This window comes from Quercus robur, chromosome 5, assembly GCF_932294415.1.
Source record: "Quercus robur chromosome 5, dhQueRobu3.1, whole genome shotgun sequence".
Classification (NCBI taxonomy): Eukaryota; Viridiplantae; Streptophyta; class Magnoliopsida; order Fagales; family Fagaceae; genus Quercus; species Quercus robur.
Genome location: NC_065538.1, coordinates 50,023,682 through 50,094,130, shown reverse-complemented (window position 1 = coordinate 50,094,130; position 70,449 = coordinate 50,023,682). Strand labels below are relative to the sequence as shown.

The window sequence follows — 70,449 nt, the reverse complement described above, 5'->3', positions numbered from 1 at the left end:
AAAATGGGCCGCTCTAATTTCGGGTGCTGTGTGTCTTCTCCATTATACACTCTTCTGATAACCAAAAAGCGGGTTGATTGATTTAATATCCAAAGCTAATAGTGTGGCTATGAATTCCCTAGAGAACCCAGTGGATGATGCTGAACTGAAGGAATCAGGCAATCAATCCACAATGGCAGCTCACCCCAATAACTCTCAGGTAAATATAGTTGCGAGTTCTATGTTTTACATATGCATACATACATCATATATAAAAATTTACTAGGAAGGAAGGAGTATGACAGTCAATTTTTGAAGTGCAATGAAAACCCTTGTTATAGTGTTGTTGAGTAAACATTCAACCTTTAAATACGTTCCAAGAATATTTGGATGGCTTATAGTATATCATTCATGTTGGTTTGAACAGGATGTTGGACATCATTCTAGACGCATCAGTAACATGTCCTCTGTGGATATTGGTAAGAAATACTGATATCTTTTTGTCGTATTGATCCTTATGTTCAATTTCAATGGATTTGGAATTTATGTTAACTGGTGTTTTCTTGAAGAAACAAATGATGAATCCGGGCATCCTATCTGGAAGAACAGAGTGGAGAGTTGGAAGGATAAAAAGAACAAGAAGAAAAAGGCTGCAACTAAGGCTGAAATTGTGACTGAAAAGGATGATCAAGTTCCATCTGAGCAGCAGATGGAAGAGGAAGAGAAACAGTAAGTTAAAAAGAAACATAGACAGATTTCAATTATTGGATGATAAGAAATGTAGAAGATAACATGTTTTCAAAAATAAACAAAAAGACTTCCTCAATTTCTTAACATAGTTTTTTTTTTTAAAAACGGATTTATAATATAAACAGTGAGATGGCAAATTATTTGACCATTGTCCATTGATATATCAAATTCTTTGTGTTCTACAAGACTAGCATATTAATCAGATGTGGTGGTGCTTTTGCAGGTCCCCAGAGGCTCCAGAAACACTTTCAAGTGTTATTCCAATTCCACCCAACCAAATCAAACCATACAGAGTTGTTATAATCACTCGATTGATAATTTTGGCTCTCTTCTTCTATTACCGAATAACACATCCTGTTGATGGTGCTTATGGTCTGTGGCTCACTTCTATCATATGTGAGATCTGGTTTGCTCTTTCTTGGATATTGGATCAGTTCCCTAAATGGTCTCCAATCAATAGGGTGACATATATCGACAAGCTGTGTGCAAGGTATCCATACTTGTGGCTTTCGATGTCAAAGATGCAAGCTATAATTGTTTGGAAGTGTTTACTAGTGCAATAAGATTTTATGCATGTACCTAGCTGGTTCAACAGCATCCGATCCTCTGCAAAACTTCACCTTTCCTAATTAACTTGTCATTTTTTAATTAAACCTGGTTACAAACATTGTCAACTGATGTTTCTGAAATTGATCTCAACTCTGTGCTTATATCTTGGCCCCCAATCATGGGCGTCATTTATGTAGGCTTGGGCCGAATCTGCAGGTAATTTAACATGTAAGGTTGCATAAGAAGAGAATATGTATTGAATAAAACTTCGAACTAAAATATAAATGGACTTATTAATTGATGAACATTTTGAACAAAAATATGATAGCTAAATTTTGAACCAAAATACATACATGGGATGTTTAAACTCACTACCATATCAGGTTTGAAAAAGAGGGTGAACCCTCCCAGCTCGCTTCTGTGGATGTCTTTGTGAGCACGGTTGATCCAATGAAAGAACCACCATTGATCACTGCCAATACTATGCTTTCCATCCTTGCAATGGACTACCCCGTGGATAAAGTCTGCTGCTATTTGTCTGATGATGGAGCTTCCATGCTTTCATTTGAATCTCTTGTTGAAACGGCTGACTTTGCAAGAAAGTGGGTACCATTCTGCAAAAAATTTGCTATTGAACCACGTACACCTGAGTTCTACTTTGCACAGAAGTTTGACTATTTGAAGGATAAAGTGCAACCTTCTTTTGTGAAAGAACGTAGAGCAATAAAGGTAAGCAACTGAAATGCTGTCTAGCTACAACTTCTCGATTACTAATTCCACTTTGACATCTTAAGGATTTTGATTCAATCCACATTAAACTTATGGCCAGCAGATTCTGCTTCTCTTAAGTATTATTGTTGGTAAACTTATGTATTATTGTGTCTCTAAAACTAATCAGTCTCAATTGGTTCTATTTTGCTATAGAGAGATTATGAAGAGTTTAGAGTGCGCATTAATGCTTTAGTAGCGAAGGCTCAAAAAAAACCAGAAGAAGGTTGGACCATGCAAGATGGAAGACCTTGGCCAGGGAATGACAGTAATGACCACACAGGAATGATTCAGGTAAATGTAGCTTATAGCTGTATTTTTTGTATAAAATTTCAATTAACAGTGTAACATTTAGTTGGTTAATATCTTACATTTCAGGAAGCATTTAGTATATAGAATGAAACAAGGCTTTTTCTCAAACTAATTCTTGGGCTGTAAACTATGAAGCTTAAGGCCATTAATTGAAGATCTCGTCGGCATTTACTTGAAATTATGGAAACATTTCTGAATGGATAGAATTTCTTCTTTTCTTTCGCCAAATTACAAATTTTAGCAACTATTAGTCCATTAATGTTTTTACAGATCTTCAGAAAAATGCTTTTACATTGTGCATCCCTGTTTGTAAGATACGAGTTTTTAACTATGGTTTTTTTTTTTTTTTTTTTTTTTTCATCGATTCAGGTTTTCCTTGGACATAGTGGTGCCCATGATGTAGATGGAAATGAACTTCCTCGACTGGTCTATATATCCAGGGAGAAAAGACCAGTCTACCGACACCACAAGAAAGCTGGTGCTGAAAATGCTCTGGTATGTTAACATAGTTTCACAAAATTAATGATTGGCATTGGAACTCTAACATTACAATTACACTTTAATGGTTGGATTTACAGATTAGGGTGTCTGCAGTTCTTACAAATGCTCCCTACATCCTCAACCTTGATTGTGATCACTATGTTAACAATAGCAAGGCAGTTCGTGAGGCGATGTGTTTCTTGATGGACCCACAAGTTGGTCGAGATGTATGCTATGTGCAGTTCCCTAATAGGTTTGATGGAATTGATCGTAGTGATCGATATGCCAACCGCAACACAGTTTTCTTTGATGTAAGTTTAAAGATAGCACGTATGGATTTATCCATTGTTTTTGTTAGTTTCCTTATAAGCACTTACCTATATTATGAAAGTAAGAAATATAAATTTCAAACCTGTGTCAAACTATATCAGAAATTCATCCATCATAGACAGATCTTTATAAAAGTAAATTGATCAATCAAGTTGGGAGTTTTATTGTCAAATGATTAAAATAAAATAAAGGAAAATAAGTTTCTACATTAATATCTGGTGAGTATTTCAGGATTTGGAAACTGGTTTATAACTTCATATATGGTAAATATTAAGGATTCAGAAGCATTTCGATTCAAGCTGTGTTTTTTAGTTAAAGTCCAACTCAAATTTTACTCTCTTCAATTTATGAATAGAAGTAGATATATTATCCCATTTGCAAATTGACATATCACATTTTCATAATAAAATAGAAGAATGGGAGAAAAAAAAAAATTATGCTGTGATGGAGTCCCAGCATAATTACCAAAGTATTCAGCCTTCTGAGTTTTGAGAATCTCTTCATTCCAATTTCAGATTAATATGAAAGGACTAGATGGCATTCAAGGACCAGTTTATGTGGGAACAGGTTGTGTTTTCAATAGGCAAGCACTTTATGGCTATGGACCTCCTTCTTTGCCTGGCTTACCTACGGCTCCTCCCCCATCCCGCTCATGGTTTGGCAAGCGCTCCTCCAAGGAGCCCTCTAAAGATCCTTCAGAGGCTTACCGAGATGCAAAACAGGAAGAACTTGATGCTGGCATCTTTAACCTCAAGGAGATTGAAAGTAAGTCTAGTTGTGAAGAAAAATAGTTAAACAGACATTTCGTGCAGCAATTAAGATATGCTTGGATTTTTCGTTGCAGATTATGATCAGAACGAGAGGTCATTGCTGATCTCCCAGATGAGCCTTGAGAGAACTTTTGGCACTTCTTCAGTATTTATTGAGTCTACACTAATGGAAAACGGAGGAGTGCCTGAATCTGTTGACCCATCAACATTGATCAAGGAAGCAATTCATGTCATTAGCTGTGGTTATGAACAGAAGACTTCATGGGGAAGAGAGGTACATTCTTTTTATTCTTGCTCTCATGCGGCAATTTCATGCTTCCCTTCTTGGTTGCCAATATGTTAGGATCTTATTGTAAGAAGCTGTACTGCATATATTTACATCTAAACTTTCACTTGAGCATTAACCATTACTAAATTTGACCTTGAAACCCATATAAACCTCTCTTTTTTTGTAATAATTCAAATTTTGTATTCTGACCTCCCAGATTGGTTGGATATATGGTTCGGTCACTGAGGATATTTTGACGGGTTTCAAAATGCACTGTCGAGGATGGAGATCAATTTACTGCATGCCCTTAAGACCAGCATTCAAAGGTTCAGTCCCCCTCAACCTATCTGATCGACTACACCAAGTTCTCCGGTGGGCACTTGGATCTGTGGAGATTTTCCTTAGCAGACATTGTCCCTTATGGTACGGTTATGCAGCAGGCCGCCTCAAATGGCTTCAAAGACTAGCATATATAAACACAGTTGTTTATCCATTTACATCCTTCCCTCTCGTAGTTTACTGCACAATCCCTGCAATTTGCCTTCTCGCAGGAAAATTTATTGTAGCAACAGATACGGTAATTTCTTGTACTTTCCCTTAAAAATTAGAAATCTTGTGTTTTTGGGGTCTTGGGAGAGGTAGTTTAGACAAATTGATACATAATAACACTGTGCTACATACAATTATGTAAATGCATCAGATTAATTTTTAAGTAAGCCTGGTATGACTATATGGTGTTTTTCCAAATTTCATGAAGATGTTGGTCAATAGTCAAAATCAATGAGCACTGATGTATGTTTGATGAACTTAAACATATAGTAAAAAATCCAATCTTGCTACAATTTTTTTAATGTTTATGTTTTCAAACAATGTACTCAAAGAACTTACCTCATGTTATACCTTGTAATTTGTTTCAGATGACCAACCTCGGAAACCTCCTTTATCTTGGCCTTACCATCTCCATCATTCTTACTAATGTGATTGAGATGTGGTGGAGTGGTGTCAGCATTCAAGACTGGTGGAGAAATGAGCAGTTCTGGGTGATTGGAGGTGTTTCATCCCATCTCTTTGCCGTCTTCCAAGGATTCCTCAACCTGATGGGTGGAATTGATACCAACTTCACAGTCACTGCAAAGGCAGCTGATGACATAGAGTTTGGTGATCTCTACATTGTCAAGTGGACAACACTTCTCATCCCTCCAACAACACTAATCATAATCAACATTGTTGGCATTGTTGCTGGATTTTCTGATGCACTTAACAAGGGAATTGGAGCATGGGGGCCACTCTTTGGCAAGAATTTCTTTGCTTTCTGGGTTATTTCTCACCTCTTTCCATTCATGAAGGGTCTCATGGGTCGCCAGAACCGGACTCCAACCATTGTTGTTCTTTGGTCAGTGCTGTTGGCCTCAGTATTCTCTCTTATTTGGGTGAAGATAGATCCCTTTGTGAACAAAGTTGACAGCTCAACCATTGCCCCAACCTGCATTGCTATAGATTGTGATATCACCACATGAAGCTTCCCATAGTTTTTGATGATGGTTTTGATTGCCTCTTATTGAGGTGGGAGCCATGTTTAGTTGTTTCTTGACTGTTGTGGCATATTGAAGTAAGTTTTGAACAAATATGTAGTTATCTTTTCCTGAGTGTCGGTAAATCTCTGAGTGGAAAAGCATTGCCTTGATTGAACAATATCAAAGTGAGACGAGGATTGGTATTTCCTTCCATTACTTGAAATTCTATAGGGAATGAAATGACAGAAAAGAACTTTGCCTTTTAATTCCTGTCCCATCACTTGAACATTTGGTGCCAAATTCACTCATCATTTGTGTTTTAAAGAGAAAATCCCATCACTTTAGCATTCATCTCAGAAATTGTTAATTATCAAACATATCATTACATTGAAATTAAATGTAATTGAAAAAGATCATTTTATTTGTACCTTATTAGTCAATACAACCATGTGTTTGAATTTAATTGAGAAACCTAATGTATAATTCCCAATTTCTTGTACCTAAATTTTATCCATCTATTAATTAAGACCTTGTATCTACCAGAGAGAGAGAAAGAGAGATTCCAAAATTGAGATTGAAGTATTTGGGTTTGATTAGAAATCCATTAAATAAGGTTTTTTTTTTTTTTTTTTTTTTTTTAGGAATCCATTAAATAAGTTGAATGTGGGTTGCGAAAAATAGTATTTTCACTAACGCAAAATCATTTTTGCTCAAACAAAATTCATACAAAAAGTTTTTAAGACCCTCGTTAGACACACTTGAACAAAAACAAATAAATGATTTTTTCTAAATTTTGTGGCCTGGTAGACCAATCAATATGTTTTGTGGTTCTTGTTAATAAAAAGCTCGAACTATTCATTTTTTCTTTTTTTTCCTTTATTTAAAATATTGTAGAGAGGGGTGTAAATCAAAAGCTGTATGGATTCATAATGTATGTAGCAAGATTCATAAATAATAAAATATGTAGCAAGATATAAATGGGCCTTTCACATTCTCTTCTTCCCTTTTGGGTATTTGTTCTTGAAGATAAATATGAGCCAAGGCCTGGACTCCCATTTTCTTCTCGAAATTATTTTTACATATAACTTATTTAAATGAAACAAATATTAGTGTCAAATTTTAATTTCATATATATTTACAGACAAAAATTGGATGAAATTTTAAGAATGAAATTAAATACAACTTTTTTTTTTCGAGGTGTTTTATTTATTTATATTTAGATTTAGTTGGTCTGACATGGCAGTGCCAGGTTAGTCTTTCCTTAGGCTAGTCTGCAAGATTGGTTGGTTAAAGATGGACCCCTCTCAACCGAAACCATTCCTTACACTTCCCGCAATATTTCGAACTCGTTTCTCTTTGAACCAAACAGACTGACGTTGCCACACTCTCTGTCTCTCTGTCTGTATCTGCAGAGCTGAAAAAAGAATAGAAAAAAAAATGACACCAACACCCCAACCTCCATACCCTTTCAACCACCACCTTCAACCCCTTCTCACCATTACAAAAATGCATGTGCCATTGCTTCATACACACCACCATTCCCTACCTTTTGTTGGGGGTCAGTCATATAAAATCAAAAACAACCCATTGGGTCTCTTAGGAATAAGTACTGGAACTGAAGTGAAGTGATATATCAAAATGATGGAGTCTGGAGTTCCTGTTTGCAATTCTTGTGGTGAGCAAGTTGGAGTCAATGCCAATGGGGAATTGTTTGTGGCTTGCCATGAATGCAATTTCTCCATTTGTAAGGCCTGTGTTGACTTGGAGATTAAGGAGGGGCGCAAACTTTGCTTGCGTTGTGGTGCTCCATATGATGGTATTGTATCTCTAACTTCAAATTTCTTGATCAAGTTTATGTTTTTTGGTTAAATTTTTGCATATCATTATGTGGGTAATTGCTATTGAGGTCAGCCATGTGTAGGATAAATTTGACAACATTATCTGATGATCATTTGTACAAACTTAAAAAACTTTCTTAGACATTGATTGAGCCAATACAATTGGGGATATGATATTTTTGTTCAGCTGATTTCTCTTGCATTTGTAATGTTAATAATTGCTGAAAATCTCGTTAACTTTTCAATTCTAGGGGAAATGTAGGAGAAGAAAGAAAATTCATCCACATGGCTTTGTTTCTCTCCCTATTAAAGTTCTTATATTTTCTCTCTCTACTTCAGAAAAATTGAATTAAACAATTAGGGATGACTTCTAGAAAGAAAAATGGGTTGTTCTAGTTTTGTAGCTATGTGTCTTCTCCATTAAACGTGCATCGCTTTGTCTAGTATCCTAAGCTAATTGTGTCTTTGAATTCCCTAGAGAACTCACTGGATGATGCTGAAGTGAAGGTTTCAGGCAATCGATCCACTATGGCAGCTCACCTCAGTGATCCTCAGGTAATTGCTGTTGTAAATTCTGTTTCATACATATAAAATATAACTCTAGGTGGAAGTAGTAGTATGACACACAATTTTGAGGAAGTGCAATGAAAACCCTTTTCCTTGCTTTGTTGATTAAACATTCAACCTTTAAATACATTTCAAGAAAGTTGTGATGTTGAAAGCTTGGTATCATTCATCTTGGTTTGTACAGGAAGTTGGACTTCATGCTAGGCATATCAGTAGTGTATCCACAGTGGATAGTGGTAAGCAATATTAATTTCTTGTGTTGTGTTGATCTTTCTATTCAATTTTAATAGATTTGGTTTTTACATTACTTGGTGTTTTCTTGAAGAACTAAATGATGAATCTGGGAATCCAATCTGGAAGAATAGAGTGGAGAGTTGGAAGGATAAGAAGAACAAAAAGAAAAAGACTGCTAGTAAGGCTGAAATTAAGGCTGAAAAGGATGATCGAGTTCCATCTGAGCAGCAGATGGAAGAGAAACTGTAAGTGACAAGAAAGATGAATTTCCAAAGAGTCAATGGATAAGAAATGTAGAAGATAGGATGGTTTAAGACATAAATAAAAAAAGATAACTAGAGGGACAAGTTTTTTAAATTTGTTTATAAAATACTACTTAAATCATGCATGGCTTAAAGCTTTTTCCTATGGCTATGGTTTTTTCTTTGTGGTCATGCTATCAAATCCTTTGTACGTTAAGCCATGGATGAAAGGAACTATTTGTTTATTAAGCCCTTGATGAATTAATTTGTTTAGTTAAATTTTGTTCCTCATGTGGTTTCTATTTTGTTCTCACCAAATTGGCAATGTTTTTTCTCTGCTAGAAACCCTTAATTGCAATAAAATGGATCAGTACACAAAATATTTGCAATAAGATTCAACTTCCTATCTTTTTCTTAAGCATCATATAAATATATATATATATATATATATATATATATATATATTTTTTAATGAAGGTGTGAAAAAAAATCATAGCGGCGCTTTCTGCTGTATGATATTCTGAAGGGGAACAGAGCAAATTCATTGCATTTTTTAGTCTCTGTCTTTGACCATTCCCCATTGATATATCAATTTTTGCTTTGTTCTACAAAACTAAATATATTAATCAGATATTTCCATTGCTTTTTCAGGTCCGCAGATGCTGCACAACCACTTTCAGCTATTATTCCGATTCCATCCACCAAGCTCACACCATATAGAGCTGTTATAATCATGCGATTGATAATTTTGTCACTCTTCTTCCATTACCGAATAACACATCCTGTTGATAGTGCTTTTGGTCTGTGGCTCACTTCTGTCATATGTGAGATATGGTTTGCTTTTTCTTGGGTATTGGATCAGTTCCCTAAATGGTCTCCAATCAATAGGGAGACATTTATCGACAGGCTGTCTGCAAGGTACATACATCACTCTTATATGGATGACTGTAGATGTCAAAGATGATAGTTGTAATTGTTTGAAAGTTTTAGCAGTGCCACAAGGTTTTTTATTTGAAAGTGTTCAATAGTATCAGATCCTCTGTGAAACTCATACTTCTCTCATTTAACTTGACATTTTAGCATTAAACCTGGTCAAGCATTCATTCTCAACTAATATTCTTAATCTTGATCTCATGTCTCCTTTAACTATATTATTATATATTGGCCCTGAATCATGGTCTCATGTCACCTATGAATTACATGTCAAGCTTAGTAGGCTGAGGCTGAATCTGCAAGTAATTTAACGTAAGGTTACAAATGAAGAGAATTAGCATTCACTAAGTAGCATATAGTAATGGATCTACTTTATTGAAAAACTTAAAACATAATTATGAAAGCTATTTTTGAATGCATACATGGGATACTTAAACTCACTACTATGTCAGGTTTGAAAGAGAGGGTGAACCCTCCCAGCTTGCTGCTGTGGATTTCTTTGTGAGTACAGTTGACCCTTTGAAAGAACCACCGTTGATCACAGCCAATACCGTGCTTTCCATCCTTGCTGTGGACTACCCTGTGGATAAAGTCTCCTGCTATTTGTCAGATGATGGAGCTGCCATGCTTACATTTGAATCTCTTGTTGAAACATCTGAATTTGCAAGGAAGTGGGTACCGTTCTGCAAAAAATTTGCAATTGAACCACGTGCACCTGAGTTTTACTTTGCACAGAAGATTGACTATTTGAAGGATAAAGTGCAACCTTCTTTTGTCAAGGAACGTAGAGCAATGAAGGTAAGCAACTGAAAATCTATCTGGCTACAACTTGTCAATTGCTCATTCCACTTTGATATTTTAATGGATTCTTAAGTTGTAATAATGGTATCTAAAAGCAACCATCTCAAATTTTGGATTTTATCTTGTTACAGAGAGATTATGAAGAGTTTAAAGTGCGAATTAATGGTTTAGTAGCAAAGGCTCAGAAAACACCGGAAGAAGGCTGGACAATGCAAGATGGAACATCTTGGCCAGGGAATAACACCCGTGACCACCCGGGAATGATTCAGGTAAATCTATCTTATAGACAATTTTGTGGTTTATGATTTTAGTTAATTGTGCAATATCTAGCTTTTAAATATCTTACATTTCAGAATCATCTAGTATCTAGAAAGAAACTAGGACTTAACCAATCCTTAAGCTGTAGATTTTGAAACTTAAGGCGATTACTTAAAAGTTGTCTATGGATTTTTTTATTTAAAACTATTATTATTCAAAGGTAATTTCTGAGGGATATTTTTTCTTCTTTTCTGTTGTCAAAGTACCTCAAGTTTTATCAACTATCAATCCACATCAGTTCTTACATCTCTTATTAGAAAATGTTTTCAACTGCTGCCTCATAATTTGAAAATGTAATAATTTTCACATATGGCATTTTTCCACCCACTTCAGGTTTTCCTTGGACATACTGGTGCCCATGATATAGAGGGACTTGAACTTCCTCGACTGGTCTATGTATCCAGAGAAAAGAGACCAGGCTACCAGCACCACAAGAAAGCTGGTGCTGAAAATGCTCTGGTATGTTCACATCCTTTCTCAAAATTAATGATTTGCATAGGAACTCAAACATTACAATTTATTTGAATGGTTGGATTTGTACAGGTGAGAGTATCTGCAGTTCTTACAAATGCTCCCTACATCCTCAACCTTGACTGTGATCATTATGTTAATAATAGCAAGGCAGTTCGTGAGGCAATGTGTTTCTTGATGGATCCACAAGTTGGTCGAGATTTATGCTACGTGCAGTTCCCTCAGAGGTTTGATGGCATTGATCGCAGTGACAGATATGCCAACCGAAACACGGTTTTCTTTGATGTAAGTCTAAAGCTAGCATATCCACTCCATTTGTTTTAATATTTTCCTTATAATGACTTTTATTTTGAAGAAATAAAAATATTATTTCTTTTTCAAGTATATCAGAAATTCATCTGTCACAAAAGTTTTTATCAAATTTAGCTTATTATTATGCTTGGGAGTTTTGGTAATTAGGTCAAACTTTAAAAAGAAATAATTGAGTTGTGTTGAAGTCCAACTCACAATGTCTGTCTTCAGTTGATGTATAGAAATAGATGAAATGTACCAATTTCCTTTTAACATGTCATTTTTAAAAAATGAAATAGAATTATTTGAGGGAAACGAGCTAATGCCACAATGCTGATATTGGTCCCTGCATAATTATAAAAGTTGGAGCCCTCTGAGTTTTGAGAATCTCTTCATTTCAATTTCAGGTTAACATGAAAGGATTAGATGGCCTTCAAGGACCAGTTTATGTGGGAACAGGTTGTGTTTTCAATAGGCAAGCACTTTATGGCTATGGGCCGAGTTCTATGCCCAGCTTACCTAAGTCTTCCTCCTCATCCTGCTCATGGTGTGGCTGCTGCTCTTGTTGCTGCCCCTCCAAGAAGACTCCTAAAGATCCCTCAGACGTTTACCGAGATGCAAAACGGGAAGAGCTAGATGCTGCAATCTTTAACCTCAGGGAGATTGATAGTAAGTCTAGTTATTGAGGCCATTGGATTTAGGCAAATAATTTACGGGGTTTTCAATAATTAATATATTTTTTGGTTTTCTTTGGGCAGATTATGATGAGCATGAAAGGTCAATGCTGATCTCCCAGATGAGCTTTGAGAAAACTTTTGGCTTGTCTTCTGTATTTATTGAGTCTACACTAATGGAAAATGGTGGAGTTCCTGAATCTGTCAACCCAGCAGCATTGATTAATGAAGCAATTCATGTCATCGGCTGTGGTTATGAAGAAAAGACCGCATGGGGAAAAGAGGTGGACTTTTTTATTTTATTCTTGTTCTCATTTGAAAATCATGTGCTATTATTGCTATTATTCTAGAATGTGAATTCATTACAATCTTTACAAAATTAATAGATAAAATTTTAGTTCCAATTTCAGTTTTAATTACAGCTGGCTTGGGTGTGGCCTTCTGCTGGGGAAAGTTTCCTTTCCTTCTTTGTTGTCCATCTGTTATTATCTTTTGGCTATAAGCTGTGTTGCATTTACCTCTAATCTTTTACTTGAGCGTTAACCATTACTGGATCTTACCTTCTCACCAATTCACAATTTTTATTCTGACTTCCCAGATTGGTTGGATATATGGCTCAGTCACTGAGGATATTTTAACTGGTTTCAAGATGCACTGCCGAGGATGGAGATCAATTTACTGCATGCCTGTAAGGCCTGCATTCAAAGGTTCAGCCCCTATCAATCTGTCTGATCGATTGCATCAAGTTCTCCGGTGGGCACTTGGGTCTGTGGAGATTTTCCTTAGCAGACATTGTCCCCTATGGTATGGGTTTGCAGGAGGCCGCCTCAAATGGCTTCAAAGACTAGCGTATACAAACACCATTGTTTATCCATTTACATCCCTCCCTCTCATTGCCTATTGCACAATTCCTGCAGTTTGCCTTCTCACTGGAAAATTCATCATACCAACGGTAATTTCTTGTACTTTCTGTTGAAATTTTACAGATAGTGTGTTTTTTATCTTCAGTAGTTATCAAAAGTTATTGAAGAATTTGAAATAGTTAGATAATTATTTGCAACGTAAATTCATTATTTAAAACCATATCAGGGGGTGGCTTTGTTAGATCGTTACATAATAACATTGGCCAACATAGAAATAAAGAAAAAGTTGGATGCAATTTATACATTTGAAACAGGGATGAAAAATGCATCAGTTTACTATTTTACTAGGCCTTGTATGACTATAGGGTGCTCTTCTTAACTTCCTAAAAAAGAGCTTTGTCAATATTCAAAATCAGTGACCACTGAAGTAATGTTATTAACTTTTGACATTTGATTAAAAATTTAACCTGGCTACATTTTTATTTCTCATGATTATGGTTTGAAACCATTTACTCATAGAACTTACTTCACATAATACATTTTATTTTGGATCAGCTTTCCAACCTAGCAAGCACCCTGTTTCTTGGCCTTTTCATGTCCATCATCGTGACCAGTGTGCTCGAGCTACGGTGGAGTGGTATCAGCATAGAAGACTGGTGGCGTAATGAGCAGTTCTGGGTGATTGGAGGTGTTTCAGCCCATCTCTTTGCTGTCTTCCAAGGTTTCCTGAAGATGTTAGCTGGAGTTGACACCAACTTCACTGTCACTTCAAAGGCAGCTGATGATGGAGAGTTTGGTGAGCTCTACATTGTCAAGTGGACAACAGTTCTGATCCCTCCAACAACATTGATCATAATCAACTTGGTTGGCGTTGTTGCTGGATTTTCAGATGCACTTAATAAAGGTTATGAAGCTTGGGGACCTCTCTTTGGCAAGGTGTTCTTTGCCTTCTGGGTGATTCTTCATTTATACCCCTTCCTCAAGGGTCTCATGGGTCGCCAAAACCGAACACCAACCATTGTTGTTCTGTGGTCAGTGCTTTTGGCCTCAGTCTTCTCTCTTGTTTGGGTGAGAATTAATCCTTTTGTGGGCAAAGCTGCTAATTCAAGCCTTTCCCAAGGCTGCATTTCTATAGATTGTTAGGTCACTATAAGGAAGCTTCCCAACCAATACAGTTGAAATTTGGTGGTGATTTTGATTGCCTATTATTAATGTGGGAGTCATGATTAGCTCTTTCTTGATTGTTGAGGCATATTGAAGTAAGTTTTGGACATTATGTATTTGATCTCTTTCATTATATATGTCGGATAATCAGTGTGTAAAAAAGCATTGCCTAGAGCAATATCAATGTAAAACAAGGGTTATTGTTTCCTTCCGACAAGGATTATCTTGAAATTCTAGAATGAAATGGTAGAAAAGCACTTGTCAGTTTCAAAGCAATATAGAGGGTTCCCCCCGCTTATATATAGACACACACACATATATTGATATATATATATATATATATATATGCATCAACATCAACTCATAAAGAAATAATAAAGGGAAGAAAGGAAAGCTGGAAAGTGTGGAAACCACGCAAATCCAGCAGTCTTATAGCTATAGCGTATTTGCCTTTCACAGACTGATATTTTAAAATCGTATTACATTATTATTCTGAGATTTTCTCTCATTCCCTTTTTTTTTTTTTTAGTTCAAAGTGATACTTACTCTCATTACTTGACTATTTATTTTTTCATTAGTGGGAAACCTATATATATCTTTAATCTGGTAATAGTTGAAATTCACATCAAGTATCAAATCATTGAAAATTGATGATTAATTTCTAGTTATTAAAAAATTATTAATTTGCTTATCCATAATTATTCATTTCAGTTTTGTGATTGACATATTATCATTCAGCAGCTAAGTTTCAACATGTTAGATAAAAATAGCAACAAAAAGTCAAACAATTGAGTAGGATAAATGTAAAGAAAGATCATTCAAGTTAGAAACTAATGACACTAATATTCAATTACATGAAGTATCCAAACGAACATAAGTAGGAATAGACGATAGTAAGATATTAAAGATGCAAGAAATTAGTGATACTGAATTCAATAGACCCAAATTGTGAGGAATTATTAGGTCCATCAAATTACTGTTGAGGTGGTCCTTCCTGGTTCTCGTAACTAATAAAATGTTAAATTCATGCAAATGTGACATCATTTGGTGATTTTTTTTATTTTTTATTTCTTGTGCTTATTAAAAAGCTAACTCACACATTTGTATTAGTAGCATCATTTTATTGGTTGGGAGAACCACTTCAGTAGTCCTCTCGAACCTAATAATTTCTCCCAAATTATACCCTTCAATTGAAAAATAAATATAAAAATAGGTCAACATGCTATAAAACCTTTGGATTCTTCAGCAAACTCTTATCAGCGAATATTCTAACTTTCCATATAAGTGAAACAGTTACAAATCAATTTGGCACTAACAAAAAATGAACCAAAAATATTTTGCAACAATACTAGAGCATATGTAGAGAGGAACAAATCTTAATTTTTTATTATAGTTGGAAGACCAGCCAATATACAGAATAGCTTGAAAATTACATATGTACTCAAAACAAAAGAATTGAAAACTAAATAAATTCATAGTGCTGTAAAGAGAAACAGAAAGTGTCTTAAGGCATTGGCAGCATGAAGGCTGAGGATGTTGTGTTTATTGCCGCCCAATCCCACTTCCATGGGCAAGATGTAAATTCTAACGATGAAACGTAAGCCTCCAACAGTTCTAATTTGATGTTATCAATGTCATCCGCAAACTTAGTATTAGTCATGCCATCTTTCTGTTGCTCAAATATTTCAATAGAAAGCTCTTCATTTTGAATGACCTCACTTCTAAGCCTGTCTTCTTTTTCGTTATCTCGTTGGCTTTCGATCCTACAAATCACGTAATCCTCATACTGCAAGAAAAAAAATATGTTGATTACGTGTTGTTTAATAAAAGCTAAGAAAAGATATTGATCAAATCAATAAGGCTACAAAAGGAAAATCAGAAACAATAAATTAAAGACATTTATATAGAAATAAATAAGAACCAAATTTTTAACAGAAAGAAGTGATAAAAATACAAATCTTACTCTTATTAACAAGTCAATCAATCAAATGACACCAAATACACTAGAAAGATTCGGAAGGTAATATCAAGACTCCCATACCATCATAAACAAATAGGAAACCAAGCCAACAATGTATTTATGCAAATACTTAAAGCAAAATAGCACAATCCATGCAATATAAACACCATGGCAGTAAGATATTCATAACCCCGATAATGAAAAGCACAACCTAGTTATCTAAACAACAATATACCACAAAATATTACGTAGTTTGATAAAAAGATAAAATCTTAAAAAAAAAATTAAAAAATACATATTACATAGCATGAGTCAACATTTAAGTTTGCTTGAAATTAGCACCAAACAAGGAAAACCACTAAAAGTTGGCACTAGGTTAATTGTCTCCGAGTGTTGGTTGGAGTCAAAACTAGAGTACAATATTTTGCTTTTATAGAAAAATTAGACCCTAGTTCTATTTGGTCAAAAAAACCCTAATTACTTTATTACAAAATAAGGTTATTTTCAAATATTAATATACTCATACACTAAAACATAAAAATACAACTTTTGCAAATTTTAACAACCCAATAATCTAAACAACCAATAGCACGTAATATCATTCAAACATAGAAACTTGAAATTAACGATAACACAAGAATGCAACAAAGAATCTTTCTTTCAAACAAGGAAAACCACTAGAGTACAATATTTTGCTTATATATTATATAAAAATTAAACTCTAATTCTATTTGGCCAAGAAAACCCTAATTACCTTATTACAAAATAACCTTAATTACTTTCAAATATTAAAATACTCATAGACTAAAACATAAAAATAAATTTTTTACAAATTTTAACAACCCAATAATCAAAACAACCAATAGCACGTAATATATATCATTCAAACATATATAGAAACTCGAAATTAACGATAACACAAAAATGCAAGGAAGGAAATTTCTTTCTTTCAAAATTTTTAAAGATAGCTAGTTACCTGTTTATTGCGTAGGAGGCTCCCCGCCAGTCTAAACTCATGCATGACCCATCGGCCGATGGTAGATTTGAGCCCTTTGTGCGGCATATAAGTAAGACTTCTCATAGACCCAATTTGGTTCTTCTTAGCTTTATCTCGATATATTGGCTTATCGTTATTGGGTTTCCATGTGCCGTAGGGAGTGGTCCTTTGTATTCTGGAACCATTGGTTGACACTTTCTTCAGTTTCGTGAAGAAGTAAAGACTAGTCTCATCGCTGTCCTTGAAGTATTTCCTCCAACTCCAGGAATCCTTTTCTCCATAGAGATCACACTCAATCAAAACGTCGTTTGAACTCACGGGTAAGCCATGTGCCTTATTGTAGAGATAATGTTCAACTATCTCAACATCCGTTGGTCGAAACCTAAACCAAGGCAAAAGATCATCATCATCTTCGTTACCATAATCCTCCATCATGTTACTCTCATAATCCACCATCATGTTAATGTTACTCTCAGAGTGAGAGAGATACATTGAGCGAGGTTAGTGTTTTCTTGTGACGGAAGTATGAAAACAGAAAGAAGCAGCTTCTTCTTTTATACTGGAGTATGATTGTCGGTTGAGTATAAAAAATATAGAAATAAAAAAAATAAAAAAAAAGGCTCTATCCTTGGCCGGTTAGGAGTGGGACTCCGTCTTAGGATTAATTAGGCCTGTGTTTCTCTACCTTTCGTTTAAAAAAAATTAGACCGTTGATGAAAGGTTTTTTATTATAAATTATACATAATTAAACAAATTCTTTTATTTTTTTTCTAAATGTAAACTTTGATAATTATGATAATTATTAATATACTTTTAAATAAATAAATAAATTATTTTATATGGAACTATATAATTGGCATTAAATATTTATTATGATTGAATTTGTATATGAAATTTTTTTTTTTTTTTTTTGAAGGAGAATTTGTATATGAAATTATATAATGATTTACAAGTAATTTTTAGGTATTTCTGGAGTATGGAAAATGGTATTCCCTCCTCTCACATTTATGGAAGAGTCTACTCATTAAATTCATAGTAGGGTCCATCATGAATGTGAGAGAATGGAGCATTATTTCTCCGTGTTCTGAAATACCTAAGAATTTCCATGATTTACTAAAATTCCAATAAAGGGACTAAATATAGAATAGATTTTGAATCAATTAAAAGTATATATTAAAATAAATAACTTGTAAATTTTTAATGCCTCAAAATCATATGTATTATAATATTATGAGGTAAACTAAAAGTTAAATGACATCGGTTTTGTATAGATTATAGACTATAAATAACTAAATTACTTGTTATAAACTTTAATAACCCTCTCAAGATTGAATAAAATTTAATTATTTAGCAAAGTGGCCAAGTCATCTAAAGACTAAAGGTTAAAAGTAAAGCTAGACACAATTTTTTTTAAAAATAATTTTTTAAGGTTGCACATTGTGATTGATGAAGCCTCATTTTTCATGATCCATTACTAACTTCATTATTATTTTATACCAATTATAATATATCAACTTAAGATTTGTGAAATAAAACAAAAATAGAAAAACAAAAACAAAACAAAAACCATTGAATGTAAAAGGTCACTTTGACATGGTTAACTAGGGTTAACTTATAAATCATGCCTAATTAAGTTCAAGATTCACAATTGAGGATTAGTCTAATGTGTTATATTATTAAAATCATGTTGTGAAATAGTAAAAACACTAACATCAATTATTATGATTTGGGGCTAGTGGAAGCATATTCACACCAACAAAAAAATAAAATATTCACAAGAGACAACAATATTTAGCATGGTTCGGCCAACTTCATGCCTATATATATCCACAGTCAACACTTACCAAAATATCCACTATATATCAATAATATGGATTACAACTATATTAATCGACACTTACAAATCTTACCAACATAATAAACTCACAAACCCAAAACATAATACACTTAAAACAAAAAATTCACGATCTTCTAATTATAGTGAATACTTAATTAATTTGAGTAGTTCAATTGCAATTAGCCTATTACACATTTACAAGAATTTCATGATGTTTAAGTAAAAGTTGGCTGCCACACTTATCTCTCATTAATTCCATATTAGACATTTACAAGAATTTCATGATATTTAAGTAAAATATGTCTGCCACACTTATCTCATTAATTCCATATTTGATTGGTAAAAAATACTTGAAAATTGTTTAATATTTATATTTGTATTTTAATTAATTACTAAAGTAATTATGTGATCATATCAAGGGAGTCATTCTTTGGCCTTTGGGGCAATGGCCCCCTCGAATTTTGGGGAATAAAATTTTCTACAGGTATATTTAAGGTTCATTCAGAATTTGAACCAAAAAATTAAACTCCCCCCCCCCCCCCCCCAAAAAAAAACTCTTTGGCCCCTTAATAAAAATGAATAGCTTACAATAGTCCAAAACATCAACACATTTAACAAAAGCCCAGTTTTTAGCATTTCAAAAACAAAAACAAAAACAAACAAAAAAGCAATTTAAACAAAGTTTCATGTTCGATTAATTTCAAAATACAATCCCTAAAAGAGAGAGAGAGGGAGAGTTTGAGGGTGTACAGGACGCCACACTACTGCTGCCAACTGGCCAATCATTGTGCAAGGATGCCTTGTTTGCATAGTCGCCCGATCTACTTGGTATCATCTCTTTTCTCGCATCTTTGATCTTGTCCTCTTTCAACTCATGTCTACGTATTACTATTTCTTACTATGTTTTTTGGGATAATGGAGAAGTTAGTATTGTTAAGTCTGAATTGGCTTTTTGCATCAAAAAAAAAAAAAGTTTGAATTGGTTTTATCTGTACTATTATTTAAGGGGTTTCTCCTGTTTGAAATGGACATTTCTTTAATTCAAAAATGCCCTTATATCCTAAGTTTATAATAACATGGCAAAAATACATCTCTAACTCCCACCTATAACATTACTTACAAAATAGGAAAACTCTCTAGTTGGTTTTCAAATTGAGCTTTTAGAGAATTTAATTCATATATTCCTTCAATCACTCCATGTTTTCACTTTTCCTTTTCTTTTTCTTTTTTTCCTTTTTACTTTATCAAGACTTAACCTGTTTTTTTTTTTTTTTTTTTGTAATACAAACTATGCAATTTGGATACGTATCAAATTGTGCAATTTGGATACGTATCAAATTGTGCAATTTGGACAAGTATCAAACTATGTTACCCTACTATTAATCAATAAAACTATAACACCATGCACCCTTGGTGCGGTGGTGTACTACGTATCAAATTGTGCAATTTGGACAAGTATCAAACTATGTTACCCTCCTATTAATCAATAAAACTATACCACCATGCACTCTTGGTGCGGTGGTGTACTATACAAGTATAAGTGCTTGTGAAATGTGGGGGTAAGGGTTGTGGTTTAAATCTTCAGGAAAGAGCTTCACACACATATACACTTAAATTAGGTAAGAGTAAAATTTCTACCTTCTACAAAAAATAAATAAAAATAAAAATAAAAATCAATAAAACTATGAACGTATTAATTAATTATATTGCACTAAACTCTATTTCAAAGCATAAAATATAAAGTGCTTGCCTAGGTTTTTTTTATCTTGGTTGTTTGTAGAACGTTGTTGGATTGCATATATTAGTGCCTAGGTTTTATTGACTTTTCATATATATATATATATATATATATATATATATATACTCTTAACATAATAATTTTTTTGTTATTAGTGATTATTGTTCCATTTTTCTCAATCTCAACTCTACTCTCTTTTATCTTCCATTTGCACAATTTCTGGGTCACCAAATAGTCCAATTAAATAGTAAAAAACAAATTATTAATATAAGAAAAGGGAAATCTAATATAAATGATATGTATTGAACCATAAAAAGCAAATTATCAAGCACCACATAAGAAAAACAAAATATTTATTCCCCTTCCTTCAAAAGTTTCTAAGAAAAGAATGGTTACCAATTGATTGGTATGATCTTCAATAGAATAAAAAGCTTCCAATGATTGTGAGGCTTGATTGTTGACATATGTCAATGAGTGGACAAATGAAATAAAGATAAAAAAGAAATTTAGTTCATCATATAAAATGATAGGAAAAAGAGAACAATAGCAATTTCTCTTTGGTGAAAATAAATATCACTCTTACTATAAAACAAAGACCAAAATGTAAACATCACATTGAAGTTAATTATTAGATAGAAAAATATTATAGCAAACATATTGAGAGTAACATTCTTGCAGCCTAGATAATGGAAACTGTAGGGCCCTTGGGCCCAGAAGTTCATTCATTATTCATATATTGGGCCTGTGGCCCAAGCCAAGAATAAGGATTTACCCGAGGAGGAGAAGTTTTTGTCAGAGGAGATTGCGCTAATAAATAAAAGGTGGGTTTTTGGTCATAATAGCTCCGGAGAGGGTGCCGAGGAAGAAAACTTCCTCAACCAAACTTGGCCGAGGTCCTGGAAGATGGTTTGACAGCAAGGATGACAACCCCGGAAATTCAGTTGGGGTGGACAAGCATTGTAGAGATACAAGATAAGGAAGAGCCTCAAAATATCTGGGGAGAAAGCTGCTACCTCCGCATTAAATGCACTACAGCTAACTCCCAGGCCGCATTAATGTAAAAGTAATACCTGAACAGTGTATTTCAACCTTACAGCTACTACATGAGGACTTATGGGAAGTCCTGATGAAACAAGTATCAACCCTAACCATCTAGCATACAGGTGGAAGGTGGAGATGAAAAGAAGGGAGAGTATAAAAGAAGAAGGGGGAAACAAGATTAGGGAATTGAAAGGAGACGGGAAGAAAAGGAGAGAAACAATATAGCATTCGAGAATAAAACTTGTAATTGGACTTGTAAGTAATAGAAAAGAATAGACCTCCTCGGACTTTGCCAAGGACAACATTTTCAACACAACCCTTTTTTCTTTTCATTCTCTTATCATCTGAATCCTTCTCAACGTTCGTTTGATTAACTAAAACCCAATTTTTCAACCCACACTCTACAAATTCATTGTTTTGGGGTTTTTTTGGGCTTTTTGGGCCTAAGTCCATCCACATAGTGGGCTGGGAACTCAAATCTGGTCCTTACATAAACCATAAAGCAATTTATAACAAATATGATCAAATGCCAAACTCAAATCAATTTTGAAAAAGAAAAAAAACATATTTGAATAGTTTTGAGGCCATTAAAACTCAAACTCATTCATCATGAAATCCCAAAATTGAAGTACATTATTTTTTTTCAAGTAATGAGATGGAAATAAATAAATAATAAGAATAATAAAAATAATAAAATTCATTTTGAGTTCATACCCTTTGGACCTGGGCTACTAATGTTTGTCTCTCATGTGCTTCAGTTTCATCTGCAAGCTCTAGAGTCATTCTCTATCTCTTGTACTCATTTGATTGGGTTTTGGCAGACATACTTGAGTCATGACAGAAAGAACGGTTAAAACACTCAAGAAACTATCCCATTGAAGGCCATACCGATCAATTTGTGGAGAGAGAACAACTAATAATTTATAAAAGAAAGAAATGAGAGGTGAAGAGGTTGCAATTTGTCAGTGACTGTCAAAATTCCATTTAATAGCGGCATTTGAAGAGTTTAGGCTAATAAAGAGACACACAGTAGAGTTGGAGATAGAGTAATACCTAAATCTAAGGAGATGCTCAATAAATGTAAATCAATAAAACAAAAAATAAAAATGAAAGAAATAAAATAAATGATAACATGGAGCTGACATGGCTTAACTAGAGCGTAGCAACAATAAATACTACGCTTCAGCTTTTAGATATAATATAGATATAGATGATGTACTTTCTATCAAATCATCAACACAATGATGCATTTTTTTTCAAACTCTATCTTGAGAGGCAATAAACATGACTCCATCCACTCGCATGGGTTATGCCAAAACCATTTGAAATGTTTGGGCTCTCTCTCTATCTCTCTCATAAGTTTCATAAAAAAAGAAATATTTTGGATTGATCTCATTAATGTTTATATTTTCTTAACTTTAAAATGCTTAAACTCTAGGATTGGAAAATATTATTTCTTTCCCTTTTCCGTTTTAATTTTTTCCTATTTAATTTACTAATTTTAGTTACAAAAATAAAAGTTAAAAAATAAAGAAAATTGTGGCTAATTATATCTATATGTTTAGGTGCCGATGTAGTTCGAGGTTTGTTCTACAAGAAAACGAATCAAGTTTGAATAACTAATCTAACTTCATCCCATAAAAAAATAAAAAGAAGTAGTAATCTAACTTGATGACGAACTTGCTTACTCACTTCCAAGTGTATGAGATCGTAGTAATATAATTCTCGGTGTACCGAGGTTGAACCACAAGGAACGGGGTAAATTTAAAGACAATGTAATTAAACAACAATTTGGGTGAAGAAGAAAAGTACTTTTGCTATGTGATTGTTAATAAGAATAATAATAAAAACAGATTTAATTCAATAATATAAATACTAGGGCATCGGAGTATTTCCCTATATCGATATGAAATTCTTAGTGAACTAAGAAATTATATATTTTATAATTGATTGTTCTTTTACAATTAAATACTTATGATTCAGTTGAACTGGGACAATTCAAGAACGCATGATAACCTAGATTAATAATGTGGTTAGAAAAGTTTTCAGAAAAAACTCATTCACTTTAAAACCTGATTTCTATTTGAAACTATTAGAAATTCATCTAAACAATAAGAAAAACATGATTGAACTTATTGAAAGCATGGAAGAACTAATCCATCAAAAGAAATCTAATTGAACAATCAAATATGTTGTTAATAAAATCCTAGAAAGAATCACATTGAATATTCATACCGTATAGAAGAAACATAACCCCTAGCCCTAGCAAAGAGTTTAGGATGCCATTAGAGAAAGGAAAATACAAGGTTTTATATGCCAAATTCATTCTACACAGCCTCCCTTCCAAACCCTAATGTCTAAGTGTCCAAAGAAAATAAAACTTTTACTATTTTTAATTTCCGTCTAGGTTTACAGCAATAAATTGTGAGTTTATTTCGGCCTTCAAAAATTGAGAATTTTGAAAAACTCAAAACTGGAAAGTTGTAGATATTTAAGTCATGGTTCCAACCCATATGGCCTTGTGTCAATTGGATTTTTGAGGAGAGAGATACGCCCAAAATACTGATCATTACTCAAATCAGATATTTCCTTTTCAGATTCTGCCTCTTTGATTTCTTTCCTTATTTGAAGCTTCCAATCATGATAGACGATCCAAGCACTCCAACTGTACCTCCTTAGACATTTAAGCACAGTCCTTTAGCTCCACTTTAATTCTAGTTTGGCCTTCATTCTCTCACAAATTCCTGTAAACTCATCTTTCTCACATGATTTCCTGAAAGTAGAAAATTACAAACAATGAATGACATCTTATTCAAGAAATTATATAAAGATAAATAATAGGGACTAATGCAAATCATGGCTTAATTATACAAATTAAGCATAGTAAAAAAGAGATAACGTCCACATAAATATATAACAAGTATACATTTTAAGGTGTTATCAGAACTCAAACTTATCTAGTATTCCAAATAAAATTAAGTAAACCAATATTGAGTTATCTTCCCATTTAGCATTAGTTTAGACATATCTTGAGTATCTCCACTAGATGAGTTAAAACCAAAATCCTCTCTATTTTAGGAAGTAAAACTTAAAAATACAACTTCATGAAGTTGTATTTTGCTAAAGTAAACCAATATTGAGTTATCTACACTAGGATCCATTTGGATACAGCTGAAAACTGAAAACACTGTAGCAAAATAATTTTTAAATGTGTAAATAGTACTGTGGGACCCATTTTTAATGAAAAAATTACTGAAAAGTGAAGTTTGTGGGTCCCGTGAACAGTACATGAAACCCACTTGTGTGGCTTAAAAGTGGTTGAAAAGTCAAATTATGCGGCTAAAAAAAAAAAGCTGAAAACACCCAACGTGGACGCGCAAACCAAACGCACACTAAATCAACCGTCTTTCTAAAGTTCAAAAAGTGTTTTGCTAATGAACATTACCTCTCTTTGTCTAGGGTGTTACTGTTCATTAGCAAAAGAATTTATTGGAATAAAATATCCAACTCCTCTCTCTCAAGTAAAAAAAGTTGAAACAAGTACATTAAAAAAATAAAAATAAAAATGCTCTTAGTTAAACCTATATATCTTCTATATTTGTAGAGTTGCCAAAAGACGCAGCGCCCAGATGTTTAAAAGAAGGGGAAAAAAAGTGTTAATCCCTACAGTCATCAATGGTCGGTCCCAAAAGAAATAATAAAAAGAGGAGCCAAGGAAAGAAAGAGCTGGAAAGTAGCATATATATATATATATATATATATATATATATATATATATATATATATATATATATTCGAGTTTATAAAAGAAAGCCTATAAAGAACGGCTATATTGTATTGTATCATATACCAACATAGATATACGTACCAACATCTATGATCTGTATTAAGGGTTTAAACTTAGAAATTCTTGTTGTATTGTCCCTTATAATATTGTACCCTCTTAAACCTTTAATTAACATTAACATAATTTGTTTAGCCGATTGTTATTATTGTTTAATACTTCTCTCCTTAATTTTAATGGGGTTATTGTTTAATACTGAATTACTGACACAGGTCATCAAATTCAAAAAACAAAGACACATGTCGTTGGCAAACACCATGGGCTGAGAATAAATTTCGTAATACCCTTTCCTCACTAGGTATTTTTAAGCTCTTGAGTCTTAAGTGACCTTAATTAGGAAAATAGTTACAGAACATAGTTTTGCTCTAAATTAAAAGAATTTTCTTAAACTCAAACCTTTAAAAAGAGAGAGAGAGAGAGAGAGAGAGAGAGAGAGAGAGAAATCAGTAGTAGATTTTATTGATTAAAGATTACGTACTACATTATATAATTGGAAAAAGAAAAGAGGTACATTCTTCAAATCAAGAAATAACATCCTCTTTAATTCTCTTTTGCAACAATAGCAAGAGCTAGGTTTCAAAGACACACTAACAAAACAAACTAAATGAAAACTTGCACAAATTAAATTGATGTATTCTAGCATCCACGCAGCCTCCGAAGGACAAATTTGTCAAAGTTGAGGAGATCCAGGAATTCACCAAAAATACTTTATCCTATGATATCTACGCAACATAAAAGATGTCAAAGTCTAGAGTTTTTAGTTTATGCAAAGCAAACTCTATAACATCTATGAAGTGAGTTTTTGGTTGGCAGCTTCAAGGAATTCCAAACAATCCATTTGAACCAAACAACCCATTTGAACCAAACAACTTCGTAAAAGAGCAACCCTATTAGTTTTGGTCATTCCTGTGTATTTTAATGATGCGAGTGGAAAGAATACAATACTATTATTTTTTCAGAATATGGTATGATTTTTTTTTCCTTTAAATTATAATGAATACTTAACTAAATTGAGTATTTTGTGGTTCATGTAATAGGCTAATTTGAACCTACCACTAAAAAGTATTAAGATTTTTTGTGAAAATGTTATAAACATAACTCTTTTTTAATAGATAGATCATAGATAGTGGAGGAGTGGAGAGGAAAAATATTAAATGACAGGTTATTATTGACTGTTATTAATGGGTAAAAAAAGTTTTTTTAGTGGTGTGTTCAAATTAGAACCAATAACCACTTATTACTTAGATTTGTTGTGAAAATATTGTGAGTATGACAGTTTTGTAAAAGAGACAAGTGTTTTAACCTTTTTTTTTTTTTTTTTTTTTTTTTTTTGAGAAGGGAGTATTTTACTTTGTATTAGACGTGTTGACAAAAACATGAGTTTTGATTCAAAGTACCATTTTATGCCGCAATTATTTAATTCCATATCAATTAGTAAATTAGAACAAAAAATTAGTTGATATTGCAAAATAATACCAAGCTAAATTGCATATACTCATTTTTTATATTTTTTCTTGCTTTCATCATTTTTAATACTTAGTTCATAGTACACAAAAACTTCATTCTAAAGATTTAATCTACATGTAAAGTCTCTGGTGGTTGAATAAGAGATTTAGGATTCAATCCTTGTCTACACCTAAGACCGATTGGTGTCTTGGATTAATGATAAAGAATAAAATTATTAAGAGCAGACATTATAAATTGAAACTCTATAAAAAAATTTAAAAACAAAAATACCAATTTAAACTATTTGACTAGGATCAAATTATGGAAAGGATATGTTAGCTTAGCAATTTTAGATTTATTGTCCATATGATTTTGAATTCAATAAATATAAGTGATATACTTTTCTTTTCAAGTTTAATATATATATATATAGAGAGAGAGAGAGAGAGAGAGAGGAACATGTTCCTTAATTCTGTGGTTTAAGATACTAAGCAAAACATGTGGTACAATTAATTTATGTTATGGGTTGATATTGATCCATAATGAGAAATTTGGACAAGAACATGTAAATTATCAGGATCTATTTATCAATTCTAGTGAAATATGTTACATGGATCTTTCTTAAGTGTTTTTCTTACTATTTCTCTCTTCCTATATTTTGTGTTATTTTTCCTTCTTTCTTCTCTTTTATATGAGCCATCTTCTTCTTTTTCTTCGTATTTTATCTTGGTCCACTTGGATAACTTTTGGTCTTATTAGGCTCTTCTTTTTTGGTTTTTCATTATGAACGAAGACTTCTGGGATCTTCCTTATTGTTCAAGCATCCACCTAAATAATTTATAGTCTTATCAGGCTCTTCTTTCTTGGTTTTTCATCATGAACGGAGACTTCTTGGGCCTTTCTTACTATTTCACTACAAAAAAATTGTTCTATCCCAGCATTTTTTTCCCGACATTTTTACAAACCGCCGTAATAGATAAGCCTATACCAGCGCTTTACAAAGCGCTGCCATAGGAGGCCTATAGCAGCATTTTTCAAAAATGCTGGTATAGGAAGCCCAAAAGTGCTAGGATAGGGTTACTGATTTCCTTTATCACTGGGATAGGTCTCTCCGTCCCCTTATGAAAAGAGCCCTATCCCAGCGCTTCCAAAAGCGCTGGGATAGCTCTTTCTCCATAAGAGAATAGAGGGGCCTGTCCTAGTGTTTTTAAAAGCGCTGGGATAGGTCTCTCCGTCCCCTTATGAAAAGAGGCCTGTCCCAGCGCTTCCAAAAGCGCTAGGATAGCTCTTTCTCCATAAGGGAATGGAGGGGCCTATCCCAGCACTTTTAAAAGCGCTGGGACAAGTCTCTCCATTCCCTTATGAAAAGAGGCCTATCCCAGCGCTTTTGGAAGCGCTGAGATAGCTCTTTCTCCATAAGGGAATGGAGGGGCCTGTCATAGCGGTTTTAAAAGCGCTAGGACAGGTATCTTCGTTCCCTTATGGAGAGAGGCCTATCCCAGTGCTATTCCAGCGCTCTAAAAGCGCTGGGATAGGTCACCTAAAGTGCTGGGATAGGTCACCTAAGAAATGACCAAAATACCCCAAAACCATAAAATAACCAAAATACCTCTGAAACCCAAAAAATGACCAAAACACCCCCGAACCTAAAAATTACAAAAATACCCCAAAAACCTAAAAATTACTAAAATATCCCCAAAAATGACGAAAATACCCTCGAAATCTAAAAATGACTAAAATAACCCCAAAACCCAAAAAATTGACCAAAATGCCCCCGAAACCTAAAAATAACTAAAATATCCCCCAAAACCCAAAATATTGACCAAAATATCCCTGAAACCTTAAAAATGACCAAAATACCCCTAAAACTTATAAAAATCACCTATAGGGATTTGCTAATTATCAAATGACCAAAATACCCCCAAAACCTAAAAATTACCAAAATAGTAGGAATTGATTTCTTCTTGAGGGCATACAAGATGTGGATGTAACATTATTATAGAATATCCAAAACAATAAATTTTGACTTATTCATGAAACTGAAAAACAGTTTGAGAAAGAATGATTGAAGTTGTCAAAGTATGTTTGATACATGTGTTCATTTCATGGTGTGACACTGGCTGCTCATAGAATTTGAATTTTATTGGGAAGATAGCTTAGATTGAGGTGCTAAAACTTGAACCAGGGATGTACGGTTTTTTGCATTAGTTCTTAAATTATATAGTGACCTATTCTTTTGGATTTTATTATTGTCCTGTTGTGCTGAGATATATAGCGTCCTTGTATGTGCATAATACCATCACAAAGTCACTACTGCATGTATATAGCAGGAATCGGAGCTTTTGACAACTACGCTAAATGACTGAATCTTTGATGGATAGGTGCCTCTTAAAGCTTTTATTACTATTATCCCTAGAATAGTGACGGGGGATTTAGATGTTTTAAGTTTCATTTATACAATGTTTCCTTACCCTTTTTTGTTGGAATAAACATGGATAGGCGAATTTTTGATAGGCAAAGATGGCGAAGCTAAATGCATTTTTCCAGTTCCCTATGGATGATAATTTCCAAAAATTTTACAATATGGAGAGATGTGCTCACATTACTGAGCCAATTGAAACATAGCAAAGAGACAACGAGCCACTTGCTGAATTTTTTGCGAAGTGTTATGGCTGTCTAGGTGGATATGATCCCTGATGGGTGTGAAATTTCATTTAGCTTAAAAGGCTATTCATTCAAAAGCATGGGGATGCATGTGTGTATGCATGAACACAACATGTGCACGCATGATTACAAACAGATTTTTCCTACAGCTCTGCGCTACATTTTATATACTTTACTAAAAATTATATTTAACACCTAAAAATTCAATTATGTATGTGTTTTTTTTATACAATGTCATTGTCACCCAAATTCTGGTTACATATGCAGGTAGCTGATTTTTCTTAGTATTTCAAGGTCAGAAATCTGTAACATTGGATATAGTTATTGGAATGTGGCAATTACTATTTGCCGAAAAGCAGTGGCCATTGGTTGATCATTGGTGCAAGTTCTTACAGGTAGCTTACCATCCATATTTTGATCTAATGAGACTGAGTAGTGAATTCTTATTGTGACCTATGGTGAAAAGAATTATGTAGCTGGCATCATGTTGGGATTAAGGCATTGTTAAGTGAGCTGCAATAGGAAGTGAGAAGAATTATATTGCTAATTATGTATTTATGTTTATTATTAATTCAACCTTGATGCCCTCTGGGGATCTATCTTCAGGTCTCTGTGATGTTATAAACAGCACATAGGCATCTATGTCATTGTTAGATTTGTTTGTCTATGTTTGTTTTTGTGTTGTTTTCATCTTCTTTCTTTTTTCCCTTACCCCCCAAAAGGATTCACTCATTGTGAGACAAAATGCCTGGGGGTTTTGGCAAAAATCCTACCAACCACCATGTCAACATTGTTGGTAACTGCTGTTGTCAGTCGGGTTGGTGAAATTTTGTCAATGGTAGAATGTGATGGTTGGTGGGTGAACAACTCTACACCTAGGCTCATTGGCTAATTTGCCTTCATAAATTATTTAATGCAAAACTAGCTTGGTGGCTGGTTGTGTGATTGGACTTTTTGTGATTCTTGGTTTAGTTAGGCACCAGTGGTTAATGCATATGACCTATCTAAGCACATGATAATAGATATACCTTTAGGTGCAGGCTTTATTTTTCATAATGATTACCTTGTGAAATTTTCTGTGGTTCATTACAGTTGCTATAAAATAGGTATTAGAAAATATGTATTGTAGGTACATTACAAGTGCTAAAAAAAATTAAAATTAAAAAAAAAAAAAAAAAAAAAAAAGACCTATCCCGACGCTTTCAAAAGCGCTGGTATAGGCCTTTTAAATTTTATCCATTCAAGACCTATACCAGTGCTTTTGAGAGCGCTGGAATAGGTACTGCCTATGCCAGCACTTTCAAAAGCGCTGGTATAGGCCTTTTAAATTTTATCCATTCAAGACCTATACCAGTGCTTTTGAAAGCGCTGGCATAGGTAGTACCTATTCCAACGTTGGTATATGTTATATTCACATTTTCGTAAAGGCTGTCTCGACACAAGTAAAAACGCCAGAACAAGGTCTGGAAAGAGCCGGGACCTATCCCAGCGCTTTTGAAAAGCGCTGGTACAGGTCCAGCAACCCTATACCGACATTCAAACTGCGGCGGTTTGAAGCGCATGGAAAAAAAAACGGCGGTATAGGAATTTTGACCCTATCTCAACGCTTTCTAGGGCTATCCCAGTGGTTTTCAAAACGCTGGGATAGCCCCGTTTTTTTGTAGTGTTTAGGCTTGTCCTTCTACATTAAATACGATAGTGCCAGACAAGTGACCTTCATTAATGCAGAGGTGGTTGTGGAATCATCAAGAACTTTCAGAAAGCTACCTTAGAAAAGTTTAGCTTCTTTGAGATTTATCTTGGTAGCTCAGACACGCCTTAGACATGACTTCGGTGTGTGGCCTGGAAGGGTGTTAGGCCTAATCAATGATTAGAGGTCTTGTGTTCATTATAAAAATGGGCTAGTCAATACTGAATTTATCTCCATCGTTTGAGTCGATACTTAAATTGGACCCAGTACTTATCTTATTATAATAAGGCCCGATATTTGCTCAAAACTCACCCCACTACAATATATATATATATATATATATATATATATATTTATATATAATCATAATCATAATCTTCTCTTTTAAATTAAATATAAATAAATAAATAAATAAAAAGCATATCAAAAAAATAAAACAAATAAAAGTCTTATTAAAAGTCAAATGTTTCACTTAATGTGAGACGAGTGGAGTAATGCGTACCTAATTAGTTAACTGCTTTCTCGACCAAAAAAAAAGGGAAAAAAAGTCAACTGAAGACATATTTATGGTTTTTAGTTCCTGTTAACTTGCTCAAAAAACCATAAAAACCATTAATTTGTCAATTGAATCAAGTTAGGCTCTAAATTTCAATACTTTGATTAATAAATAATAAATAAATAAAGCACATAACTAACTTTTTCACAATAATTTTATAATAAACTCTAGTTATTATTATTTTTTTATACTAATTATTAATATTACTTTTTTTTATTAATTAGTAATAATTTTTCGTTTAAATATGTTGTAAAAATATTTTAGAAAGGTTATAAGCGTTATTTAAAAGCAATCGAGAAGTAAGGATAGAGGGGGCGGGTTGGCGCTTCTGTGGAGATAAGGGGTCTCAGTTTAGGTTGATAGCTTTTCTAAATTTCATATTGATGCTTTGGTTAATGGTGGTACTAATGATGTTTGGAGATTTACAGGTTTTTATGGCGAGCTGGATACAAATGCAAGGGATGAGGCTTGGAATATGCTTCGCATGCTGAATTCAAAGCCACATTTACCTTGGTTATGCATGGGAGATTTTAATGACATTATTTTTACTAAAGAAAAGCGTGGGGGTCAAGTGCGCCCTCATGAACAGATGCAGGCTTTTAGGGATGTCTTGGATACTTGTGGTTTTGTTGATCTTGGATTTACTGGTCTTGATTTTACATGGCAAGGCAATAGACATGGGCATGTAGTTTGGGAGAGATTGGATAGGGGTGTTGCTAATTATGATTGGATGGCTAAATTTCCTGCAGCTACTGTTAGGTATCTTCACTGTATTGCTTCTGATCATCGACCAATACTTCTCTTCTTTGATCCAAATGGTGAGTCTATTAGGTGGAAATGTAAACCTTTTCACTTTAAGGAGATGTGGTTGGCTGATCGAGGTTGTAGTGATGTTGTTAAAAAGGCTTAGGAGGTTCGGCAAAGGGTGGTTCTCATGATATGGTGGTTCAATTAAAACGAGAGCTTAATGTTTTGCTTGATAAAGAGAATCGTATGTGGTTTCAACGGTCAAGAGCCTTATGGTTGGTAGAGGGGGATAGAGATACAAAAAAAATTTAATGGGGTGGCTACACAACGTAAGAGAAGTAATTTTATCAAGGGGGTTTGGGATGGGGATGGTGCATGGGTTACGGATGAAAAGGTAGTGGCTGACCTTTTTGTTGATTTCTATGCTTGGCTTTTTACTTCTTCCAACCCAACAAATTTGGAGAGAATTTTAGCAGGGGTTCAATCCGTTGTTGATGATTCTATGAATGCTGCCCTAACTATGCCCTATTTGTGTAAGGAGGTGGATGTTGCAATTAAACAGATGGCCCTCCTAAAGGCCCTAGGTCCGAATGGGATGCCTCCCATTTTTTATCAGAAATTTTGGCTCGATATTGGAATGGAGATCTCTGATGCGATACTCTCTTGCCTTAATTATGGTACTTTTCTTAAGTCCATTAATCACACTTTCATTACTTTGATTCCTAAGGTAAATAACCCTGAAACTGTTGCTCAATTTAGGCTTATCAGTCTTTGTAATGTTATTTATAAAATATTGAGTAAAGTTATTGCAAATAAACTGAAACCTATCTTGAACTCTATTATTTCAGAAGCCCAGAGTGCTTTTATTGTTGATAGAGTTATTACTGACAATATATTGATTGCCTTTGAGACTTTGCATCATATGAAAACTCAATGTTCGGGCAAGACAGGTTTCATGGCCTTAAAACTTAATATGAGTAAGGCTTATGATAGAGTTGAATGGATTTTTCTGGAGAAGATCCTCTTAAAGATGGGTTTCAATGAATTGTGGGTTGCCTTGATTATGCAATGTGTGACTACAGTCTCGTACTCAATTCTAGTGAATGGTGAGCCTCAGGGTCTGATTCGTCCTTCAAGGGGTTTAAGACAAGGGGATCCTCTTTCTCCTTTTTTATTCTTATTTTGTGCGGAAGGTTTGAACACTCTTCTTTCTAAAGCTGCTTGTGATGGTGATATTCGAGGGTATTCTATTTGTAGAGCTAGGCCAAAAATTTCTCATCTTTTCTTTGCAAATGATTGCTTGTTATTTTGAAGAGCAACACCTTTAGATTGTGCTAAAATTCAGAACATTTTGGCTTGGTATGAAGCTGCCTCAAGGCAACAAGTCAATTTTGATTAGACCGCTTTCTTTAGTAGGAATACTTCTGAGGAGGTTCAGGAAGACTTAAAGGTTATGTTAGGGGTGCCTGCTATCAAGAATTATGAGAAATATTTAGGGCTTCCATCCTTTGTTGGACGTTAGAAAAAAGTTTGCTTCAATCACATCAAGGAGAGGATTTGGTATCGTATGCAAGGATGGAAGGAGAAATTACTTTCTCAGGCCGGTAAGGAAATTATGATCAAGGCAGTGGTTCAATCCATCCCTACTTATTCTATAAGTGTCTTTTGTCTTCCTATTGGTTTGCTCAAAGATATTGAACCTATGATCAGGAAGTTTTGGTGGGATTGTTCTGAAAATTCTAGGAAAATTCATTTGGTTCGATGGGAGACTCTTTGTTCCTCTAAATCTGTAGGAGGAATGAGATTTCGGGATCTTAGGATGTTTAATGATGCTATGTTGGGAAAACAAGTATGGCGTTTGTTTCATGATAGAAATTCCTTGGTGTATAAGGTTTTTCGGGCTAAATATTTTCAGTCCAGTTTTATCTTTGATGCTAAGGAATCATCGAGGTGTTCCTACACTTGGTGTAGTATTTTGCAAGCTAGAGAAGGGGTTTTAAAGGGAGCTAGGTGGAGGGTGGGTGATAGGAAAGATATTTCAATTTGGCAGCATCGTTGGCTGCCTTCAGCAGGGGGTGGATGTGTTGTATCTCTGCAATGGGATCAGTCCCTTCAGGTAGTTAGTGATCTATTTCTGCCCAAGTCCAAGAGATGGAATGAAGAGCTTATTGACTTATATTTTTATCCTTGAGAGGCCGAAGTTATCAAAGGCATACCAATTAATCAATTTGTCGATTTGGATACGCTGGTCTGGCCTTTGTCTTCTGATGATATTTACTCGGTTTGGAGTGCGTATAGACTGTTTGTGGAGCTCAGTAGATAGAACTTGCCTAGTCCTTCGTATGTGGAGTTGGGTAAAGGGTTGTGGCATGGCATCTGGAAGCTTCGGGTGCCTCAGAAAGTTCGACATTTCTTATGGAGAGCTGTCTGAGAGGCGCTGCCTACTAAGCTGAGTTTGTTCAAACGGCACGTGGTGACTAATAGCCTCTGTGAGCAGTGTCGTGACTTAACTAAAGATAGTGTCCATGCTCTGTGGCTGTGCGATTCGGCTAAGGCCATTTGGATGTCTGACCAGTGTTTTTCTTCTCTGCGTTCAAAGAAGTTTTCCACATTTGAAGATGTTTTTCATTTTCTATGTGGGGAGTTTTCTTCCAAGTCAATGAAGCTCTTTGCCATGGTTGTGTGGAGTATTTGTGTCATCAGGCTTCTGCGTTGCTAAAGGAGTTTCATGATGTGCATAAAAAAATCCCTCAGATGGCTATTTGAAGTGGGGATACTCAGTGGAAGCCACCTGCCTCTGGTTTGTTCAAAGTTAATTTTGATGGAGCTTTGTTTAAAGAGCAGGCTTGTGCTGGTCTTGGGGTGGTTATCAAGGACTCGGGGGGGATGATCATTGGTACGTTGAGTGCTTCTGGGTTCTGTGAACATGGTGGAAGCTTTAGCTGCTAGAAGAGCAGTAGTAATTGCACAGGAGCTATGTCTATAATCCGTGGAGGTGAAGGGTGATTCTTTGAGGGTTATCCAAGCTCTTGGTGCTACCAAGCCTTCAAGGACTTTGTTTGGGAATATAATTACTGATATTCATCGTTTGGTATCTCATTTTAATTGTAGTTTTTATCATGTTAAGAGGGAGAGCAATAAGCTTGCTCATTTCCTTATTCATAGAGCAATTGTATCTGCAGATTTGGATGTGTGGTTAGAAGATCTATCACGTGATTTAGAGGATGTCTTTCAATTTGATTTGCTTTAAATAAAATTTCTTACCTGTTTCACAAAAAAGAAAAAGAAAAAAAAAAAAAAACATAAAGAGAAAGAGAAAAGTGGAAAACCAAAAAAATAACGTGGCAAGTGGCAATATAAAAAATTGGAACAGGAAAGGAAAGGAGAGAGCTTTACAGTAAATATATGGAAATCCAAGGGTAGAAAAGTACAGTCACAACTGTCACACAAAACTAAAAAAGCTAATCTTCCTACTTTCCCAACACAAACATCAGTACATGCTTAAATCCCTCACATTCTCCTAAGCCTAACTCAGCTCACTCTCTCTCTCTCCCTGACACAAACAACAATGTCACCTTCATCACCACTACCACAACCATTTCCTTTACCATTCTTCTTCACTCTCCTCCTCCTCTTCTCCAACGCCGCCGCCGCCGCCACCAACACCACCACCAAAACTCACTCTCCACCTATCTCTCTCCCACCTACACCCTCACCCAAATCTTCTCCAACTCCAACCATACCCTCCCCTGAATCTTCTCCAACTCCAACCACACCTTCTTCACCTTCACCTTCATCACCCTCTTCCTCTTCTTCCTCCACTCTAGACCCAAAACAACTGAGAGCCTTACAATCCCTCAACATCCCAACTTCCAAAGACCCTTGCCAACCCAAAAACAATGCCACTTTACTTTGTGACTCTTCCAAACCTTTTCGTCACCTCCTCTCTCTCACTCTCTCAAACTGTTCCTCAGACGATGTAGCTCTCTCCTTCACTGCCCTCAAATCTCTCTCTTCTCTTCACTCTCTCTCCTTCCTCAACTGTCCCATCTCCCCCATTCGCTTTCCCTCTGACCTTTCTTCCTCTCTCCACTCCTTCACTTGCATCAAGTCCCTCAAAAGACTCACTGGTGTCTGGCTCTCTCGCCTCCAAAACCTCACTGACCTCACTATCTCTTCCACTATCATCAGTGCCTCTGGCCCTTTTGTCATTCTCGGCAACATGAAGAAACTCACTTCCATTACCATCTCACACGCCAATCTCACCGGTTACATTCCAAAACACTTGAATCTGAACTTTACCCACATCGATCTTTCAGCTAATAAGCTCAGAGGAAAGATACCCACTTCGGTTACACTACTTGAAAACCTCGAGTCTTTAAATCTTTCATCGAATGCGCTTGATGGTGAAATACCCACTTCGTTTGGGGACCTGATTTCGCTGAAGAACGTGTCTTTAGCATCCAACTCGTTGTCAGGTTCGATCCCAGACTCGATGTCAGCTATACCAGGTTTGGTTCATGTTGATCTGAGCTCAAACCAGTTCAATGGGACTATTCCGAGGTTTCTCTCTGAGTTGAAGAGCTTGAAGTACTTGAATCTAGCAAACAACGAGTTTCAAGGGGTAATGCCTTTCAACGGGAGTTTCATTAAGAGGTTGGCTGTGTTTAAGGTTGGTGGGAACACTAACTTGTGCTATAACCATTCGGTTCTGTCATCAAAGTTGAAGCTTGGGATTGCGCCTTGTGATAAGCATGGGTTGCCTATGTCACCACCGGCCTCTAAGGCGGATTCTTCAGCAGATGAAAGTAGCAGTGATTCGGATTATGATGAGAGTGATGGGAGTGATTCAAGTAACAAGAAGGAGCATCATCATGGACCAAGTAAGGTTGTTCTTGGTGTGGCAATTGGGCTTTCTTCTATAGTCTTTCTTATTGTTTTCCTAGTTCTTCTCTCAAAATGGTGTCGTTAAAGAAAGGAGAAGAACCATTTTTTGCTTTTTTGCTTTTATTTTTTATAATTTTATTTTTTGGTTACTTATTAGATTAGGGAAATATTGGTTGTTAGAGATGAGTTTGATTCATTTATTATATACACTTTAATGATGAAGAAGAGTAGGTGCAACGGTAAAAAAAACAAAAAACAAAAAAAAGGAGAGAGCAATCATTGAATTGGTGTGTTATTTTTTTTGCTGATGTGATCATTTGATGGGGGAAAAAGAGTAGTGGGGTTTCAATTTGTCTGATAGGTGTATTCACTTGGTTGCATTATTAATGTGCCATAGAGGGGAAAGTCGTTGGTGTTTTATTCCTGAGTATGTACTTTTTTCTTGAGCTACACGCATTTACCTTTTCACACTTATATATTAGTCAGCTACTCAATTCATCCTTATGAGCTTAAATTGTGTTGGTTTGTTGTCCATTTACTCTTTCTTTAGTACAGTGAAGCCATACTTTAGTATTACAGTGATTTTCATTTATATTGTTGGTATCGATTAAGTCTATGATAATAGAATGAGGGTGTTCAGGTTTTTTTTTTTTTTTTTCTTTTTTCCTCAGTATATTTATGTAGTCAAAGGAAATTCCATGAGGAGGTCTTCATGGCTGTTATGAGCGCCCGTGTGCTACAAGCCTAAAACAATGATTCACAATATTTTAGGCTCTAGATTTGTAATTTAGGAACTTTCACCTGTACAGCTGTACTAGGTATTTATTGCTAATATTAGCACAAAAAAAAAAAAAAAGGTAATTTACGTGTGCGTCCCAGTATATTTGGAAGTTGAGAGAGAGAGAGAGAGAGAGAAGAGGGTAGAAAGGGAATGATTGTCCCTTCCCCTTTTTGAATGTTTTAGGGCTCGTTTGGTAGAACATTTTAGTAATATGTTTTCAGTTTTTAAATAATATTACATGCATTTTTACACATTTTTTTACCAATACGTATTTCAAAAAAATTCAAACAATGTTACTCAAACTACTCTATCAAACGAGCCTTTAACTTTTAAAATTAAGTATGTTTAAAAATTAAGTAAAAGGAGGGGAATAGATATCCCTCCCATTTGTTTAGATGCTTTAAAAATTTAAATGAGATTAAGGAGAAATGATCAAACATCATATAAATTTAGAAAAATTCTTAGGTACTTTCAGAGTACAAAAATATGGTACTCCCTCTTCTTATATTCATGGTAGATCTCACCATGAATTTAATGAGTTGACCACATCATGAATGTGAGAGGAAGGAGTACCATTCTCTGTGCTCGTACTCTCTGTGCTCCAGAAGTACTTAAAAATTACTCATAAATTTGACAATGTAGAGGCTACAAGGGAGAAGGAGATTGAAAGGGAAGGATTATTGCTTACCCTTTTTGAATATTTTGAAAATTAAGTAGGAGGAGGGGAATTGATATCTCTTCCATTTGTTTGCATGTTTTAAAAATTAAAATGGGATTGAGAGGAAATGATAAGACATCATATAAATTGACAATAATATCCATCTTTTGTTCAATTTAAAGAAATATATATAAATTGGCATTAATTGGGTAAATTTGACATTTTTTTTTAATTGTTAATTTTTAATATTAGTGGAATCGCTTCTTTCCTTTTCCAAATACTTTCAATTTGGAGAAATTAAAAATGAGAGATTTGAAATGAACCCTTTCCCTCTTCCATTTATTATTAATATTATTATCATTTTTTAAAAATTCCAAAGAAAGTAATTAAATACCTTCTGTTCCATTACCTCTACTCATCTCTCATTCCTCTCCGTCTAAAAATTCATGGCCTTTCCCTTTTATAGGTGAACAAATCATTACAAGAAAATTGCAATTATTTTAGGTGATGGTGATAAATAGGATGACTTTTTTTTTTAATTGGTGATATAGGAGGATAATTTTCTGTCACACACACTCATTAAAACAAATTATAATTATATATGTACGACCCTGAATAGACAATGAACAAGCTGGTGATGGTTGATGAGTTGTAAAATGGAGAATGACAATAGATGTCTCTGACCCAACTAACCATGTTCTCAATGTAAATGTTATTAGATGGTTAATTCAAGTTCTCTCTCCTTTCTTGATGAGAATCTGAAATGTATAGTGATTTTGACTGGACCATATGAATTCAATGGTTAATTCAAGTTCTCTCTCCTTTCTTGATGAAAATCTGAAATGTATAGTGATTTTGACTGGACCCTATGAATCAATTGTTAGAACCATAAACCTACCAGCTTCTTTAACTGTCTTCTTTTTATTCTTTGCCATTTTCTTGATTTCCTCTTTGCTTTTCTTTCCTAGTTTTCCATAGCTTTGAGTTTCAGCCTCTATTCAAATATTCTCACCACCTCCAAATCCTACACTGCCTGTGCATTGTGGCATCTGTTTTGAGCAGGTACTGGAAACCTGATATATCCAGGCCCTGTAAACCTTTTCCCTGCATCATTATGTCCATCCAACTGAATGCTCTTCTTGCTTGTCTTTTCTGTCCTTTACTGGTGATAGAATGTTTGAGATGGCTAAAAGCTTGGAATAACAACAGAGATTAGAAGATAGGGATTTTCTCATCAGCCCTTCGACCACAACACAATCTATATATTCTTAGAAGATTCTAATTTCAGCTCTAAAATGGTGCACCAACAAGGGATTGTTTTTGTGTTAGCTGACTCAACAATCAGAATTAAGCTTGCATTTTTGGTTTGTATCTGGGAAGTACTTTTACCATTTCAAATTGCTTTAAATACCACCCCCCCCCCCCCCCCCCCCCCAAAAAAAAAAAAAAAAAAAAAAACTTCCACGCTATTTTACAGGACTTGGCATAAAACTAAGCAAATCTTAGGGTGATTAGATTGTACTAAGATTTCAAAATGAAATTCCACAAACTAACATGATGCTGCCTCAACCCTCAACTGGACCAAATGTGCTTGTGGATAAATCTTCCTAGACAGAATGTACATAACTTAGTGCATCACTTAAAAGGTACGACATGAATTGCTATCTACTCAACACCCTTGTGCTGGACACTTTTTAACATGGCAAAGCTGTTTTATGTACTCATGTGTCAATGCCATAATTAGAGGCAGCTGTTTTTGCATTATGCATTTTGCTATTTGGACCCCCGCCACATAGGCGCAGTCATGAATGGCATCTCAGCAGCAATATGAAAGCTGAACCTAATTTACAATAAACATATATCTTGTCCTAATGTTAATAAATCATATACCATCCTCACAGAAAGATGACTTAAAAAAGTTGATAGAAAGGGAAAAATAATAATTTATGGCAAAAATTTACAAGAGAAAATCTATTAACACTATTTTTGTCATAATCATTACATGGTTGATTGAGGTCTATGTGAAAGTGATAAACAAATGTTCATAGTTTCTTATGTCAATGTTGTGGCAAAAGCACAAAAGTTGTAGGCAAAAAAGAACTCATTTGAAAAAGAAAAAAAAAATTTCTACAGTTTGTGTGTGTTCTACTTATTCCTATGGTAGTAATCATTACTCCAATAGCTTCAAAGTTCGCCCACCAGGAATAAGTTCATGGAGGAGGACTGGTGAACTAATAATTGTAATTTATCAACATGAGGAAATAATCGTGGCCAAAAAAATAACTACAAAGAAGATATGAGAGTAAAAGCCACGGAGAAGTGAATGTCTAGAATATCATCCACAAGTGCATCATAAAAGATTATAGGAAAGCTTGTTTTTCTCAAATTGCTTTAATCTCAATGTCATTGTGATGGTACACAACAATTTTGTGAAATCGTAGTATTGTGTTTCTATGATTCTATCACACTTGCAAGTCTAAACATATTTAACTTATGCTTGTCTCTAAGTGCAAAAGAAAGTTGTTTTTTGCATTGTGAAGAATACAATACAAGACCTCTGTCTTACAACCATACCAGAGAGCTGTGCAGCACATAAAACATGTCATAGTGGTCCAAACCTTATACTATATTAAAACAATGAAAATATAACCATACAATATAAAATTGTCTGAACCCTGGAATATTAGATCTTATCGTACATATTCAAGGACTGGCCCATCACATTGACCTGTCTGCTGTCTGCGTTGGTGGGCCTGCAACGCTTAGCAGTTTCCCAAGGCTTGTGATGGACAAGAGCAGTAAAAAAAGTGAGAAAAGAAGCAAGTGGAAGCCAAATTACTAAAACATGCCTTTAGAGACAATACAAGAATGATTCCAAGTGAACTGTTTACATGGGCCTTCCTATGATAATAAATCATATGCAGAAAGTTTCGTGCTTTTATCAGTGTTAAAACGTCATTTTCTACATCCTAGAAGATTTTTCAGGACTCCTCCAAAGTTGGTAGTAACTACTTTGGAAATCTTTTATGCAGCTCCACATTTAATAATTCCCATCCTTCCAATTATAAAGATGGGGAATTCAATTTTTTTCAACTCCCCAGCAGGGAAAAAGAATTCCTAAGGACACAATCAACGCTTTCTTCCAGAGAGATCGATCATCCTCGCTTTGGTAATGGTACCCCTGTCAAGAATGGAGAAAATATTTATGAATACAAATCAGAGATTAGCATTAATGACAAACTGTTTATTTTCATATGAACTAAATATTATGCCTCCAAAGGTCTACTGAGACAGGAAAATGCTGCTACTTACAATGCAAGACAAAACCTGCATGTTGACCATATACAAAGCCATCAAAAGAAGGATTCTTCAAGAAAATTCCATTCACGCGAGACATCGTGATTCATAAACTCCTCCAGGCTGTAAAGAGACATATAGGGAGCCTCTATGTAGAAGTGCAATCACAATGTTTGAACTGTGAATTATGTCTTTGTTTAAGTGACCCAATATGTATAAGAGATCTTAACCATAAGTCCTCATCCAAGCATGTTTGTCTCAGTCAACAAACCATTTTACAACAACTTATGAATCATTTCTTAAGAATCAACTTGATTTGCAACTCTTTTAAGATAATAACTCCTTTACATTCAAACCCCTACTCACCCTTGATTCACCAGAAACCTCTGCAAGAACAGTTGCCATCCTTGAAATGGTGAAAGCGATTGGAATCTCTCAAGACAATCTCCCTGCTAGCTGACTTTGACATGAACTTGGCCATCTCATGACAATCACCACATACTCTCAGATTCTTGGTCACACGTATGGTTTTGCCATAAGGCAGGCTCAATATTCCAAAAGCCATGGCTAACTTTTCACTGTGCCCACAGAGAGCCACTTCCTTCTCCATATCATCTGCATTAATCAAAGCATATCTTGTCTTAGGAAAGTAACCTTCTTCCCTCATCTCCATTCTTAATCTCTTCAATAGTGACTCTATCTTCTTGGTTTGTGGGTGTGAACTATCACCAGCCACAAATACATAAACTTTGCCTCTGATCTCTATCCAGCTACACCCTGGGTTCTTTTTCAATCCTCGCCGACCAATCTTCTCCCGCAAAATTTTAACTTTTTCCCACTTCTCTGCCTCAGCATAGATATTCGCTAAAAGTACATAATATCCTGTGTTCTCTGGCTCCAGTTCAAAAACACGTTCTGAGACTTTCTCTGCTAGTTTTACATCATGGTGGATCCTGCACCCACAGAGCAAGGCACCCCAAATTGTGGCATCTGGTTTTATTGGCATCGTTTCAATGAATTTATATGCCTTCGATAGCTTCCCAACGCGAGCGAGAAGATCCACCATACAAGCATAATGCTCCAACTTGGGCTCAAAATTGCATTCATTTCTCATTATATGAAAAAACCTCCATCCTTCAGAAAGTAATCCAGAATGACTGCATGCATAAAGTATAGAAATGAAGGTAACTTCATCAGGCTCAACACCTTCATTTCTCATTGCATTAAAGGTAGCAATAGCTTCACTTCCAAACCCGTGCATGCCATATCCAGCAATCATTACTGTCCATGAGATAAGATCCTTTGAAGGAGTCATGTCAAAGAGTAAACGTGCAAGAACTAGCACCCCACACTTCACATACATGTCAACAAGTGCATTACTGACATAATGATCTGAAAAAAATCCATTTCTCAAAACGTATCCATGAATCTCTCGTCCTCTTTCTAGAGCTGCTAAGCTGGCACAGGCTGGAAGGATACAGGCCATTGTTATGCTGTTGGGTTTTATTACTCGTTGCATCTCAACAAACAAATTAAGAGCTTCATTGGGAAGACAGTTCTTTGAGTAGCCCCCAATCATGGTATTCCATGAGATAATATCCTTTACTTGCATCTGAGAAAAAATAGAGTAAGCATCTTCCATGCTTCCACATTTTGCATACATATCCATGAGAGCATTAGAGACAAACAAACTAGAGTCCATTTTCTTTTCCTGTATATAAGTGTGTACATCCCTGCCACTCTCCAAAGAGCCATTACAAGCACAAGCGTGAAGGACGCTTGTGATGGTAAAAAGATCAGGGCTAACACCTTTCCTTTCCATTTCACTGAATAATCTTATTGCCCCATCAGATAAACCTTCTCGGACAAAACCTGCCATCATTGAAGTCCACGACACTACACTTCTTTTGCCCATCTTCTCAAAAACTTGAGTTGCAGCATCCAAATCACCACATTTTGAATACATGTCCAGCAAAGTATTGTTGAACATGAGTTCTCCATCAAAACAAGATTTTATTGCAAAAGCATGAACTGCTCTACCGACCAAAAGAGTTCCAATACTTGCACAAGCCACAAGAACATTCACTATTGTTGCCAAATCTACGCCAACACCCAAACATAGCATCTCTTTGAAAAACTCAATTCCCCTCTTTGCAAGACCATTCAATGCATACCCACTTATCATAGAATTCCAAGATATAACATCTCGATCACCCAATTCATCGAACAACTTTTGTGCACTCTCAACTCTTCCACACTTGAAGTAGAAAGCAATCAGAGAATTCACAACTGTGTTATAACAACCAAAACCCAATCTCAACAAATACCCATGAACCTGTTGGCCAACTTCTATATTTCCTAAGGCCGCAAAGCACTTTAAAACACTAGAAAATGTATGAGAATTCACTTCAATACCCAACTCCTGCATCTTCATGAACAAACATATACTTTCCCCAAAATCACCAATCTTTGAGTACTCATTTATCATAAGATTCCAAAGAAAGACCTTTTCATTAGCAACCTTATCGAAAACCCGCCTCCCTTCTCTCAAATCCCCACACTTCACATACATAAATACAAGTTTTGAACCCAAAACTCCATCAACCACTAACCCATTAGAACATATCATCGAGTGAACCTTTTTACCATCTTCTAGCGATTTAAGTTCAGCACAGAGCTGCAAAACTGAACAATATGTATTGGTCTCAAGCTCGGATTTTTGAGACACACTAAGCAATTTCATGGCGTTTTTCAAGTTACCCGCTTCATAGAATTTACAAATTTTGGCATCTACGTCTGTAACTTCATGAATGGTGGTTTTGGTGAGTGAGGCTGAGGCACGGGTTGTAGTACAAGAACCATACCAATTTGTAGATGATAGAGTGGTCGTTGAAAATGGTTTACAGAAAATGAAACCATTTTGGGACATGACACGGTTTTCTTTAGGATTATTATGGTTAGGGAGAGAAACCCAGAAGATTGGTGTGGTATTGGCTGTGATCAACATTTTCAGCTATGTCCCTGAAATTTGAGGAGCGCGAGAAATTCCCAACTAGGAAAAAAAACCCAACAATTTAAGTGCATGACATGACATGAAGCTCACAGGCTTATAATCAAGCCATGAAAGTGTTGTGCACGTGCACATCACGCGCTTTTGAAAGATGTGGACCAGCTCTTTCTAGTAAAACAAAAAAAAACAAAAAACAAAAACAAAACCCAAAAAAAAAAAAAAAAAAAAAGAGAAGGGAAAGGTACTATAGGAGAAAGTATATGTGAATTTGATTAGCATAATCCATTTGCATGTTCATAATCTCAGATTTTACAGAAAAATATGAATGCAGTGGTATTTGTACATTCTCACTCTACCCTTGTTCAATTTCCCTTTTTTCTTTCATTCGGCAGGCAATCCAGGCTGGGAAAACGCATTTGCTCTCTCAAAGGTATCAAATTTTTGAAGAACCCACCTCCTATTTTCCCATTCCCACATGCAAACACCCCTCCCCCCCCACCCCCGTCCTTTATTTCTTTTTTTGTGGGTGAGATATTGGTGTATTGGTATTGTACTGTGGTTGAGATTTGAAGCACTGAGTTGCTGTCTTTATGCTTAGTTATTGGTTTTTGTGATTGAATTGTAGTAATTATAAGGAATCTGTGTTGGGTTTTGATGATTTGGAGTGTGCCACCCGTGTGGCAATACCTTTGTTGTTACACTGTGCTGTGTTCAGAAGGAACATTTGATTGATGGTTGATGTTCAAATTGATGCCTAAACTTAAATTGTTGTTAGAACAAGTAGTAATTCAAGTAGATATGATAAACTTAGCTTCTTATTTTGAGTGAATAATAATGGCTGCCGGGTTCCACGGCTACTAGGCAATTAGTCCTAACCTCAATCTGTCTACTTTTAGTCTGACATTTCATTTTCACCTGAATGTCCAACCCCAAAATTAAAAATCTGTGTTTTTAAACTGCTTAAGGTTATTTTGGGGGGAAAAAAAGAAGATTCTAGGATGTCTGGAGTCAAGAATATAATTTGACATCCGAAAAAGTGGAGCACTTATGCAGCTCCTCTATTGAAGTGCTTGTTCTGCTTGGTTTTGAGAGAAGTTGCAATATTTAGTTACTGTGATCTTGGAATGTCATCATAGTTCAAAGACATTGTATCACTCTTATTTTTATTTGTATATAGACATTATCTTCTTCTTGAACGTATTCTTGTTTGTATGCTTCTAATTGACTATATCTGAGTCTGTCATTCCCTCTTTATTAGCTTACAGCCTTACACTGAAGATTGGATATCATATATAATGATGTTTTTGGCCCGCACGTTTTATAAATATAGACTGAATGATCATTTTTTGATGCAGCTTTTTAAATTTGGCAGAGACTGCAGATAGGCCTTCACTGTTTGACTCACCAAAGGACTTTCATCAGTTAACTGTTTCAAGCATAAGATCTGGTGAAAATGGAAGACGTAGACCTCCCTGGAGAAGTTCTGCCTCAAGAAGAACATCAGAGGACGAAAATGAGACACCTCAATCATCCAATGGTGAAAAATCCAACTCATCTAACCAGGAAGAGATCATCGCTATGTTCCGACGAATTCAATCTGCAATCTCAAAGGATGAGTCTGTAAAAACTAAGAGAAATTCCAACTTGTCCGAGGATAAGACCTCACCTGAATCAGTTCTGGAGGTTCTTCGCAAATCAAGAAAGCAAGTGAAAGGTGATGCAGGTAGATGTCACATTTGTTACTGTTGTGAAATTGTAAGTTATGACAAGATATACTGATATCGCAGGGAAACTTGAAGCTGAAATATTCTTTAATTTTTTGATTTCATTGGCATGCAAGAAAAAAGGACAAGCTTGAAGAACGCATAAAACTTATTATTGAAAAATTCACATCTCACTTTCTGAGCAAGAAAATTAATCAAGTGTCAGTGTTGTATGCAACAATTAGTTTTTTATATAATTATTACAATCCCTATTTTCTTTTTCTTTTTTAATATTGTTTATGTAATTCAGACTCTCTTGTTATTGTAGAAAAAACTTCGAACAAGGAAGGTGATAAGGTGTTGACAAGAAGAAGACGTGTGGCTAAGAAAGAAAAACAACTACAGAAAAGTCCTCCAGTAGCAGACTTAAAGCCAACCCGGCAGCCATCTAAGTTTGTGAGGAGATCACCAATACCATCTCCATCAACCCAAAGAGAAAGGATGCTTGAGTTGAATAATGAAGCATACTTAAAGCCAACTCGGCTGCCATCTAAGTTTGTTAAGAGATCACCAATACCATCTCCATCAACCCCAAGAGAAAGGATACTCAAGTTGAATGATGACGCATCTCAGGCCAGAGCTGGAAGAAAGGAATTAAAGTTGCCGAGAATAGAGGAAATGAAACTAACAGAACTTAAGGATCTAGCAAAGTCTAGAGGATTAAAGGGTTACTCGAAACTGAAGAAGAGTGAGCTCATAGAATTACTGAGGTCCTAAAAGAATATGAAGTGTTCCTGTGATGAGAAAAAATAGAACCAGGAGGTTGAAGTTATAAAGGAATGACAAAAGAAGCTGATCTTCCAATTTTTCATGTGATTTGTCATTGAAGGTCCGTCTCTTTTGGTGCTAGTGTCTTGCTTTCATTTTTATGTTTGGTTGTTTGCTTCAAATGTGTTTAACAGCTCTAATTTTCATGACATGTAAATTTTAGCTCCATGAACAGATTCTATTTAATTGAACCCTCATGCAGTTAAAACAGCATTATGTACAAGGTGCCAAATACCTCCCCTCCCCCAAATTTTGATAGATGTAAGTATTGCGTAATTTTGATAATCTTGAACAATTTCTACAGTTTTCACTTGTTTAATCCGAACTTTTATTATGCAACTTTCAAGAGGTTTATTCTCTCCTGGTCAAGTTGCCACAGCATTATGTGATTGCTCTGTTTAAGATTTCAGATCTTAGCAATGTTAGTGAAAAATAGAGTGAACATCACCACCAAAATTTATGTGGTTCAACAGCGTGCCTACATCCATGATATTGAGCAGTGGAAAATTTCACTATCAGAAATGAAGGGTTTACAATGATTTTATATGCCTCTAAAGAAACCCTAGCTCGGTGTATTAAAATTTTCCAATATACCCTTACCATACTGAGGAGGGTCTTCACCCCTCACCACCACCCATGAGACTAGAGACCAATGTTACTTCTCATTAAGAATATATGAGCCACTATCTCTTTTCTCTGCCACTCTTGGAGCAACATAGTAAGCAAATAGTAAGAATTATTTCATATGAAAGAGGGAAGGGTGGTTTAGATGTTGGCGATTGGTTTCTGAATCTAATTTGATTGTAGGCCATAAAACGTTGCTAGCTATAGCTATATTGCATGGGACACGTATTTCATGATTTTATATAGTCGATCTGGAATATGGATGGATTTGAGATGAGGACTACTGTCTTGATCCTTCTGAGGTCAATAACAGTGTCTACCAAATGCTGCATCAAAAACATAAATACCAGCCTGCCTCTGCCAAATAACTAGTAGAATCCCAATTTTCCCAAAAATTGGCCAAACTAGAAGCAAAAGCCTTATCTCATCTGCCATAATTGAGCAGGCGTAGAAATTGATCAACCTGTCTTACGAAGCAGAAGCGAACTACTAGATGTGTCAATTTCCCATATTCAATCTTTTATGAGGCAAAAACATCAACAAATTTTTCTCATGACAGTACGGGTTTCTTGGAAGAGAGGTCATGAGTGATAATTATGATGTCAACAACTTTGAAAGCCTCTCAGTATATTTGATTAAACAAAAATTCTAAGTGGTTTTCGCCTGGGAATCATAGTAACACTAGGGATCTCACTTGAAAAGATGATGAGGTTACAAATTCCTCAGAGTTTATGGATTTCGAATAAATGTCAAGAGTTGGTATCATGTATACTCCAAAATACAGCCCGTGAGCCAGCAACCAACCACAACACTATTAAGCAGCTATCAGATAACTGGACCATCATACTGAAGAGGCAGTGACATATCAAGCCAGAAGGTTAGCGGCCAGTGTAATTAGCAGCTTTGAGTACTCAGTTGAGTCAGTTTAGAGATAATGAACCATCAGGTGAACAAAACAAATACAAGGCAGTACAAGACCCAACCAGCAATGCAATTCATATTGAACCTAACGTACAGAAATTGAGAGCAGAGGCAGAAATGATATCAAACTCCCATATATTAAAGCATCGAGAGTTAAAAAATTAAATCACCGGAAAGTACTTAAACTAATGTAACTCATAATCTCTTCAGACAAAATATAAATCCTGGTAAAGAAACCAAAGGAAGGTAACAGCTCGCCAAAACTTTAATTTATCAAAGGCTATAAAGGAGATTTAGCTAAGATATGTTTTGGGACTTGTTAAGGATCACCCCTTCATATTTCATCTGGAACCACTTCATTGCATCTTCCTTGGTAACTCTGTGCTGAATTCCAACACGGGACTTGCATCTACGACGACGACCCACACGATATCCTGCTCTCTCCAAAACAACGAAAAAGTCCATACCATAGATACCAGTTGAAGGGTCATACCTGAGGAGAGAAAAAAACAGTTAGTATTTCTAACATTACAAGTCAAACTGCTCTTTCATATATAATATTGATGAGGTTAGCCTAAGGCCTTCCGGATAGGAAAAACATGAATCCCTCGCATTCTCAACAATAACACCCAGCAGAAGAACAAACTCACATCTAGTTTACATCTCTATCTGTTACCACAGTTACACCAGTATGTGGGAAACGCCATATGTTAATAAATATCAGACAAATCCACAACACCGTCATATTAACAATATAATGTATGCCATCAGAACAACAAAATTTTATAAAATGCAGGAACCCAAGAGGCTCTAATGAACTGTAGAATTTATGGACCTAATGTGACTCAAACTTAGGTACCCATCACTACCAAACTAAATATTTTTCAAAAGGATGATAGTTCCCCGGAAAAATCAAAATACTAAATTAAAGCAGTAACCTGTTAGAGGATATTTAAAGTTATATTATACCATATACATAAATCCTAGGCTCAATTTCACCATTGGACCCAAAACCCAATAAGACAGCATAAAGTCCACCTGGTTTTATTGAACATGAACTTTAACCTGAAAAGTTGCACTAATAAACTAAAATATCAAGTCAATCAAAACCGTCACTCATCTAAGCAAAGCACAAAAAGTTATAAAAAGTAAAAAAAATAAAAGGGGGGGGGGGGGGGGGGGATCCTAGCTGAAGAGGAACGAAAAGTACAATATTGATTTTTTTTTTTTAAGTAATTCAAGACTAATATCATTAGGAACAAAGATGTTAGAACTAGATTAGCAGTAGCAGACCATGGGTCAAAATGATCTTCACATTGGATGGTTAGATTTGACTGTTCAGTCGTCAGAGACAATCAAATTTTGAATATAGAAAGAGGGGGGGGAGAACAGAATAAGAAAAGATGCACATCCAAATTCAATGTACCAAAACTACCTGTACCGATAAACTACAATACTTGTAATAAGAGTCACAACTCTACCCCTGGGATATGTCTATGGTTTAGACTACGGTTAGTCTCTATAAATACTCACAACAGGCTAAATGTAAAAGTAAAACAATAAATTTATATAGTAACGATGTAGCCTTTTAAGACTTACTACTAGCTAAGCCCTCACGCAGAGCCACGATCATCTTTGCTTCTAGTCTCTATTCCTCTTTCTCATCCTTCACTTTCAACAATTCTAATATAACTAATCCATACCCCACACCCCAAAAACCTTATGCTAGCTTGCTTTCTACCATTTGCAATATCCCTGCTGATGCATTTAACCAATGGCCCAATAGCTAAAGTAAACAATTAACAACATCAACACTACCCTCATTATTACACAAGTAAATTTAACATAATTGTGCACAAACATAAACAAATTTATACGCAAATGTAAATGCAATTAAATGTTACTCAGAAAGCAATAAACTGACTTGATTCCGAGATCGATGTGCTCCTGAATACCGAATCCGAAGCAGCCGGTATCGCTGAAGTTTCTCCTCAAAAGCTCGTACTCCTTGACCTTGAGGCCACTCTCCAGAAGCTGCATTGCCTTCTCGCCTCTCACCGTCACGTAGCACGCAATCTTTTCATTACGCCTAATCCCGAACGACCTAACCGTGTACCTAGCTGTTACATTCAATCACAAAACCAATCAATCAAATCACGAATTCACAAATCAAGACAGAAGAGAGAGAGAGAGAGAGAGAGAAGGGATTGAGAATCGTTGGTACCTTTGGAGAAGACAGGGTTTTGGCCACTGAGTTGCTCCAACACCTTGGCGGCTCTGGTGAGACGATCACCGCTCTCACCGACGGAGATGTTGAGGACGAGCTTCTGGACCTTGATCTCCCTCATTGGGTTGCTTAGTTTCTTCTCCGAAGCCTTCAAAATCCAAAACCCAACACATTCAGAAACTAAATCATTACATTAAAAAAAAAAAAAAAAAAAAGCCAACGACAACAAAATTGATAACCGAGAGAGAGAGGCACCATTGTTGTGTGGATGTGGAGGAGCAGAGTACTGAGGCGAAATGGCTGAGAAGCTGAGCGAGAGAGAGAGATATTTGAGGGTATAATAGGAGTAGGGTTTGCTTAGAGCTAGGGTTTTTGGTGTTGGTTGTAGCAAATTACGATATGCCCCTCAATTTTACAAAATAAAAAAGCAAAATTTCCGTTGCCGGGACTTGAACCCGGGTCACCCGGGTGAGAGCCGGGCATCCTAACCAACTAGACTACAACGGATTATTGAGTGATAGTTACTGCAATATAATTTATAAACCCAACACATGCATTTTCTGCCAATATTGGCCCAATTGCTATGGCCAAGGATGCTGTTCATGGTAAGTTTGTGACTAAAGGTGTCCATGGGTCAATCCGAGTCAGGTTTATGCCCAACCCACAACCAACTTAACCAAATTAAGTGAAAAGTTTTCAGACCCACTACAAACTTGTGAAGAAGTCAAGACAAACTGGTTAGATATGCATTGGGTTTTAGTCGGGGTCAAGGAGGAGGAGATTGGCCGGTATTCCACCGGAAGCAGCCGAAATTCGGCCATATGTGACCGAAAATCCTCTAAATCTAGAGAGATCTTGACGTGATCTCACCAGATCTACACAAGATCTGGCTAGATCTGTCAAGATCTGACCGTAGATCTCTTCATACAGTTGAGAACAGAGGCTATGGGTGGTGGATATCAATTAGGTCAGTTGTAATGAGATTTTGAATCTAAGACCCTTCTGCTTGTAAAGATAATAATTATCTGATATAATTTGCAAAGCCAATCCAATCTGATTTGGGACTTATCATTTATAGAGTTGTACAACTATATGAAATTCAAATACAAGAAGTTCAAAAATATAAATAACTCTACCCTATCCTATCTCATCATATCTCAATCTAAACTTTGTTACAATTCAAATCAGGTGCTGAAATATCTATCTACAACGGCCACACAGATCAGATTTAAATTTGAATTTTATGCAACTACATTACAGCTACACAGCAGCATTATGCAGCAGCTATTATGCAAGTAAAACACAGCTACACGGCACCACTATTTTGGCTAGCGAATCTTATCCTTAACACTCCCCCACAAGCTCAACCGTGCTGGAAGAACGTTGAGATTGGTCCGAAGCATAGCAAATCGAGAAGAAGAAAGCAGCTTGGTGAAAATATCAGCTAACTGATCTTTGCTGGACAGATTACGAACCACAAGGGAACCATCACCAACCATATCTCGAACAAAATGGAAATCAATCTCAACATGCTTTGTACGGGTATGGAAAACCAGATTAGACGACAAATAAGTGGCACCAATGTTGTCACACCATAGCACTGGAGAACAAGTAACAGGGGCACCAAGCTCAAAAAGAAGAGCACATAGCCACTTAGTTTCTACAGTAGCATTAGCAAGAGCTTTATATTCCGCCTCTGGACTAGACTGAGCAACGGTCTTTTGCTTTTTGCAACCCCAAGAAATGAGATTGTCACCAAGAAATACACAAAAACCTCCAGTTGAACGACAATCATCACGGCATCCAGCCCAATTCGCGTCAGAAAAAACTTGAAAAGAGTGAGATTTTGATTGCTTCAACTGTAAACCAAAGTGAATGGTCTGTTTGAGATACCGTAGAAGTCGCTTGACAACTTGCCAGTGAATGGTAGTTGGACGATGCATAAACTAAGAAAGCTTGTTGACAATGAAGGTAATGTCAGGGCGAGTGAGAGACAAGTATTGCAAGGCTCCAACAATGCTTCTGTATAAAGTAGCATCAGGAAGAGGATCCCCTTCAAAAACAAAAAGGTTAGTGGAGGAAGCCATTGGAGAACTAAGGGGCTTTGCTTCTAGCATTTTTGTTTTGCCTAAAAGATCCAAAATATATCTTTTCTGAGATAACAACAATCCATTAGTAGTAGGCAAGACTTCAACACCCAGAAAGAAATTCAAATTGCCCAAATCTTTAATGGCAAAATCAAGTTGCAAGTGACGAAGCAGAGTATCAATGGCCGAAGGCTGAGAGGCAGTAACAATCAAATCATCCACATATATTAGAAAATAAATGGTGACAGCAGTACTATGATAAATAAATAGAGACGAATCGGACCGTGAACCATAAAAACCCAGTGCAATTAACCGAGAACTGAGGCAAGAAAACCACGCCCGGGGAGATTGCTTTAACCCATAAAGTGCCTTTTTCAATTTGCAGATATGGTTAGGGAATTGAGGATGAGAAAACCCCAAAGGTTGAGACATGTAAACATCCTCATACAGATTGCCATGTAAAAAGGCATTTTGAACATCAAATTGACGTAAAACCTAACCTTTAGACATAGCAAGAGATAAGACGGTGCGTACTGTAGTGGGTTTGATCACAGGGCTGAAAGTCTCACCATAATCAACACCAGGAACTTGATGGAAGCCCTTAGCAACGAGACGGGCTTTGTACCGTTCAACTGAGCCATCAGCAAGCCTTTTAATCTGAAACACCCACTTGCAGCCAACAATGTTCCGACCAACATGAGATGGAACTAGTTCCCAAGTCTGATTTTTTAGTAAGGCATCAAATTCAAGATTCATTGCAACACGCCATTTGGGATCTTTCATTGCCAAGGTATAGCAAGTTGGTTCTGCCGAAATATTGACATCAATACCATCAGCAAGGAAAGCACGAGGCAAAGGGTATCTCACAGTCCCATCAGTGAAGGACTTAGGCTTGGAAATGTGATTCTTGGAGCAAGTAGTCATGGGGTGAGAGGATGGATCTTGGGGTGAAGCGTTAAAGGGCTGATTAATCAAAGGGATATTTGAAACAGGAGGTTCAGTGGCAATCTGTGAGGAGGCATGAATTTGTGAAGGAGCATGTGATTGATCAGATGTAATTATAGGGCAAGAGGTGAGCTGGGCTTGATCTGTTGGGCCGAGAGTGTCAGGTGGAGTAAGTGAAGAGTGGGCCAAAGCTTGAAAAGGCATTGGCTGAGATAAGTGAGGCCCAACACAGATGGGCAATGCTATCCCCGGGCTGGCAGGTTGTACCTGTGATGAATCTATACCTGATGACATGGAATTTAATTGAGAGACAACAGGACTGACTGCAAAAGGGAAGTGTGTTTCATCAAAAATAACATTACGAGATATATAAACACGATTCGAAGAGAGATGCAAACATTTATAGCCTTTATGAAGTAGGCTGTAACCAAGAAAAACACATGGAATAGAACATGGTTGAAGCTTATGGGAATTGTAGGGTCTCAAATTTGGCCAACAAGAACAACACGTAAAAAATTATAATCAGGAGCTTGATGAAAAAGTTTTTCAAAAGGAGATTGATTCTTTAGAGTGGAGGTTGGAAGACAGTTAGTTAAATAACACACCATTTGAAAAGCTTCATCCCAATATTGAAGTGAAACCTTGGCATGATACAGTAAGGCTAGACCTGTTTCTACAACATGACGATGCTTACGCTCAACAACACCATTTTGTTGATGGGTGTGAGGGCAAGAAACACGGTGAGTGATGCCACAATTTTGTAAAAAATTATGTAGAGAACAATATTCTCCACCCCAATCCGATTGAACCATTTTAACTGTGGTATTAAAATATCGTTCAACATATTTTTGCCATTTAATAAAAATAGAGAGAACATCGCTTTTATTTGTCATGGGATAGAGCCAAGTATAACGACTGTAAGCATCCATAAAAGAAACATAATATTTAGAACCAGATTTAGAACAAATGGGAGAAGGACCCCAAATATCAGTAAAAATTAATTCCAATGGAGAATTAACTTGAGTACATGACAAACCAAAAGGAAGTTGTTTACTTTTAGAACTGAAACAAACAGAACAAGAGCGAACAATTTTATTTGAACTAAAAGGCAAGCTAAACCTAGACAGAACATGACGAACAACTTTAAAGGCAGGATGTCCAAGTCGTGAATGCCATTGATTTGAAGAAGTGCGTTCACCAACAAAGGTAGAAGACGACGAAGGAGTTTTATTGAAAGCAGGAGGAAATAGATACAGTCCATCTTTACTCAGCTCGTGTAGCAGAACCTTCCCTGTTGTGCGATCCTTCACAAAGAAATGAGTAGGGTGAAATTCAATTAATGTATTTGTGTCAGTAGTAAATTTGTGAACATAAATCAAATTTTTGGTAATATGAGGAACATGTAAAACATCATTTAAAAGAAAGGAAGAAGTTTGGGTAGATAAATGAGTAGAACCAATGTGTTTTACAGTCAAACCAAGACCGTTACCAATTCCAATTTGATCAGGACCATGATACTTGTCACCCTTCACATTTAGATTTGCAAGATCAACAGTGAGATGATGAGTGGCTCCAGAATCCGGGTACCAATTGAGATCCGGAGCCGTCTGAGAAGTAGTGAGCAAGGCGTGCATGTTGCTGCTAGGATCTGCAGAATAAGAATTATCAAACCTATGATAGCACTTCAAGGCTGTATGACAAAGTTTGTGGCAAACTTGACACACGGGACGGTTTGTTGGGGAACCATTTCCACGCCCATGGCCTTGATAATTTTTCTATGTGCTAGAGGAAGGCCCACGGCCATATTGAAAAGAGCTACCACCACCACAACCGCCGTGGGAGTTTCCACGTCCTGCAGCAAAATTTGCTCTGGCAAGTTGAAGGTCAACAGTTGGTTGTTGATGTTCAAGCCGCAATTCATGAGCTAACAGATACCCATATAATTCATCAACTGTGAGAGGATCCACTCTTATGGTCACAGATGTGACAAAGGAATCATATTTAGATCCCAGACCAGCTAAAAGAAAAGAGTTGATTTCAAAATCGTTCAAGGCATAGGCAGTAGCAGCAAATGTATCAACCAGTGTTGTAAACTGGTGAAAAAAATCAGCAATTGAGGAATTACCTTTCTTCAAAGTGGCGAGCTGATAGTGGATTTGCATTATTCGAGCCCTTGACTGAGAGGTAAACATTTTCTCTAAGGCTTGCCACACGTCCCTTAATGTGTTGAATTTGACCACATGAGCTAGAATACGCTCAGAGAGGGAGGATATTATGGCACTGAGGATCATCTGGTCTTGTAAATATCAGTGACCGAAGTCCGAATTTTGGATGACTTGTACGTCTCCATCGACTTCAATAGTGAGAGACTGAGGTGGAGCAGGAGTGCTTCCATCGAGATAGCCATAGAGATGTTGCCCCTTGAGATATGGAACAATTTGAGCTTTCCATAATAGGTAATTCTCACGGGTTAATTTGATAGTAAAGAGGTGATGAATGGGAGTGAGGTGGGAGAAGGGGTAGGCATTGTGTTTAGGGTAGAGGACATTGAGGAAGAGGCCATGAAGGAAAAAAAAAAAAAAAATTAAACGTGAGTTACAAATGGCTCTGATACCATGTAAAGATAATAATTATCTGATATGATTTGCAAACCCAATCTAATTTGATTTGGGACTTATCATTTATAGAGTTGTACAGCTATATGAAATTCAAATACAAGAAGTTCAAAAATATAAATAACTCTACCCTATCCTATCTCATCATATCTCAATCTAAACTTTGTTACAATTCAAATCAGGTGCTGAAATATCTATCTACAGCTGCCACACAGATCAGATTTAAATTTGAATTTTATGCAGCTACATTACAGCTACACGACAACATTATGCAGCAGCTATTATGCAAGTAAAACACAGCTACACGACACCACTATTTTGGCTAGCAAATCTTATCCTTAACACTACCTACCCACTAAAATCGGGTTTTGGATATTGGATCCTGTTGCCGACCATCACAAGCCTTGGTTCAGGCAGTTTCCAAGTTGGTTTGATCAGCCTAGGCTGGTGGGTTGGTTTGACAGATGGGTTGGACAGCCTTATTAGTGACTAATTATTGGCTTTGATTCTTCCTAAATGTGCGATGTTGTATAGACATGCATGATAAAAAAGTTATTTTTGAGAGTCATCAAAATATAAATGGAAATTGTGATCCCAAGATTACATAAATGTTTAATGAAGTTGAACATAATACTTAAATTGAATGAATTTGAAACTTAGAGAATTCAATTGAACGAAATTGCATTTCAACCTTTTTATTATTATCAGAGAATCATATTAACTGAAGGTGCCCCCAACCTTAATATCTTTGTCTATATCTTTGACCAACAAATCACTTGGCTCAGCTATGAGTAATTCACAACTATTATTATATTTATCGTAACTTTAAGGCATTAATAAATTATAATTTCCTTTTACTATTTCAACTCCTCTCAATGCATACATATTACTAAAAAAAATTTCTTTGCTAAATTACTTTTTTATTTTTAAAAGTGTGCTTTTGCATATGAATGTGCTATTGATAAATTTAAAAAATGATATTTTATTTTAGATTAAAATGATTTCTACTTTATTTATTACTAAATTTTTTATCTTTATTATTATTTAAGATTTATTATTTTATACTAGCCTTATAAAAATTGCAAAAATTTATATGAAAGTTTTTTAAATTTTTTAGATATTTTTTAGTAAAATTTTCTAATATTGATAAATTAAATATATTTATTTGTATTCAATTAATTATTAAATTGATTATGACATTATCACGGTCCAACATTCGTTGAACCCTTGTCCAATCTCAAAAATTTTGAACCTTTTTTTTTTATAGTTCTTTGAACGGTCTAAGTTTAAAAATTATGGAGTCACTCCTGAGGGGGAGAATAGCCTTCTCGAGTTTGAGAGCAACTATTGACAACATTAGGGCCATGATTCAAGAAAATGAAGGTATCACTCTTGAAAATGTCTGGCTAATATTTCAAGACATAACAACTTTAAAAGATGGTTATACTCTTGATGATTATAACATTCGAGACTACAATTAGAATAATTCAGTTTTAAGGCTTGTAGGAGGAACAAGGATCTTCGTGAAAATTTTTAACATAAAAGAACTTTAATAGTTGAACTTGATATTTGAGCCAAATAATATCATTGAAAGGATCAAGGAACGTATTCAGGAAAAAGAAGGAATCCCTCGTGGACAACAAACACTGGCGAAGCCAAGGGGGTCAAGGGGGGGCAATTGCCACCCCCCCACCCCTCGCACAAACCCACCCCAAGCCTCACATCAAACTCATTTATGCGTTTGTTGCCACACATCAGTTATTATCTCTATTGTGTTGATTTGTTGCCACACATCAATTGTTATATCTACTATTCTTTGTATTGTACACCTAGATGTATTTTTTTTTTTTTTTGGTATGAGAATGTGTCAATTAAGTTATAAGACCCTTGACAATCATTTTTGAATTAAATGAAAAGAATCTCATATCATCATTCCTTCTACCTAACACAATATAAAAAATAATATTTTCTTGTTCCTCTCAATTTTTTTTTTTTTTAATCCTTCATACATTTTGTATACTTGTATTTTCCATCATTCCATCAAGATAGAACATTAATAATAGTCGAAGCTTCAGTGGTGGACATTGGTATATATTTCATAATTTAAACATTCACAAATTTGAATTGTTCCCCTTCCAAAATATTTGAGCTAATTCAATGGCCCTCCTAAAAAGATTACGGGGGAAAAAAGGAATATTGGCCAACTTAACAAGTGGAGTTCGAAAAACAACTTCTCTAGTTTTCTGCATTTGTTCATTTTCTGAAAAAAAAAACATTATGTTATACCTCAAAAAAATAAGGTTATAAAAAAGATTTATATGAGTTGAAAATTAAAAAATCCTAATCTAAATGCATTGCCAAAAGTAGCTCCCTAGGGGGAACCAAAACAAATACATGCTTACTGTTTCTTTTGTCTTGATTGTTAGATTCTTTATGTTTTTATTTATAAAAAATAGAGAATCATTGAAGAAACATCATTTCAGTTTTTTTATAAGACAACTTTCATCTTAACTTACTGTAAAGGCATTTCAAGTTATGAAATTTGAATAGAAGATTACATATATTGAGGCAACTCTTGCCCCCACCATGTAATTCATTTTGCTAGTGCTTAATAAAATTTCAAGCTTCACATCAAATAATAATACTAATTAGATTCTTAAAAAAAGGTTACCAATATTTATTTTTCCATAGTGACCATAGCCCGTAGGCACCTAAAAACACGAATTTTGCCATTCCTATCCAATTTGGGAAAAGTTTTGTCCAAGGCCCACTTGACTCTTGATGACAAAGACTAGTAACACACAACACAACTACACATGGAAACGAATTCCTACTCCTACTATGAGTAGTACATAGATTCAGCCTTATATAAACGATCAAAACCTCATATTTTTCTATAAGTTTTCTCGGTCTCTACTCTCTAGGAAGAAGAAGATGCAGATTTTTTTGAGAAACCTTAAGGGGGAGAATAGCCTTCTAGAGTTTGAGAGCACAGAAACCATTGAAAACATCAGGGCCATGATTCAAGAAAAAGAAGGTGTCACTCTTGAAAAACTTTGCCTGATTTTTCAAGGCAGTACAACTTTAAGAGATGGTCATACTCTTGCTGATTATAACATCCAAGACTACAATCAGATCAATGTGGTTTTAAGGCTTGCAGGAGGAACAAGGATCTTGGTGAAAACTCTTACAGGCAAAGAGCTTGAACTCAACGTTGAGCCGAATGATACCATTGAAAGGATCAAGGAGCGTGTTCAGGAAAAAGAAGGGATTCCTCCTATGCAGCAAAGGCTTATTTATGGAGGCAAGCAGATTGCAGACGAGAAAACAGTTCGAGATTACAAAATCGAGGGTGGCTCTGTGCTTCATCTTGTGCTTGCATTGAGGGGTGGTCGTTTCTGAGAGTAGTATTCTATATTTCTTAGGAATTGCATGGCAACATTATTATTATTATTTCATTAGAGAGTTTAATAGTATTCAGTTTGTTTCTTTTCTTCAAAGCATTTTTTTTTTTTTTTTTGTGAGAAACCTTTTCTTCAGAGAGTTAGGTTGCCAGGCTGGTGATTTGTAGTACTACTTACTATATGCTAGTTAAGCAAAATAAATTTATTAGAATTTTGAATATTATTTTTTACAAGTACATCTTCTTTGCAGTTTACATAATGACCATTACCTTATTTGAAGAATCCAAAATTTTATATTTTGATGGTAGGAATTAAAGTACAAGCAGGTGATGGTGCATGCATGTGCAAATCTAATTAGATAGTTTCTTATTCTTCCTCAAATATTCTCGTTTTCCTTTCTTTCTTTCTTGTAGGTGGATTTGTAGTGCTAGATAATAAATTGTGTGATTTCTTTCCTTGTTGTCAACATATTAACCACATATTAGGTGACTTTAACACTTGTTTTCTCTCTTTTAACATTCACAATTGTCCTACCACCGCACACCCTTAGTGCGGTGGTCACTCCACAAGTATAAATGTTTGTGGGATGTGGGGGGTAAGGGCCGGTATTTAAGTATTTAGGAAGGAGCTTCACACACATATAGGCAAGTGCCGGTGTTTAAGTATCTAGGAGGAAGTTTCACACACATATACACTTAAATTAGATTACAGTAGAAATTATATCTTGTATAAAAAAAAAAAAAAAAAAAAATTCACAATTGTCCCTCCTCTTTCTGTTTAATCTCAACCTCATTAATTTTTAAGTCACCTCCTTAGAGATGACAAATACCTTTAACCCAACCCATGCATTGGTTACTCCACAAATATAAATGCTTGTGAGGTGTGGGGGTAAGGGCCGGGGTTTAAATATCTAGGAGGGAATTTCACCCACATATACACTTAAATTAGGCTAGAGTAGAAATTATATCTTGTAAAAAAAAAAAAACCCACAATTGTCCCTCCTCTTTTTGTTTAATCTCAACCTCATTAATTTTTAAGCCACCTCTTTAGAGATGACAAATACCTTTAACCCAACCCACAGCTTACCTGTCCCATTGCCAATAGATTTCCTAGAGTTTGGTAATCAAGTTAATGTTTGGGTATCGCCAACAACCTGTAATTTAATGCCGCTTCCCACTTTTTATAACAATTGAATAAAAGAAGAAAGAAGAAGATAAAATTGGGGTATTGAAAATTCTGGTTTAGTTATAATCACACTTTTAAGGATCAACTTTCTGTGTCATGAATAGATCAAATACGTATAACATGACTCCCGAAAGTTACACATTTGGCAATCTAATACTAACAGTAACTGAAAATATACATTAATTCAAAAACCATGCCAGAACAAACAGATTCAACTTTTGTCTTTGCACCAAACATATATGTACATGACTCTTGAAAGTTACATTTATCAATCTAATAGTATCAGAACTTAAAAAATCTATATTAATTCAATTGTCATGTTAGAATCAAACCGAATCTAACTTGATCTTTGCACCTAAATATGTACTTTCATGAAAATGCCATTCCCTTTAGCTTTTCAACAATTTTTTTTAATTGATAAGTTACGTGCACATCCAGTTGGTTTTGCCTTCAAAGGCCTCACCTTCCATCTCATTCTTTATAATGAAAGAAAATGTCATTTGAGTTAGAGCTTATCAGTGCTTATTAACAAATTTCTCACTCACACTACTGCTAGGTAAAACTGAATAATCAAATTACTATATCAGAATTAAGTCCAGAACAATGGAGAGGATATATGCAGACCAAAAAAATCACTGCTTTTTATTGCTAGTATGATCCAAAAATGTCATAACTTTCATGTATACAATGGAGGCTCTCCAAACATGATAACATGTCAAATGGAGCTGCAATGAATAGAACACTGAAAACTCAAAAACAAAAAAATAAAAATAAAGAAAGAGAGCAAGAAAGAAAAGAACGCATCCAAATAGTGGCCTAAACAATTTTCCAGCCTTCAAACATGAAATTTATGGAAAAACCCAATACTTTAGCTGGAAGAAATAATGAGGAATTAATTCCTGGCACATTACCAGCTACACTAACGGCAAAGCAATAAGGAACTGCACAATCTGCTGCTTGTAAATGTTGCAACTTTTGTAATTTGATGCCTCAAAACTTCAGGGCTTTTATATGAAGGACCCTACTATATTCACAGAGCATGTCTTTTAGAGCATGGTCCTATTAAAGCTTAAGGCTATATGTCATACCAAAAGTATGCCAGAATCCACATGATGATGCACAGGAAGAACCTCTTAATTTTATTCAAACCCATATACTAGAACATATTTACACGAAAAAACCATGGAAGTACAAAAGCTATTACCAGGCATGCCATCAAGAAATTACAAAATGGCTGTCCCCGCCAACATCCTCCACTCCTGTCTGAGGAATTACTGCTGACACCTGTATATCTACTTTCATTCCATTCCTCCATAAATCCATTATCCCCAATACCAGTAATATTTTTGGCAATCTCCCCACAAATTTCACACAATCTGCACAAACGAAAGAAAGAAAGTTATCTACATAAATTGTGAATCCTGATGCTAGGAACTTGTTCAAAAGCACTTTGACAAGAATTCTGTTTAGGGCTGGGACTTTGTACTAATCTCAGGATACACCATTCAACCATAGAACTACCTTAAAACTCAGGAACTTGCAAGTTCACATTCTTCAGCAAACAATTTTCCCCACTATCCATTTCATAATTATGGCCCCCTTTTATGCACCTAAATGTACTTGAAGTTTGACATTATAGGTTACCATATTAGACAAGTATCTTCTGCATGCCAATTTTTACTGTCTTGGGATCAAAATTACCATCGGTTATTGCCATATGTAAAAACGTATCAAACACTACATAGAACAGTGCATATTGAAGGAGCAATGCATTTTTTGTGAGAATGATATGAGAACAAATCTGCTTGAAGCACGCACAATAGCACTTCAACTGAGAATACATATTTGCAAAATGTGATTGAAGAGTTGAAAAAGAGATTATATTTATGCACATACACACAATGTGAACTCCTTTCAGAATACACACTGACTATAAGGTCAAAATGAATAAATAAACAGTAGGGGAAGCAGTGGATTAATGAGATCTGGTAGCCTTCCCAAGTGACCTCCTATATAAGTTGAGACTAGAGATTTAAAGCCCCTGATGTAGATTAGAGACAGGCCTATTGTAAAATTGTGTTATAGTAAGATAATGGCCCTTTTATTCATGATAGGGTAACAAATAGGCATAAAACTTAAGATAAAAATAAAATGTGTCTGTATTGTGGCATGGTGCTTTTGTATCCAACATAAGTAAATCAAAACTGTACAATTTGGAATCACAATCCATCTACAACAGTGAATTCTATTGACTATGTAACCATGACTTTGATGTGATGACTGATGAAGCTGTGACAAAACTCATTTGCTTCTTTTATAAATAAGAAATTACTTTAATAGGCCAAGCCCCAGCTCAACAGTTAGTGAAGAAGAAAAGCCCCACACAAAAGAAAGGAAAAAGAATAATAACAGAAATCAAAGATCAAAGTCTAAGACTAAGAGCATAAATAAACTCCAAGAGAGCAGGAACTGAATCTTGGATGAAAAGAAAGCCAAGAAACTCAAAGAACCAAGCTTCAGCTTAAGCCTAAAATGCTCTTATACAATTCACTGCTTGCTAACAAATTATTAATATTCAATGAGATGGTTGAAATGACGCAGTCCAATACTATATATTTAGTATCCTGATGATAACAAGGAAAAAAGTTCATGTATTGTGAGCGTGAGTATAGAATGCTTGAGATTACCACCTTCTTCCTCATAACTATGGTGGCTGTATATGGACCTTACTTGAATTCCAAATTCAGCAGAGAAAAAAATTTGAAATCAAGATTATGAAGCTAAAGATTAACCCTCCTGCAGTGTAATTCTTTCTTGGATTTGATTGCTCATTTGAATTTTCATTTGTAATTTATTGACAAGTAGTATTATAATCATCATGGGACTTTTTTTAAAACTCTTCTTTCTTTCTTATAAAATTTTATCACTTATCAAGGAAAACTCTTATAATACGATAGTATATGTTCCAATCTTCAACTCAAATTTCAACATTAACAAAAACAATAAACAATTACCTGTTCCCTCTTAGTTTAAACCATGCCTCGGCACACTGGTTATGTGCAATGCCTAGCTCATCTTTACACCCACAACCAAGCTGAATTAAATCCTCCATAATACCAACAGTAGCATTATCAGTGACTGATGTCGTTGCATCTGATGATTGCTCAGAACTCAAATGGCAAATCCTACAAACCCTTTCCCCATCCCAATCCTCAGCAAACCCTTTACCACTGCCACACTTCACATCAATTACGCACGAACTCTTCTCCAACTCAAACACCCTTTTCTTCACCTCTTTTGTGGGTACCTTACTCGACCCCAATTCATTACTTTTTGCTCCGGATCCCTTTTCATCTCTACTAACACGCAGATCCTCATCCGAATTAATAACAACCACAGTCTCAGATGCAGCCCCACCAACCGAATTGATCGATGTCTCACTCGTTACTTGATCAACTCGACTGAGTACCTCACTGCCACCGCCATGATCAATCACCTCCAGATTGAGCACTTGCTCATGCCCTTTTATTTGTACCTCACTCAATCCCAAATCACCACCCAATACTTCCAAACCCTTATTTTCATTACAATTACACACAGTATCACTCTCTTCTGAATTCACTAAATTCACGGCCTCAGACACCACCCCATTACCCAAAATTCTCGGATTCTTCACACTCGTCCCCGGATCAAACCGACCCGGTAACTTACCCTCCTCCTGATCCATTACCAAACAAAAACTTTCTCCACCCAATACATCAAAATTCCAAAACTTACTTACAAAAACAACCCCAGCAATAATATTTGTGTATAAAAATTTTATATATTGCACCCTTTTACATAACCAACATGAATTTCTTCAAACAAAACAACATAAACAACGTGTCCAATCCAATCCTAATGTTTTAATCAGCCACTCCATGTCATGCACATAAACACATATCATATAATCTCCACACACAAAAAAAAAAAAAAAAAAAAAGAAAGAAAGAAAAAAAAAAAAAAACTAACAATACCCAAATCGAAATCTGATTAATACCAAACCTTTAGATCGTAGATTATCATAAAAAACAACTCCAATCAGCACCCAACAAATGGGTTCACTTCCCTTTATCAAAATCTGTAAGTAAAAAAAAAAAGGTTGAAAGATCAACTGCACCAACAACTGTACAGTAAACTCATTTATCTATGAGTTTGTGGGGTTTCTAATTTGTGGGATATATTTATAAATATAAAAAGAGAAGTGTGTGGGAGAGAGATTCGGTGAACTGAGAAATAGTAGAGAAGAGAAAATGAAAAGCAAAAAGCTTTTGAGTGACAAAATGAAAACGTGAGAAGTGACGAAAGGGAATGAATTGGACACGTTACTATGATTTTTTTGTATAACTTTGTAATTGGTTAGAGGGTGTTAGTTCTAACTAATCACAACTTATCATATAACGAGTTGTAGTAAAAATTGTACGAAAGTATGTGACCCTATAATTTCTCTGATTTTTGCTGTTTGGAATAGGAATACAACAGATCAGTACTGTACTGTAACGCGCATTTGGACATTTATGTCTGGTTTTGTTACAATAATTTCATTTGGGATTTTGGAGACAACGTTTTTTTTTTTGAAAAGGTTAAGGTAAACTCTAACTAGTGGATTTTTGTTGGTGGGGGGTCTCTGTCCGGTGAGGCGGTAAGTTTAGGTCCGGTTTCTCTGTAATAGCCATTGGCTAAGTGCCAATTTGCCATGTCATTGCCAGGGTTTTCATGAAATTAATAAACATTTGCCGTTTTTCCTTTTTTATTTGAATTGATTGATAAGATAAGTATTTTTTGATAATCGATAAGATAAGTATTTAAGTAGTAGATAGATAACTCTCTTTTCATTTTTTTTTCTTTTTTTATAGAGCACTTGCAATAAGGATACTAAATTTACTAAAAAGTCAATTTAGCAACCGATAATTTTAAGAGTAGTACTATAGCAAAGTATTAATTTTAAAACTCAAAAAAAATAGTATTTTAATGTGTGGTGTTAAAAAAATAATTTTTTAATGTGTTGATAATTGTGATTGTTATTTATTGTGTTGAATATATTATTTTATTGTGTTATTTATATTATTTTAATGTGTTAAATGTTAAAATAAAATTTTTGATGTTGAGTGTATTATAAATTGAGGTATTAAAATCCATCAAGTAGTATTTTGAATTATTAAAAGTTATATTTTTTAGCTTTTTTACTGTAAATGCTCATAGGATGATAGATAACTCTTTTTTTTTTCTTATTCTTTTTTTTTTGAGAAATTAGTAAGGGATTTTATTGCATTAACGAAAACTTTTGTCAATACTAACAAGGTATGTTGCATCACTATGGATGTCCTCTAACCAAATTTGGGGGACAATAGCATGCTTAGCCAGTTTAGCTAACTTATCTGCAACAGAATTTCCATTGCAACAGAAGATAGATAACTCTTGATTATATGTATTCATGCCTAGGATTAGAATAAATCAAACTTATCTATAATTCTTATATATATATATATATATATATATATATATATATATATATATATATTTTGTAGTTAATACATTCACCTTCTTAAATTTACACTCACCCAAAAAAAAAAAAATATACATATATATATATATATTAAATTTACAATAAATCTTTCTTGTTTTGATAAATTCATATAAGTTAATATATTTTTTTTTCTTTTTTATAAGTTTGGTTAGAATCACCTACTACTGTATCAATTACTTCTCTCCCTTTCAACTCTTTGGTCACTGGTTGCTTCTTAAGCTGTCTTCTGTCTGAAACTAAGGCAAGCTGGCATTAATCTTGACTCTTCTCTAAAAATAAATTAGAGCTTTCTGTCTGGGAGGAGGTCTTATTCTGTAATTCTTGACATTTTTTATTTTATTTTTTTAAAACCACGTACACATGCGCACATTTAATCCATTTACTTAGGCCACACGATTGTAATGATGATATGGAACTTTTTCCTTTTTTGTATGCATTGAATAGAGTATATGGACAACAAAAAATTTTATTTCTAGTAATAGAAAGGTGCCCACCAAAAATAAAATAAAACTTCCCTAAGTAACAGAAGAAAGTTAAGAAGAATAGTGAAGTTGATTAGTAAAACAAGTATCCAAGTCAATTTGATTTGATGGCTTTACTTCCATATGAATCTCTTTTGGTTATTAGCTACTAATTCTCCCACCTGCTTCTCAAGAAAACAGAAAGGATTACGAAATAGCCTGAAATATTGACCCTAGCAATTGTTTAATGTTGCTCTGAATGCATAACCATTGGATGATGGATTAGTAAATTTTGTTTTATGCGCAATTCAAAGAAGTTGAATCTAGTAAAAAATATACACATATTCATGAGTAAAAATGCAACACGCAGATTTGCTATCATTCTTCAAACTTGAGGGCTATCTTGGCTCATGTGACAGAAGAATAATTGCTCAATTATTATTGTATAATAAATCCTTAATTATTAACATCCTTGTGATATTTGACAACTAAAACTGATAAGAGCAAAGTAGCAAACTATGTGAATTATTTTACAAAAATTCTTGAGACCTCATACATTTAATATTAATTAGTATATTATTACCTTTTCTCTGAAAAATACGTAAAATTGATAAGAGCAAAGTAGCAAACTATATGAATTATTATACAAAAATTCTTGAGCCCCCAAACATTTAATATTAATTAGTATATTAATACCTTTTCTTCTAAGAAAATAAAGAATATATTCCACTTCCACCCATGTCATTTCCTAGATTTTCACTTAACAAAAATTGTTCCTTACACACTTAAGCCAATAGTAATTAAAGCTAAGAATGAAGTGCCAATCACTTCAAAAAGAAGAATTTTTGAATTAGAAGCAAAGGAAATAATGGCGTAATTTATATGCCTATATTAGTAAAACTAGGACAAAGGTGGTCCTACTTTATGTTATGATCATACTTATTATGATTCCTGTGGGGGCCCTTTTTTTGGAGTGGGAAACTCTTATACTCCCATCTTTTTTTTACGTGAGTCCCATATCGAAGAAGACTCCTTCCCTCCTTTGCCTTATAAGTGTAAGCTGAAGAGAAAGGAGTACCATCAGTTATTAATAACTAATGGTACTCCTTAATAACTGATGGTACTCCTTTCTCTTCAGCTTACACTTATAAGGCAAAGGAGGGAAGGAGTCTTCTTCGATATGGGATGCACGTAAAAAAAAATGATGGGAATACAAGAGTTTCCCACTCCAAAAAAAACGGCCCTTGATCTGTTAAAAGTATTTTCATTTACTATATTTATGGAAGTGTGGACACATTTTCAACCTCATAAAAAATTGTGGACACAATTGAGAGGGGAAGTTGGAGGTCCTTATCTATGAATACAACTAGTAACATGTGTTTGGTTGCCTTGTGTGACATCTTTATTTTTTATTTTTGAGATACGTAGAAAGTTAAGGAGGTGAAGTTAATATTCAAATAAAATACATGAGATAATATAAAAAATACCATTAAAAAATTGAGCTATCACTATAACCCATGTAACATTTATAGGTAATATATATAAAAAAAAAAATTTTTGCTAAAATTACATTTTAGTACAAAATATGATTGATTAGTAGACGTAGACTTCAATAACAAAATAAATTAATATTTAAATTATATTGTAGAATCAGTGTCATGTGTCATGCATATAAGTTTTATAGTATAATGAAATTTATAATATCTCTAACACAGTACTCTTAAATATATTCTGAGCTTCCATATTTGCAGAGTAAGAAAGGTCTTCTTCTTGCAACAAAAAAAGTAATATTATTAGATAATTATCTATATTTAAAAATTATTCTATATACTTAGCGTACTACATCCCTTTATCACATAAATAGAGATTTTATGTGCCAAATGAAACGAAGATAATACACCGAATGCAGCGTACAATTTCGGGTTCTATCTTGGAAAAGGAAACGCCATAAATAATAGGATGTGAAGTTAATAAAGACAGCCGCACAGATTGAATTCATCCAACAATCTGAATAGAAGTGTAAGGCAATGCAATGCGTACAACAAAAGTATTAAAGGCACGAGGGTCCTATCACCTATGCTTATAATAAGCAGATAGCAGCTGTTAACAGCTTGTACACGTCATACCCTTCAATTAAGAACCAAATAAATGGGCTTAAATAGTTTAGCCTAATGGCTGGCACTGGATTAAGTGGCATGTACTTCCATGCCTAGTTGCCAACCAAGAAAAAAATTGGCCTATCCTTTTTAAAATAACAATCTAGCATTTTGTTTTCTTTTCCAAACTAATTAGGAAAATATTTCTCTTTTGAAACTTGATTTTCTCAAAATCGAGTTAAGCCCTATAATAGTGTTTTTAAATAGCTTATAGTAACGTTTTAAGGACAAATAGTGGCGTTTTGAAACTCGAGCTCCTTGAAATCGAGTTATAGGCAAAAAAAAGAAAAAAAATTGCATGTAACTCGACTTCGTGGAGATTGAGTTACAAAATGTCACTATAGATCCTTAAAACATCACTATAGACTCCTTAAAACGCCACTATAGAGCTTTAGATTTTTTTTTTTTATAACTCGAGTTTCAAAATAAGAACATTTTCCTAATTAGTTTGGAAAATG

The 70,449-nt window shown here is 35.1% G+C and overlaps 9 protein-coding genes and 1 non-coding gene across 14 annotated transcripts in view; 5 read left to right on the top strand and 5 right to left on the bottom strand.

The window, feature by feature from the left end:
- LOC126726236 (cellulose synthase A catalytic subunit 8 [UDP-forming]-like) overlaps positions 1–5,986 on the top strand; it is a 7,000-nt gene extending 1,014 nt beyond the window's left edge. Inside the window, exons 2-13 of the mRNA XM_050431454.1 lie at positions 123–199; positions 407–458; positions 549–708; positions 953–1,219; positions 1,662–2,007; positions 2,203–2,340; positions 2,728–2,853; positions 2,937–3,149; positions 3,684–3,933; positions 4,013–4,212; positions 4,424–4,783; positions 5,124–5,986. Coding sequence (XP_050287411.1) covers positions 123–199; positions 407–458; positions 549–708; positions 953–1,219; positions 1,662–2,007; positions 2,203–2,340; positions 2,728–2,853; positions 2,937–3,149; positions 3,684–3,933; positions 4,013–4,212; positions 4,424–4,783; positions 5,124–5,723 — 2,789 coding nt within the window. The 3' untranslated portion in view covers positions 5,724–5,986. The remainder of the gene's footprint in view (positions 1–122; positions 200–406; positions 459–548; positions 709–952; positions 1,220–1,661; positions 2,008–2,202; positions 2,341–2,727; positions 2,854–2,936; positions 3,150–3,683; positions 3,934–4,012; positions 4,213–4,423; positions 4,784–5,123) is intronic.
- Positions 5,987–7,240: 1,254 nt separating this feature from the next.
- LOC126726237 (cellulose synthase A catalytic subunit 8 [UDP-forming]) lies at positions 7,241–14,333 on the top strand. Its single transcript, XM_050431455.1, has 13 exons — positions 7,241–7,536; positions 8,037–8,113; positions 8,310–8,361; positions 8,451–8,604; positions 9,253–9,519; positions 9,987–10,332; positions 10,467–10,604; positions 10,987–11,112; positions 11,197–11,409; positions 11,823–12,084; positions 12,174–12,373; positions 12,688–13,041; positions 13,508–14,333. The coding sequence occupies exons 1-13, from the start codon at positions 7,359–7,361 to the stop codon at positions 14,093–14,095; spliced, it is 2,955 nt and encodes a 984-aa protein (XP_050287412.1). The 5' UTR covers positions 7,241–7,358; the 3' UTR covers positions 14,096–14,333.
- A 1,287-nt stretch (positions 14,334–15,620) lies between these two features.
- LOC126728318 (NAC domain-containing protein 2-like) lies at positions 15,621–17,529 on the bottom strand. Its single transcript, XM_050434165.1, has 2 exons — positions 17,053–17,529; positions 15,621–15,902 (listed from the first exon to the last, which is right to left on the bottom strand). The coding sequence occupies exons 1-2, from the start codon at positions 17,527–17,529 to the stop codon at positions 15,621–15,623; spliced, it is 759 nt and encodes a 252-aa protein (XP_050290122.1).
- Positions 17,530–36,110: 18,581 nt separating this feature from the next.
- Positions 36,111–38,037, top strand: LOC126726235 (receptor-like protein 51). The gene has a single exon (XM_050431453.1). It carries the CDS (start codon positions 36,205–36,207, stop codon positions 37,606–37,608), a length of 1,404 nt encoding a protein of 467 aa, XP_050287410.1. The 5' UTR covers positions 36,111–36,204; the 3' UTR covers positions 37,609–38,037.
- A 3,525-nt stretch (positions 38,038–41,562) lies between these two features.
- LOC126726234 (pentatricopeptide repeat-containing protein DOT4, chloroplastic) lies at positions 41,563–45,338 on the bottom strand. 2 transcript variants are annotated; one of them, XR_007655752.1, is made up of 2 exons: positions 42,275–45,338; positions 41,563–42,143 (listed from the first exon to the last, which is right to left on the bottom strand). XR_007655752.1 is itself a non-coding variant. In XM_050431452.1 (2 exons), the coding sequence occupies exon 1, from the start codon at positions 45,264–45,266 to the stop codon at positions 42,633–42,635; it is 2,634 nt and encodes an 877-aa protein (XP_050287409.1). In that variant the 5' UTR covers positions 45,267–45,338; the 3' UTR covers positions 41,563–42,143; positions 42,626–42,632. The 2 variants fall into 2 exon arrangements, 1 of the variants encoding a protein (XP_050287409.1); XM_050431452.1 differs by having other exon boundaries at positions 42,626–45,338.
- A 160-nt stretch (positions 45,339–45,498) lies between these two features.
- LOC126726233 (SAP-like protein BP-73) lies at positions 45,499–48,119 on the top strand. Of its 4 annotated transcripts, none has more exons than XM_050431449.1 (3): positions 45,499–45,699; positions 46,625–46,983; positions 47,301–48,119. In XM_050431449.1, the coding sequence occupies exons 1-3, from the start codon at positions 45,560–45,562 to the stop codon at positions 47,747–47,749; spliced, it is 948 nt and encodes a 315-aa protein (XP_050287406.1). In that variant the 5' UTR covers positions 45,499–45,559; the 3' UTR covers positions 47,750–48,119. The 4 variants fall into 4 exon arrangements, with proteins under 4 accessions (XP_050287406.1, XP_050287405.1, XP_050287404.1 ...); XM_050431448.1 differs by having other exon boundaries at positions 46,625–46,992; XM_050431447.1 differs by having other exon boundaries at positions 46,625–46,992; positions 47,283–48,119.
- Positions 48,120–49,463: 1,344 nt separating this feature from the next.
- Positions 49,464–51,991, bottom strand: LOC126726231 (60S ribosomal protein L11-like). Its single transcript, XM_050431446.1, has 4 exons — positions 51,828–51,991; positions 51,570–51,720; positions 51,270–51,465; positions 49,464–49,838 (listed from the first exon to the last, which is right to left on the bottom strand). The coding sequence occupies exons 1-4, from the start codon at positions 51,828–51,830 to the stop codon at positions 49,643–49,645; spliced, it is 546 nt and encodes a 181-aa protein (XP_050287403.1). The 5' UTR covers positions 51,831–51,991; the 3' UTR covers positions 49,464–49,642.
- Positions 51,992–52,006: 15 nt separating this feature from the next.
- Positions 52,007–52,079, bottom strand: TRNAE-CUC (transfer RNA glutamic acid (anticodon CUC)). The gene has a single exon. It is a non-coding gene; the product is annotated as a tRNA-Glu (tRNA).
- Positions 52,080–60,010: 7,931 nt separating this feature from the next.
- Positions 60,011–60,771, top strand: LOC126729105 (ubiquitin-NEDD8-like protein RUB2). The gene has a single exon (XM_050434823.1). It carries the CDS (start codon positions 60,154–60,156, stop codon positions 60,619–60,621), a length of 468 nt encoding a protein of 155 aa, XP_050290780.1. The 5' UTR covers positions 60,011–60,153; the 3' UTR covers positions 60,622–60,771.
- Positions 60,772–62,921: 2,150 nt separating this feature from the next.
- On the bottom strand, positions 62,922–66,204 carry LOC126726230 (uncharacterized). Its single transcript, XM_050431445.1, has 2 exons — positions 64,823–66,204; positions 62,922–63,184 (listed from the first exon to the last, which is right to left on the bottom strand). Exons 1-2 carry the CDS (start codon positions 65,533–65,535, stop codon positions 62,965–62,967), a joined length of 933 nt encoding a protein of 310 aa, XP_050287402.1. The 5' UTR covers positions 65,536–66,204; the 3' UTR covers positions 62,922–62,964.
- Positions 66,205–70,449: the final 4,245 nt, after the last annotated feature.

Coding starts and splice junctions, on each gene's coding strand:
- LOC126726237 (XM_050431455.1), top strand. CDS start 7,359: ATGATGGAGTCTGGAGTTCCTGTTTGCAATTCTTGTGGTGAGCAAGTT. Junction 7,537..8,036: donor TTGTGGTGCTCCATATGATG/GTATTGTATCTC, acceptor TGAATTCCCTAG/AGAACTCACTGGATGATGCT. Junction 11,410..11,822: donor GAAACACGGTTTTCTTTGAT/GTAAGTCTAAAG, acceptor TTTCAATTTCAG/GTTAACATGAAAGGATTAGA.
- LOC126728318 (XM_050434165.1), bottom strand. CDS start 17,529: ATGGTGGATTATGAGAGTAACATGATGGAGGATTATGGTAACGAAGAT. Junction 15,903..17,052: donor GCCTCCTACGCAATAAACAG/GTAACTAGCTAT, acceptor TTTTTCTTGCAG/TATGAGGATTACGTGATTTG.
- LOC126726235 (XM_050431453.1), top strand. CDS start 36,205: ATGTCACCTTCATCACCACTACCACAACCATTTCCTTTACCATTCTTC.
- LOC126726234 (XM_050431452.1), bottom strand. CDS start 45,266: ATGTTGATCACAGCCAATACCACACCAATCTTCTGGGTTTCTCTCCCT.
- LOC126726233 (XM_050431447.1), top strand. CDS start 45,560: ATGTTCATAATCTCAGATTTTACAGAAAAATATGAATGCAGTGGTATT. Junction 45,700..46,624: donor ACGCATTTGCTCTCTCAAAG/GTATCAAATTTT, acceptor TTTTTGATGCAG/CTTTTTAAATTTGGCAGAGA. Junction 46,993..47,282: donor GCAAGTGAAAGGTGATGCAG/GTAGATGTCACA, acceptor TATGTAATTCAG/ACTCTCTTGTTATTGTAGAA.
- LOC126726231 (XM_050431446.1), bottom strand. Junction 51,466..51,569: donor AAACCCTGTCTTCTCCAAAG/GTACCAACGATT, acceptor TGAATGTAACAG/CTAGGTACACGGTTAGGTCG. Junction 49,839..51,269: donor CACATCGATCTCGGAATCAA/GTCAGTTTATTG, acceptor TTCTCTCCTCAG/GTATGACCCTTCAACTGGTA.
- LOC126729105 (XM_050434823.1), top strand. CDS start 60,154: ATGCAGATTTTTTTGAGAAACCTTAAGGGGGAGAATAGCCTTCTAGAG.
- LOC126726230 (XM_050431445.1), bottom strand. CDS start 65,535: ATGGATCAGGAGGAGGGTAAGTTACCGGGTCGGTTTGATCCGGGGACG. Junction 63,185..64,822: donor TTTAAACTAAGAGGGAACAG/GTAATTGTTTAT, acceptor TCGTTTGTGCAG/ATTGTGTGAAATTTGTGGGG.